Below are 72,089 nucleotides of genomic sequence, written 5' to 3'. Positions count from 1 at the left end.
TATATAACAGTGTAGTGGTTGTACCATCCCTCCCCTCTCTCTATATAACAGTATAGTGGTTGTACCATCCCTCCTCTCTCTATATAACAGTGTAGTGGTTGTACCATCCCTCCCCTCTCTCTATATAACAGTGTAGTGGTTGTACCATCCCTCCCCTCTCTCTATATAACAGTGTAGTGGTTGTACCATCCCTCCCCTCTCTCTATATAACAGTATAGTGGTTGTACCATCCCTCCCCTCTCTCTATATAACAGTGTAGTGGTTGTACCATCCCTCCCCTCTCTCTATATAACAGTATAGTGGTTGTACCATCCCCCCCTCTCTATATAACAGTATAGTGGTTGTACCATCCCTCCCCTCTCTCTATATAACAGTATAGTGGTTGTACCATCCCTCCCTTCTCTCTATATAACAGTATAGTGGTTGACCATCCCTCCCCTCTCTCTATATAACCGTATAGTGGTTGTACCATCCCTCCCCTCTCTCTATATAACAGTATAGTGGTTGTACCATCCCTCCCTTCTCTCTATATAACAGTATAGTGGTTGTACCATCCCTCCTCTCTCTATATAACAGTATAGTGGTTGTACCATCCCTCCCTTCTCTCTATATAACAGTATAGTGGTTGTACCATCCCTCCCCTCTCTCTATATAACAGTATAGTGGTTGTACCATCCCTCTCTATATAACAGTATAGTGGTTGTACCATCCCTCTCTATATAACAGTATAGTGGTTGTACCATCCCTCTCTTCTCTCTATATAACAGTATAGTGGTTGTACCATCCCTCTCTATATAACGGTGTAGTGGTTGTACCATCCCTCCCCTCTCTCTATATAACAGTATAGTGGTTGTACCATCCCTCCCCTCTCTCTATATAACAGTATAGTGGTTGTACCATCCCTCCCCTCTCTCTATATAACAGTATAGTGGTTGTACCATCCCTCCCCTCTCTCTATATAACAGTATAGTGGTTGTACCATCCCTCCCCTCTCTATATATAACAGTATAGTGGTTGTACCATCCCTCCCCTCTCTCTATATAACAGTATAGTGGTTGTACCATCCCTCCCCTCTCTCTATATAACAGTATAGTGGTTGTACCATCCCTCCCCTCTCTATATAACAGTATAGTGGTTGTACCATCCCTCCTCTCTCTCTATATAACAGTATAGTGGTTGTACCATCCCTCCCCTCTCTATATATAACAGTATAGTGGTTGTACCATCCCTCCCCTCTCTCTATATAACAGTGTAGTGGTTGTACCATCCCTCCTCTCTCTCTATATAACAGTATAGTGGTTGTACCATCCCTCCCCTCTCTATATAACAGTATAGTGGTTGTACCATCCCTCCTCTCTCTATATATAACAGTGTAGTGGTTGTACCATCCCTCCCCTCTCTCTATATAACAGTATAGTGGTTGTACCATCCCTCTCTATATAACAGTATAGTGGTTGTACCATCCCTCCCCTCTCTCTATATAACAGTATAGTGGTTGTACCATCCCTCCCCTCTCTCTATATAACAGTATAGTGGTTGTACCATCCCTCCCCTCTCTCTATATAACAGTGTAGTGGTTGTACCATCCCTCCCCTCTCTCTATATAACAGTATAGTGGTTGTACCATCCCTCTCTATATAACAGTATAGTGGTTGTACCATCCCTCTCTATATAACAGTATAGTGGTTGTACCATCCCTCTCTATATAACAGTATAGTGGTTGTACCATCCCTCCCCTCTCTCTATATAACAGTATAGTGGTTGTACCATCCCTCCTCTCTCTATATAACAGTGTAGTGGTTGTACCATCCCTCCCCTCTCTCTATATAACAGTATAGTGGTTGTACCATCCCTCCTCTCTCTATATAACAGTGTAGTGGTTGTACCATCCCTCCCCTCTCTCTATATAACAGTGTAGTGGTTGTACCATCCCTCCCCTCTCTCTATATAACAGTGTAGTGGTTGTACCATCCCTCCCCTCTCTCTATATAACAGTATAGTGGTTGTACCATCCCTCCCCTCTCTCTATATAACAGTGTAGTGGTTGTACCATCCCTCCCCTCTCTCTATATAAGAGTATAGTGGTTGTACCATCCCCCCCTCTCTATATAACAGTATAGTGGTTGTACCATCCCTCCCCTCTCTCTATATAACAGTATAGTGGTTGTACCATCCCTCCCTTCTCTCTATATAACAGTATAGTGGTTGACCATCCCTCCCCTCTCTCTATATAACCGTATAGTGGTTGTACCATCCCTCCCCTCTCTCTATATAACAGTATAGTGGTTGTACCATCCCTCCCTTCTCTCTATATAACAGTATAGTGGTTGTACCATCCCTCCTCTCTCTATATAACAGTATAGTGGTTGTACCATCCCTCCCTTCTCTCTATATAACAGTATAGTGGTTGTACCATCCCTCCCCTCTCTCTATATAACAGTATAGTGGTTGTACCATCCCTCTCTATATAACAGTATAGTGGTTGTACCATCCCTCCCCTCTCTCTATATAACAGTATAGTGGTTGTACCATCCCTCTCTTCTCTCTATATAACAGTATAGTGGTTGTACCATCCCTCTCTATATAACGGTGTAGTGGTTGTACCATCCCTCCCCTCTCTCTATATAACAGTATAGTGGTTGTACCATCCCTCCCCTCTCTCTATATAACAGTATAGTGGTTGTACCATCCCTCCCCTCTCTCTATATAACAGTATAGTGGTTGTACCATCCCTCCCCTCTCTCTATATAACAGTATAGTGGTTGTACCATCCCTCCCTTCTCTCTATATAACAGTATAGTGGTTGTACCATCCCTCCTCTCTCTATATAACAGTATAGTGGTTGTACCATCCCTCCCTTCTCTCTATATAACAGTATAGTGGTTGTACCATCCCTCCCCTCTCTCTATATAACAGTATAGTGGTTGTACCATCCCTCTCTATATAACAGTATAGTGGTTGTACCATCCCTCCCCTCTCTCTATATAACAGTATAGTGGTTGTACCATCCCTCTCTTCTCTCTATATAACAGTATAGTGGTTGTACCATCCCTCTCTATATAACGGTGTAGTGGTTGTACCATCCCTCCCCTCTCTCTATATAACAGTATAGTGGTTGTACCATCCCTCCCCTCTCTCTATATAACAGTATAGTGGTTGTACCATCCCTCCCCTCTCTCTATATAACAGTATAGTGGTTGTACCATCCCTCCCCTCTCTCTATATAACAGTATAGTGGTTGTACCATCCCTCCCCTCTCTCTATATAACAGTATAGTGGTTGTACCATCCCTCCCCTCTCTCTATATAACAGTATAGTGGTTGTACCATCCCTCCCCTCTCTCTATATAACAGTATAGTGGTTGTACCATCCCTCCCCTCTCTATATAACAGTATAGTGGTTGTACCATCCCTCCTCTCTCTCTATATAACAGTATAGTGGTTGTACCATCCCTCCCCTCTCTATATATAACAGTATAGTGGTTGTACCATCCCTCCCCTCTCTCTATATAACAGTGTAGTGGTTGTACCATCCCTCCTCTCTCTCTATATAACAGTATAGTGGTTGTACCATCCCTCCCCTCTCTATATAACAGTATAGTGGTTGTACCATCCCTCCTCTCTCTATATATAACAGTGTAGTGGTTGTACCATCCCTCCCCTCTCTCTATATAACAGTATAGTGGTTGTACCATCCCTCCCCTCTCTATATAACAGTATAGTGGTTGTACCATCCCTCCCCTCTCTATATAACAGTATAGTGGTTGTACCATCCCTCCCCTCTCTCTATATAACAGTGTAGTGGTTGTACCATCCCTCCTCTCTCTATATAACAGTATAGTGGTTGTACCATCCCTCCCCTCTCTATATAACAGTATAGTGGTTGTACCATCCCTCCCCTCTCTCTATATAACAGTGTAGTGGTTGTACCATCCCTCCTCTCTCTATATATAACAGTGTAGTGGTTGTACCATCCCTCCCCTCTCTCTATATAACAGTATAGTGGTTGTACCATCCCTCTCTATATAACGGTGTAGTGGTTGTACCATCCCTCCCCTCTCTATATAACAGTATAGTGGTTGTACCATCCCTCCTCTCTCTATATATAACAGTGTAGTGGTTGTACCATCCCTCCCCTCTCTCTATATAACAGTATAGTGGTTGTACCATCCCTCTCTATATAACAGTATAGTGGTTGTACCATCCCTCCCCTCTCTCTATATAACAGTATAGTGGTTGTACCATCCCTCCCCTCTCTCTATATAACAGTGTAGTGGTTGTACCATCCCTCCCCTCTCTCTATATAACAGTATAGTGATTGTACCATCCCTCCCCTCTCTCTATATAACAGTATAGTGGTTGTACCATCCCTCTCTATATAACAGTATAGTGGTTGTACCATCCCTCTCTATATAACAGTATAGTGGTTGTACCATCCCTCTCTATATATAACAGTATAGTGGTTGTACCATCCCTCTCTATATAACAGTATAGTGGTTGTACCATCCCTCTCTATATATAACAGTATAGTGGTTGTACCATCCCTCCCCTCTCTATATAACAGTCACAGCCTCACTAAGGCACTGCAATCACAAGCTGCAGTCACAGTGACACTTCCAACCAGTGTTATGTCATCACCTTATGCATACTGCTACTGAGTCTCCAGGGTGCTCTCTGGCACAATGCACCATCTACGGAACGATTATATATTACAATCGATGACGGGTAAAAAACTAGTGACAAACATGCAGCACATAATACTGCATCAGATTTATTTGGTTCTCATTTCATTAGCTAGGTTTCCATCCAACTAGTGAGATTCTTACGCAAAAATAATAAGAACCTGCATATAAACAACATGTGCATTCTCTCACCAAAGATGTTTCCATCAAATGTACTTGTGGATAAAAGGCTGTGCGTGGTGACCCAGTGAAAAATTTCCACGTACAGTTCAAGGAGAGGTTTACATACACCTTATCCAAATATATTTAAACTCCGTTTTTCACAATTACTGACAGGTAATTTTTACTAGGATTAAATGTCTTCGGTCAGTTAGGATCACTACTTTATTTTAAGAATGTGAAATGTCAGAATAATAGTAGAGAGAATGATATTTCATCTTTCATCACATTCCCAGTGGGTCAGAAGTTTACATACAATCAATTAGTATTTGGTAGCAATGCCTTTAAATTGTTTAACTTGGGTCAAACATTTGGGTAGCCTTCCACAAGGTTCCCACAATAAGTTGGGTGAATTTTGGCCCATTCCTCCTGACAGAGCTGGTGTAACTGAGTCAGGTTTGTAGGCCACCTTGCTCGCATTCGTTTTTCAGTTCTGCCCACAAATGTTCTATAGGATTGAGGTCAGGGCTTTGTGATGGCCACTCCAATACCTTGACTTTGTTGTCCTTAAGCCATTTTGCCACAACTTTGGAAGTATGCTTGGGGTCATTGTCCATTTGGAAGACCCATTTGCAGCCAAGCTTTAAATTCCTGACTGATGTCTTGAGATGTTGCTTCAATATATCCACAATTTTCCTCCTCATGATGCCATCTATTTTGTGAAGTGCACCAGTCCCTCCTGCAGCAAAGCACCCCCACTACATGATGCTGCCACCCCCGTGCGTCACGGTTGGGATGGTGTTCTTCGGCTTGCAAGCCACCCCCTTTTTCCTCCAAGCTTAACAATGGCCATTATGGCCAAACAGTTCTATTTTTGTGTCATCAGACCAGAGGACATTTCTCCAAAAAGTTCGATCTTTGTCCCCATGTGCAGTTGCAAACCGTAGTCTGGCTTTTTTAATGGCGGTTTTGGAGCAGTGGCTTCTTCCTTGCTGAGCGGCCTTTCAGGTTATGTTGATATCCCAAACCAACCATTCCAGTGTTTTTTAGTTTTTATTTTACTTGCTGTGTTGTACTCACTTCGCCTCCATGGCCTTTTTATATTTTATTTATTTATACATATATCTGTTTGCCTTCACCTCCCTTATCTCACCTCACTTGCTCACATTGTATATAGACTTATTTTTTTTCACTGTATTATTGACTATATGTTTGTTTTTACTCCATGTGTAACTATGTGTTGTTGTATGTGTCGAACTGCTTTGCTTTATCTTGGCCAGGTCGCAATTGTAAATGAGAACGTGTTCTCAATTTGCCTACCTGGTTAAATAAAGGTTAAATTAAAAAAATAAAATAAAAAAAATATAGGACTCGTTTTACTGTGGATATAGATACTTTTGTACCTGTTTCCTCCAGCATCTTCACAAGCTCCTTTGCTGTTGTTCTGGGATTGAGTCACACTTTTCTCACCAAAGTACGTTCATCACTAGGAGCAGAACGCCTCTCCTTCCCGAGTGGTATGACGGCTGCATGGTCCCATGGTGTTTATACTTGCGTACTATTGTTTATACAGAAGAACGTGGTACCTTCAGGCATTTGTAAATTGCTCCCAAGGATGAACCAGACTTATGGAGGTCTACAATATTTTTTCCTGTTGTCTTGGCTGATTTCTTTAGATTTTTCCATGATGTCAACCAAAGAGGCACTGAGTTTGAAGGTAGGCCTTGAAGTACATCCACAGGTACACCTCCAATTGACTCAAATGATGTCAATTAGCCCATCAGAAGCTTCTAAAGCCATGACATCCTTTTCTGGAATTTTCCAAGCTGTTCAAAGGCACAGTCAACTTAGTGTACGTAAACGTCTGACCCACTGGAATTGTGATACAGTGAAATATAAGTGAAATAATCTGTCTGAACAATTGTTGGAAAAATTACTTGTGTCATGCACAAAGTAGATGTCCTAAACGACTTACCAAACTATAGTTTGCTAACAAGAAATTTGTGGAGTGGTTGAGAAAGGAGTTAACTTCTTGAGAATACAGGGGGTGCTGTTTTCGCATTAGCATAATTTCCTCTACAGATTAAACTGCCTCTTATTCAATTATTGCTCTTACTATATGCATATAATTAATACCATTGGATAGAAAACAATCTATAGTTTCTAAAACCGTTTCAATTTTGGTTCTGAGTGAAACAGAAGTCATTTGACAGCACTTTCCCTGACCAAGAAGAAGAATGCAAGATGTGTATGCTCGCTTCAACGCTCTGCCTATATATGGTCACGCCACCTATGACCCGAAACACACTTCATTCGTCTTCCTCTGGGTGTCAAGAGGACGTCAGAGGAGAAATTTTTTGTTTATCTTGTACTGACGTGAAATAAGACCTATTTCTTTGGCGTGAGCGACAACTTCCGGTTCTCTGAATCGCGCGATTTTGAGGTGCGATTGTCTACTGTTATGCTGCCGTTACGGATGAAAACTATCTCCGTCTCGAAGTTTGTTTGATACATGTGACCATATCATCTTAATGTATGTTTTTTCAATATAGTTTAATCAGATTATTTGAATTTTTTCGGGAGTTTTGCCGTGTTCCGTTCTGTGAGTTTTTTTTTATACTTTGGACAGAACCGTGCCAGTCGACCAGTACCTATGCTAAATGAAGAGGGAAAGTTGCCATTATGAATGGATTGAACGACTCATCAGGACTAAGGACACCTTGATCAACATTCTGATGAAAGATCAGCAATAGTAAGACCAAATTTACGATGTTATTTCATATATCTGTCGTGCATGTGAACTGGTCGGGGACGCTCAGCTGGTTCTGGCTGGCGTGGCTATGCTAATTTAGCGCTACATTTTGTTTTCGCTATAAAACATTTAATAAATCTGAAATATTGTTTGGATTCACCAGATGTTGGGCTTTCAATATCTGTACGCTGTGTATTTTTTCTGAAATGTTTTAAGACAAGTAATTAGTTATATGACGTTGGTCTCTGTAATTGTTCTGGCTGCGTCGGCACTATTTCAGATTGCAGCTGCAATGTAGAACTGTGATTTATACCTGAAAAATGCAAATTTTTCCAAAAAAACTATGCTATACCATAAATATGTTATCAGACTGTCATCTTATGAAGTTGTTTCTTGGTTAGTGGCTATATATATTTTTATTTAGTCGAATTAGTGATAGCTACTGACGCAGGAAAAAACTGTTGGAGTAAAAAAATTGTGTCTTTTGCTAACGTGTTTAGCTAATAGATTTACATATTGTGTCTTCCCTGTAAAACATTATAAAAATCTGAAATGGTGGCTTTATTCACAGGATCTGTATCTTTCATTAGGTGTCTTGGACTTGTGATTTAATGATATTTAGATGCTACTATTTAATTGTGACGCTATGCTAGCGATGCTAATCAGTGTGGGGGGGTGGGGGGTGCTCCCGGACCCGGGGTAGGTGCTCGGTAGAGGTTAATGACTCCAACCTAAGTGTATGTAAACTTCCAACTTCAACTGTACCAAATAAATAAGAGTTAAATGGGATTCCATTGCATATTTCACTCTACTGACGGTTGTCACTAAAGATGAGTTACATACTGAGTGTGCCCACTCTGGTCTTGGCACATGAGCACTAGACAACAGCTCACACTCGTAGATACAGTGTGGGTATAGCCTAAATGATGATTATTATGACTAGAGAGATGATTTTTATTTGTCAAACGGCAGTGAACCATCGATCATGACCAGAATAAGACCCTGGATATTTGTTGGAAAGGAGGATCAAGCTCAACACCTTGTACTTCCACCAGCTTGTGAAGTTGTTTCATCTGTAGTAAACTGCATGGTTTCCTGAGTCGTAGTGGGAAGACTACACAACATGTCATCATGTGACTCCAATATGATGTTATAGCAATACAGGCACATAAAAGCATTTCCATTACGCACATAATTCATCTTTGACATAAAACCATCCCCACCGTGTCTAGCGTATTTTGTTTAGTTGACATTTGCTGTTTTCATCTGGCCTGTTGGGACATTCCCCCCCCCCGGCGTACTTTAATTTCAAAAGGGATGAATGGAAACCTGGTTAGTGTTTCTGAAATTAAACTGAAATCAAGAATGTAACAGCCAATCAATATCATGTACCTTACAGGACAACAAACATGTCAATGCTGCCAAAAACAAGCTTGCACTACAGTTCTGGAAAACCAACGCCACCTCAATAGACGGACAACAGCTAAACAAGAAGCATAACACTTACTTTTTAGGTCTCGGATGAAGGAGACAGGCTTGATGGCATTTCCCGTGTTGGCAAAGGCTTGGATGATGTGGTTCTGCATTATACAAATCATACAGAAACCCGACTGGTGACCTGAAATGCACAGGAATAGAATAATGAGGTGAAGTCAAGTCACCGTGATTACCCCACCAGACTGGCCAAGTCAAGTCACCATCATTACCCCACCAGACTGGCCAAGTCAAGTCACCATCATTACCCCACCAGACTGGCCAAGTCAAGTCACCATCATTACCCCACCAGACTGGCCAAGTCAAGTCACCGTGATTACCCCACCAGACTGGCCAAGTCACCATCATTACCCCACCAGACTGGCCAAGTCACCATCATTACCCCACCAGACTGGCCAAGTCACCATCATTACCCCACCAGACTGGCCAAGTCACCGTCATTACCCCACCAGACTGGCCAAGTCAAGTCACCGTCATTACCCCACCAGACTGGCCAAGTCACCGTCATTACCCCACCAGACTGGCCAAGTCACCGTCATTACCCCACCAGACTGGCCAAGTCAAGTCACCGTCATTACCCCACCAGACTGGCCAAGTCAAGTCACCGTCATTACCCCACCAGACTGGCCAAGTCACCGTCATATTACCCCACCAGACTGGCCAAGTCAAGTCACCATCATTACCCCACCAGACTGGCCAAGTCAAGTCACCGTCATTACCCCACCAGACTGGCCAAGTCAAGTCACCGTCATTACCCCACCAGACTGGCCAAGTCAAGTCACCGTCATTACCCCACCAGACTGGCCAAGTCAAGTCACCGTCATTACCCCACCAGACTGGCCAAGTCAAGTCACCGTCATTACCCCACCAGACTGGCCAAGTCACCATCATTACCCCACCAGACTGGCCAAGTCACCATCATTACCCCACCAGACTGGCCAAGTCACCGTCATTACCCCACCAGACTGGCCAAGTCACCGTCATTACCCCACCAGACTGGCCAAGTCACCGTCATTACCCCACCAGACTGGCCAAGTCAAGTCACCGTCATTACCCCACCAGACTGGCCAAGTCAAGTCACCGTCATTACCCCACCAGACTGGCCAAGTCAAGTCACCGTCATTACCCCACCAGACTGGCCAAGTCACCATCATTACCCCACCAGACTGGCCAAGTCACCGTCATTACCCCACCAGACTGGCCAAGTCCCCGTCATTACCCCACCAGACTGGCCAAGTCACCGTCATTACCCCACCAGACTGGCCAAGTCACCGTCATTACCCCACCAGACTGGCCAAGTCAAGTCACCGTCATTACCCCACCAGACTGGCCAAGTCAAGTCACCGTCATTACCCCACCAGACTGGCCAAGTCACCGTCATATTACCCCACCAGACTGGCCAAGTCAAGTCACCATCATTACCCCACCAGACTGGCCAAGTCAAGTCACCATCATTACCCCACCAGACTGGCCAAGTCAAGTCACCATCATTACCCCACCAGACTGGCCAAGTCAAGTCACCATCATTACCCCACCAGACTGGCCAAGTCAAGTCACCATCATTACCCCACCAGACTGGCCAAGTCAAGTCACCATCATTACCCCACCAGACTGGCCAAGTCAAGTCACCATCATTACCCCACCAGACTGGCCAAGTCAAGTCACCATCATTACCCCACCAGACTGGCCAAGTCAAGTCACCGTCATTACCCCACCAGACTGGCCAAGTCAAGTCACCGTCATTACCCCACCAGACTGGCCAAGTCAAGTCACCGTCATTACCCCACCAGACTGGCCAAGTCAAGTCACCGTCATTACCCCACCAGACTGGCCAAGTCAAGTCACCGTCATTACCCCACCAGACTGGCCAAGTCAAGTCACCATCATTACCCCACCAGACTGGCCAAGTCACCGTCATATTACCCCACCAGACTGGCCAAGTCAAGTCACCGTCATTACCCCACCAGACTGGCCAAGTCAAGTCACCGTCATTACCCCACCAGACTGGCCAAGTCAAGTCACCATCATTACCCCACCAGACTGGCCAAGTCAAGTCACCGTCATTACCCCACCAGACTGGCCAAGTCAAGTCACCGTCATTACCCCACCAGACTGGCCAAGTCAAGTCACCGTCATTACCCCACCAGACTGGCCAAGTCACCATCATTACCCCACCAGACTGGCCAAGTCACCATCATTACCCCACCAGACTGGCCAAGTCACCGTCATTACCCCACCAGACTGGCCAAGTCACCGTCATTACCCCACCAGACTGGCCAAGTCACCGTCATTACCCCACCAGACTGGCCAAGTCAAGTCACCGTCATTACCCCACCAGACTGGCCAAGTCAAGTCACCGTCATTACCCCACCAGACTGGCCAAGTCACCATCATTACCCCACCAGACTGGCCAAGTCACCATCATTACCCCACCAGACTGGCCAAGTCCCCGTCATTACCCCACCAGACTGGCCAAGTCACCGTCATTACCCCACCAGACTGGCCAAGTCAAGTCACCGTCATTACCCCACCAGACTGGCCAAGTCAAGTCACCGTCATTACCCCACCAGACTGGCCAAGTCAAGTCACCGTCATTACCCCACCAGACTGGCCAAGTCACCGTCATATTACCCCACCAGACTGGCCAAGTCAAGTCACCATCATTACCCCACCAGACTGGCCAAGTCAAGTCACCATCATTACCCCACCAGACTGGCCAAGTCAAGTCACCATCATTACCCCACCAGACTGGCCAAGTCAAGTCACCGTCATTACCCCACCAGACTGGCCAAGTCAAGTCACCGTCATTACCCCACCAGACTGGCCAAGTCAAGTCACCGTCATTACCCCACCAGACTGGCCAAGTCAAGTCACCGTCATTACCCCACCAGACTGGCCAAGTCAAGTCACCATCATTACCCCACCAGACTGGCCAAGTCACCGTCATATTACCCCACCAGACTGGCCAAGTCAAGTCACCGTCATTACCCCACCAGACTGGCCAAGTCAAGTCACCGTCATTACCCCACCAGACTGGCCAAGTCAAGTCACCGTCATTACCCCACCAGACTGGCCAAGTCAAGTCACCGTGATTACCCCACAAGACTGGCCAAGTCAAGTCACCGTCATTACCCCACCAGACTGGCCAAGTCAAGTCACCGTCATTACCCCACCAGACTGGCCATGTCACCATCAATACCCCACCAGACTGGTCAAGTCAAGTCACCGTCATTACCCCACCAGACTGGCCAAGTCAAGTCACCGTCATTACCCCACCAGACTGGCCATGTCACCATCAATACCCCACCAGACTGGCCAAGTCAAGTCACCATCATTACCCCACCAGACTGGCCAAGTCAAGTCACCGTCATTACCCCACCAGACTGGCCAAGTCAAGTCACCGTCATTACCCCACCAGACTGGCCAAGTCAAGTCACCGTGATTACCCCACAAGACTGGCCAAGTCAAGTCACCGTCATTACCCCACCAGACTGGCCATGTCACCATCAATACCCCACCAGACTGGTCAAGTCAAGTCACCATCATTACCCCACCAGACTGGCCATGTCACCATCAATACCCCACCAGACTGGCCATGTCACCATCAATACCCCACCAGACTGGCCAAGTCAAGTCACCATCATTACCCCACCAGACAGGCGAAGTCATTTGACTTCGAGCACAACAGTTTTCTTAAACATATGTTCGTTGCTTATTGTGTGTGTCAGATGTTGGCTGCTTGGTTTATGACATAATATGAATCAATTTCTTATCTTGCGAATGCACACAAACTCATTTTTTTTAAGCAAACAATATGCTTGAAGACACATTTCAGTTGAATGCATTCAGTTGTACAACTGACTAGGCATCCCCTTTTACTCATGGGAGTAGAGCTGTTGGACATGTGCCCCTTTCCCTCCAACCTTTGAGGTCATTTCTAGACAATATATTTGTCCATTTAAGGGACCTGTTTAGTCTCAAACTAGAAGCAAAAGATTTGTATTGCCCCATTTAATGGTTCTGCACTACAACGCCTATAGTGGGCCATTCAAAAAGGTATCTAACCAGAGGTGAACTAAACTACTCACAGGCACGACTGTGCTCCTTGGAGAGTAGATAGTTTGCCAGGGGCGGTGTGTAGGTGAGACACTGCACAGTGGAGTTAAGGAAGCAGGTGTTGCCCAGGTTGTGGAGGCCGGCTCCCACCCGGTAGACACGCTCCCAACGCATGGAGAGTCTGTTCCCAGGGAAGAGCATCTTCTGCGGGGCGGGGATCCCATCACTCTGGCCCCCACACTGGTTGTCTGAAACTGGTGGATGGAGGAGTGAGATTAATTAGAGAAATTGCATGGATAATTCAGAAAAGCCATAGAGAATAGTTCAGCAGACAAACTCAACAATTTAGCCTAACTGATCACTTCACCAAAACCCAGAGAGAAACACTCATGGCGAATAGAGCTATTCTTCAATTCCACCAAAAAGGTTAAGACAGTAGGGGTGATTAAGAATATCAAAGTGTGTTAATTCTGTGTGCAGTGAAAACTAGACTTAACAAACCTCTTGAATGGCTCATTTCCCAGTCAACGGTCTTACCTTGCCTCTTGATCTGAGTGGGCTCTGTGCTGGCCCTCTGACCCGACGCGGCCCCCTCACTGCCGCGGGGGTTGAGGATCACATATTTGGTCTTGAGACTGTCCAGCTGATAGGAGAAGCCTTTGCTGGCCGGCTCAAACTCAATCTTCTGCAGCAGGACCTTCTTGGCCGAGGAGGCCAGCAGCTTATTGAGGTCGCTATCATCGCCCGCCGAGGAGTCCTTCCGGCCGGGCTTCAGGGCCTCCTTGAGTTTGTCCACTATAGGCATCGTTTGAGCATCACTGTAGATCAGACAGAGGGTGGGATTCAGGAATCACCTTTGCTTACATGTACCAAGGAAATTGACTTGGTGAAATGGCACTGACATGTAGAACACAGAAATAATGATGAAGACATAATCCACACAGGCCTACAGTATAGATAAAACAAAATCAGAACAATCACACACAATAAGGCCAGTTTGAGACTAGTCAATTAAATCCAGGCTAAATTAAATATTTAGTCATAGGAACAAACACTAAATTCCACAGTGTGTATATAGATGTTTTTCAGCGTGCCTAGGAATAAAAGTCATGATACCATAACAATAATACAACTCGGAAATCTTACTGAGCAGCAATTGGTCTCAACCCTGTGTAGCACATCCACAACATCCAGTCCACAGTACAGCACTGCAGCGTCATCATTCCCTCAGAGAGGCCACTGTAGCAGTGAATTTCTATTTCCTGTCAGTGATTCCTAAACTGGCAACCCAGACTGTAAACCCGGGCTGTAAACTGGCAACCCGGGCTGTAAGCATGGAACTCGTGCTTTTCGGCGAGAGAGCGGCATATTATGTGAGCAGCAGCATATTATGGCAAGAGGACTGAGTATCTGAGGAGTCAGGCTGGGACTTGGCAGCCGTCTCTGTTGTTATGAAAGATAGTGGAGCATGATGTGTGTGTTCGTGCATGTGTGTGTGTGTGTGTAACGGGGAGAGGGACTCGACACAAGCACAACTGCTGTCTACCAGGTCAGATACTCATGTTCGGTCTATTCCTACATCAATCAAGTCATCGCCATACCAACCACCCGACAGTCCACTGTCACAAAGGAAAGACTGGTGTGGTACAGTCATGCTGTTTGTTACATGTCCCCAGAATGCCTTCAGCTATTTCTACGTGCAATCTTTGTTATATTTGTTTTATTCATTGTTGTAACCGTTGATTATTTTTTTCGCCTCAGGGCCCAATTTCATAAAGCGTTAGAGAAGGAGTGTTGATCTCAAATTAGTTTGCCTTTTAGATATTCTAGTGAATATGAATACATGGACAGCGGGAAAATCCTAGTCTGAGACGTTTCTGAATAGAGGCCAGGTTGGTCTAAGAAAAGCTACAGAATTGGTTTTAAAAGACACAGGCTATACTGCACATAACTTGTGTGCTTAATATGTGACTGAGTAGTGAAATAGGCTAGATACTGGTCCTCTGTAGCTGTTGGTAATGCATGGCTCTTGAAAAAACGCCAGGATAGTGGGTTCGACACCCAGGAGTAAAATCTACACACGGATAACTAAGTTGCTTTGGATAATAGAGTCTGCTATGGCATATCTCATATCTATACCTACTGTCATACATCTGTATCTACTGTCCAGCATCCTGAGCTGGTAAATCGATCAGCATTTTTTAAAGAATTAAAATGCCCCTGAACAAGGCAGTTAACCCACTGTTCCCCAGTAGGCGCATCCTGAGCTGGTAAATCGATCAGCATTTTTTAAAGAATTAAAATGCCCCTGAACAAGGCAGTTAACCCACTGTTCCCCAGTAGGCCGTCATTGTAAATAAGAATGTGTTCTTAACCGACTTGCCTAGTTAAATAAAGATTAATTAATATATATATATATATATATATATATATATATATATATATTTTTTTTTTAAGTCTACTACAAGTAGGCTAGCTGGAATAGTCAGGATGAGAATGATTGAATAGGCTACATTCCATTAGCTCAAAGATATGGTGAGCTGTTAAAAACCAGCCCGCTTAGAGTAAACAAAGGACTGCTACACAATCCCTGCGTCAACTTGATGTACGACCAGCAAACTATAGTGCATCACTATGTTAGTGATGCACTCGCATGCTGCCATTGAGGAAACGGACCGGGGAGAGGGAACAGCTCTAGGTCAACAGCACACAGACACAGGATGGACCTGTCACAGAGCAGGGTTCTGTTCAAACCCACACTTGACAGAGAAAAGGGAGGGGAGCCTGACTCATCATTAGATATGATAGTGACGTAGCTGAGGGAGGAGAGCAGGGGGGCTGCACATGCAGCATCACACGCACAAGGGCAGACTAACCTTCAGGTGCTGCTACTGATAGAATTAACAAATCACACAGCCCACAGTGAGATGGCACAGCTGACTGCTGAGATGTAATGGGTGGACCACATACAGGGATTTTCAGTTTATTCACCAAACCGTATAGGGGTGCTGTTCTACCCAACCAGTGAACCATGTAGGCTACCACACAGACTGTTATGCCACTGTCAGAGACACTGTGGACCCACGACACTACATACTGTTTTAATGACATCACAATCAAGAAAACGGGAGACTTTTTACTTAGATACTGATACCCGGATTAGTATCACAATAGTCAATGCCAACATGATACCATGGCAACAAAATGCCCATTAGCCAAAGTCACAGAATGGCACTTCCAGACAGAAACTCAGCTACTTGCCTGTTCAATCATTAGGCATCCTGAGTGCAATAAACACATTTGAACTTTTTCACGCCAACATTTTTCAGAGACAGCCATGCATGCAATAATTAAATCAATTATACAATCAATTTGACGTTGACTTAGTTTAACTTCATTTATTTGAATGGTAAATCTATTGATAAACTGGTTAAATCAAGATGTAGCCTATTCACAATACAGGGGAATGCATATTCAATAGCGTGAGAGCATGCATGGGGGTGAGCTTGTTTTGGCTGATTTCATGGGGCTACAGATGGCAAATAATCTGTTTCCCCTCCAATTGGGACTCATTTTATTGTACTGATAAACAACATCTGCATAGAAGTAGCTTATTTTATAAACGTGTGCGCTCACTCTTTAACCAGTAATGACATCATTCATGAGGCAAGGGGGGGGGGCAGCCGCAGGCCATATCAGAGAGGAAGAGGTGAAGTGAGAGGTCTCACTCTTTAACCAGTAATGACATCATTCATGAGGCAAGGGGGGGGGGGGGCAGCCGCAGGCCATATCAGAGAGGAAGAGGTGAACTGAGAGGTCTCACTCTCACCAAAATATGCCCACGGCATTTGTATGGAAATATTTTTGGACCCAAGCTTGTCACCTGCCTTTGTGTCAACGACTCCCGTTGGTAGGGTGGAGACATGAGCATCCCATGATCCATATTCACACAGAGTCAGTTTGCAGAGGCAATAGATCATCTTTCAGAGAGATGTAAGATCGATTAAGTTTATTAATAAAGTTGGTGGCGGCAATCGAATAAAAATTAAAAAAAACTACTAAACTGTTTTTGCATTATGGTTTGCAAACAAAAAAATGCCGACATGCAAACAGCAAGCTTCTGCCTTTATAAGTGTGCACATTATTATTTGCAAAATATAGGGTTGAAAATTTTGGGGAATAATCAGATGTGGAAACTTTGTGGGATTTAACAGAAATATATGCAATCTAATATTAATATAATTTAAATGTTTTTTTTTTTATAAATTGGATACTTCACCTTTGGATATATTTACCATATCATATGGAGACAGAAACATACACCCTATAAGTAGACAGACAAGTGTAAATTATTAAATCCTTCCAAAATAAAATGTTAAAAACAATTTAGTTATGAATTGAACTTAAATGAGTTGACTCTTCACATGGAATGATTTCACTGAAAAGCAAAAGGGAATATTGAATGATCCCCAATGATCCATCGCATCTCCCAAAAACATTTTCAACATACATCTGTAAAATGATAGTCTAGAAACTAAAGCTTTGGTTGTCTTCCTCTCAGGCTGCCATGTCTTCTCCCTGGACCTCCTCAATGTCCACCTCTTGAACATCAAACTCTGAGGCCTCATCTTCACGGTCACTTTCCAACCCTGTTGAGGATGGCTCGTTGTCAGGCTCAAAAAGTCTCACATTTGCCCGGATGGCCAATTTTTCAACCCCTGTATTGGTCAGCCTGTTGCGTGCGTGTTCCCAGACAAGGACCAGTTGCGCTCTGAGGCGGCTGATGTTGGTGGGATTTGGAGGATGATTGAGGCAACGGGAAAGAGCCTCAGATCCACAAAGTCCCTTCCACCTGGTGGCTGATGAGATATGCTGGCACAACTGCCAAATTGCATCTCCATCCCAAAGCCCTTTCTTGGAAGTGTACTTGGCCAGACTGCCAAGAGCCTTGCCCTCATCCAGGCCAAGGTGGCGAGACACGGTAGTGATGACACCATAGGCCTTGTTGAGCTCTGCACAAGAAAGGATGCTCTTGCCAGCATACTTGGGGTCCAACATGTACGCTGCGGCGTGTATGAGCTTCAGGCAGAAGTGTAGAGACCGGTGTGTCTGTTGTCCCTTGTGTCTGTGCTCTTGTAGAATATTGGTTGAGGGGTGGAGATGATGTAGTTAATTATTCCTTGCCCACGAACATTCGACCACCAACCAGAGATGATTGCAATACAGTCTGCTTTCTCTACGATTTGCTTGACCTTCACTTGAAATCTGTATCCAGCAAATGAGTAGATAAGTAGTCTGTTGGAGGGGTGTATCCTGGGCGAAAATCATTCAGAAATCTCTTCCAATACACATTGCCAGTGAGCATCAAAGGTGAACCAGTTGCATACACAGCCCGAGCAAGACATTCACCAGCATTTCTCTGACTAAGTTCCTCCATTGAGTCAAAAAAAACTTCTGACTCCAGGAGGACCATGAGCTGTTGCTATCGATAAGGTGTCTGATTCATAATTTTCACCTCGAATAGAAGTAGAGGGACTTTTATCAGAGGTTGCTTGTTGTGAGCGCCGAGGGAACTTAATGAACTTGGCCAGATGATTCTGCATCTTTGTTGCATTCTTCACATATGATTTGGCACAGTATTTGCAAATGTGCACAGCTTTTCCTTCTACATTAGCTGCAGTGAAATGTCTCCACCACACATCAGATAGGGCCCGTGGCATTTTCTTGTAAAGATTAGAAAAATTAGTAAAAAAAAAATACAAATACAATTCCATGTACAGATAACTATTTAAGCATTTAGATTAAACTCTTTCGTAAGATAAATGTTTTAAAATGAAACATGTATGGAAACGGGTGAATTAACACTCAGTTAGCAGACTCAAGCAAGCTAAAACTAACAAGCAGAAATAGTTCACAAGTTAGATATGATTTAAACATTTTGCTGTAGGCTACTACTTACGAGTTAACAAAAAATTATTTATGTCATAAAATATATTCACCCCACCCAGTATTGTAATCAAAACTTAACAGAAAGCATGTAGTCCTTGGCTCAGACAGTGTAGTAGTGTGGGCTCAATAGCATCTCAGTGTGCAAGATCATGAGAATCAGCTGTACATGTGATGGAAGAACGCAATGCAGAGGGTTGCAATTCCATTGAATTGGGCATAGTTTAACCAAAATATGTCACTAGACTAGAATTTCGTTACATGCATCCCACAAAAAAAAGGTTTGTTGTTATAAGCTAACTGTTTGATGAATTCCCCAAATTGCCCAGAAAGTTTCCAACTCTTTGCAACCGTAGCAAAAAACACCAGAAAAAGAGACTGAGGGGCAAAATACACACCCTCAAATGGTGGGGCAGACGTGGACAACATGGACTTACATTCTACAGAGGGATTTGGAGGTGAAAACGTAACATTTAAGCAGCTGCATTCTCCCCACAGCTCCACCAATCTGTCATACTTATGGGTAAATCCTGCCTATTTCTACAATTTCTCATCTTAAAATCTAAAGATAAATCCGAACACTACTAACCTTAAGACCAAAAAACACTTTATGTATTCAGAAATTTTTACAATATAGACAATTTTCAATTTGTGGCTGTGGTAGCTGTTGGTTTCATCTTTGCCGTCATTGTTTGGGTCTCACATGCTTTCCCAATCGCATCGTATCCCTCCTCATACTACAAGATACAACCAAAATGTGCCCGAATATAAAAATCGGGACATCCCACCGGGGGTCTGGAGAACGGAACAGCCAGAATCAGTGTGTCCTTGACCCGCTCAAACTACACAAGTCCCAATGACCTGATCCTAGCCCAAGTTCATAGGATTTAATCTCGAACATGAAAATGTGTCTGGGACGGCAAAAACGTGTAGTGTATGCACGGCAATAACCCACAACAACGAGACTGGTTATGCCGAATATACACCACACGATTTTGCCATCTTGTAGTATGAGAAGTGCTACGATGCGATTGACTATTGGTAGCAGTCCATGCCCAATTAGCACTCAGCATGTGAGACCAAAACAATGTCGGCGAAGATGAACGCAACGACAACCCGCACCATGTGGACCAAGGTGATGGGAAACTGATTGGTGGATGCCTTTTCAATGGACGGGTTCGTTTTACATGGTCAGGTGCCCCAGCTTAGCAAAGTTCGCCCATTTAAGAAGATTCCATGGGTCTTTAAGTAAAATCTCCACTCACCCGGGGCATCGTGCCATGCAAAACAAACTCCACCAATATTACATTGCGTCCTACCATGACAGAATCAAAAAATCAAATGTATTATTATCCATATTCTGTGCACCCATCTCTTTTGGGATGTTTCTTTACATAATAATGTGCACATTATCTCAACACTAATAAAGCAGCTCAAAGTTTGCATGTGGGTATTTTTCCCTACGACAATAGAAACGCAGGGGGATCCACTAAGGAATCGTGTAATGTGAGTACCACAGTTCTGGGGTTGAAGATGGATGGAATTAAAGATTTGGGACAAGGAGATAGGTATATGTGAGCACATCCAAGTTGTTGCGATTGTATTAGTCGTGAGGTGTATGCCCAGCATTAGCTACTTGCCACAAATAGCTAGTATTACAAACCTGCTTTTTATAAGGCCAAATAGTCCATATGTTTCGACTTGGAGGTTCAGCATGGAAGATGCTGAATCTCAAGTCTTAACATCGGCTATAAACTCAGCGAGTCCCATTGCTGGACATTGATATTTTCAAACACTGAACTTCTGTCGGGAAACAAGCCAACTTCCCTGACTGAGACTTGACCAGTGTTTACAAAAAAGTATGCACAGGATTAGGATTGTGAAGTGTAGCTAGCAGGTTAACCTAGCTATTCCAGTAATGTACTGTTTACTAGCTCGCGCTCTCCCCCTTCAGTACAACAATACCATAGTTCACTAGCTTACGGTTATATAGTGCAAAATTAACATGTTTTTGTAGATTGTTAGTTAGCTAAATAAGACACGGCGACTTAGTCGCTAGCAAATATTTTACAGACAGAGCAAGTTAGCTAGCCAGCCATGTTGGCTGCAGTAACTACTAACGTTACATAGTAAATTAGTAGCTAGCAAGCCAGGTTAGATACTAGACATTCTAGCTAGCTTAGCCATCAAACGTTAACTAATCTGCAAAGCGAGCCAAATACAATGCAATTTGTGACATTCTTTTTAACTCATTGTTATGGGGCCTCGTTCAATATGTACTTATCTGTGTATCTAGCTTGATATTTAACTAGCCAACTTGACCAAGGCAGGGTAATTAGCTAGCTCGTCTATCGTCGCTAGCTAGTCGAACCTGGTTTGGTCAAAATGTCTCCACGCGGAGTACTGTGGGTCACGAGAGGCAAATGTTAGCTAGCATCTGAGTTGGAAACACGTAACTTTAGTTACTACGCTAGCCGATAAACAAACATGCTTTAGATGAGGGATAACAGTTAGCGTTATTCGTTACATGTATCTATTTGTAACAACTGAAAACTGTCACTGAATGGATAGCTAGCTAACAAAAATAACCACGTAACATCAGTAAGCTAACTGTTTACTGCTAGCTTTCTGGTTAGCAACTTTGCTAACGACTAACGTGGCGTCTCGATGCTGCAATGTGGTTAGCTAGCTACCCCCCAACCTCCTCACAATATCCGTCAGATGTTTAGTCGTTATAAAAACAGATCGATAGACTGATCATTAGTAACACTCACCTTAAGTTCAATCATCCGAAAACGACGACTGTTTGGCGATAAAGACACTCTGCCTGGCTACAGTTCCTTAATTGTGTTACATTATTTCCCCCATGCTGCATTCTGAGAGGGTGTGGGCAAGCATGACTGACAGATTTGTGAAGCCAATGAAAATGCAGGTTAGCAAATCAAATCAAATTGTATGTCACATGCGCCGAATACATCATGTGTAGTAAACCTTACCGTCAAATGCTTACTTACAAGCCCCTAACAATGCAGTTCAATAAATAAATTTATGAAAATATTTACAAAAAAAACTAAAGTAAAATATTCAATAAAAAGTAACCCAATAAAAGAACAATAACGAGGCTATATGCAGGGGGTTCCGGTACCGAAAGTTAATTTGTACATGTAGGTAGGGGTAGTGACAATGCATAGATAATAAACAGCAAGTAGCCACAGTGTAAAAACTGTGTGTGTGTGTGTGTGTGTGTGTGTGTGTGTGTGTGTGTGTGTGTGTGTGTGTGTGTGTGTGTGTGTGTGTGTGTGTGTGTGTGTGTGTGTGTGTGTGTGTGTGTGTGTGTGTGTTGGGGGGGGGGGGGGTGTCAATAGTCTGGGTGGCCATTTGGTTTATTGTTCAGCAGTCTTATGGCTTGGGGGTAGAAGCTGTTAAGGAGCCTTTTGGACCTAGACTTGGTGCTCCGGTACCGCTTGCCGTGCGGTAGTAGAGAGAACAGTCTATGACTTGGGTGAATTTGTTGGGCCTTCCTCTGACACCGCCTAGTATATACAGTACAGTCAAAAGTTTGGACACACCTACTCATTCAAGGGTTTTTCTTTATTTTTAATATTTTCTACATTGTAGAATAATAATGAAGACATCAAAACTATGAAATAACAGATATGGAATCATGTAGTAACCAAAAAAGTGTTAAACAAATCAAAATATATTTTATATTTGAGATTCTTCAAAGTAACAACCTTTTGCCTTGATAACAGCTTTGCACACTCTTTGCATTCTCTCAACCAGCTTCATGAGGTAGTCACCTGGAATGCATTTCAATTAACAGGTGTGTCTTCCTAAAAGTTCATTTGTGGAATTGATTTCCTTCTTAAGCCAATCAGTTGTGTTGTGACAAGATAGGGGTTGTATACAGAAGATAGACATATTTGGTAAGTCCATATTATGGCAAGAAACAGCTCAAATAAGCAAAGAGAAACAACAGACATGAAGATCAGTCAATCCGGAAAATTTCAACAACTTTGAAAGTTACTTAAGTGCAGTCGCAAAAACCTTAAAGCGCTATGATGAAACTGAGGACCGCCACAGGAAAGGAAGACCCAGAGTTACCTCTGCTGCAGAGGATAAGTTCATTAGAGTTACCAGCCTCAGAAATTACAGCCCAAATAAATGCTTCTGTCACGTTCTGACCTTTATTTTCCTTTGTTTTGTCTTTAGTTAGTATGGTCAGGGCGTGAGTTGGTTTGGGCAGTCTATGTTATGTGTTTCTATGTTTAGGTTTGTCAATTGGCCTGATATGGTTCTCAATCAGAGACAGGTGTTTTGCATTGTCTCTGATTGGGAACCACATTTAGGTTGCCTGTTTTCACTGTTGGTTTGTGGGTGTTTGTTTCCTGTGTCTGTGTTCGTGCCACACGGGACTGTTTCAGTTAGGGTTCTTTGTTATTTTTGTCATGTTCAGTTAATTATATTAAAACATGGACACTTACCACTCTGCGTCTTGGTCCGATCCCTGCTACCCCTCTTTAGACGAAGAGGAGGAAATCAGCCGTTACAGCTTCAGAGTACAAGTAACAGACACATCTCAACATCAACTGTTCAGAGGAGACTGCGTGAATCAGGCCTTCATGGTTGAATTGCTGCAAAGAAACCACTACTAAAGGACACCAATAATAAGAGACTTACTTGGGCCAAGAAACACAAGCAATGGACATTAGACTGGTGGAAATTTGTCCTTTGGTCTGATGAGTCCAAATTTGAGATTTTTGTTTCCAACCGCTGTGTATTTGTGAGATGCAGCATAGGGGAAATGATGATGTCCGCATTTGTGGTTCCCACCGTGAAGCATGAAGGAGGAGGTGTGGTGGTGTGTGGGTGCTTTGCTGGTGACACCGTCAGTGATTTATTTAGAATTCAAGGCACGCTTAATCAGCATGGCTACCACAGCATTCTGCAGCGATACACCATCCCATCTGGTTTGCGCTTAGTGGGACTATCATTTCTTTTTCAACAGGACATTGACCCAACAAACCTCCAGGCTGTGTAAGTGCTATTTGACCAAGAAGGAGAGTGGAGTGCTGCATCAGATGACCTGGCCTCCACAATCACCCGACTTACACCCAATTGAGATGGTTTGGGAAGAGTTGGACTGCAAAGTGAAGGAAAAGCAGCCAACAAGTGCTCAGAGCCGGCCAAAATCCATCTCGCTCCGTCTTGTCCCACTGCCGGCCACTGGGCTTCCTCTCATCATATTTGGTGGTGAGTGGAAACGCCAAACGGATGCTTCAGATTCATACATCCGGTGAAACATATGGCTCATTGTTCTATCTGTGGTAACATGCTGGAAATCCCGAGGATTTCATTGATTGATATAATTGAAAACCCAGTGCTTGGCTGTTATGTAACAACATGAATGATGGCATATTATTATGGCATATTATTATGGCATGTCTGGCACACCACAAGACATAAGCCTTCCTTGTTTTCTCTATTTCTGGTTTATCATTTCGCAATAAATGTATCATACCCCCCAATTTAAACACAATGAATCTAAGAATATGAATCACTTATTGTGCATGTCCAATCTCAAATATGAGATGTCCTCAATTAAGAATGTGCACTTTTGAATCTAACATAGCCTTGAACTGTCACATAAACATTAATGGACCTCTACCATCTTCAATGACCCCTACACTAAATTTTATTCCATCCTGTGATTTTGACTGCTTTTCTTCATGTGGAATGTAGTAATAATTGTACATTTCCAGTGTATTCCAGAGGGCACTCTGTAATCAAATACAGTCAACACGGGCAGACACATAGATCTGTCAGCAGGAGGAGCCATTGTACCACCATAATAATTCAGCATGACTAACAACTCAAATATGGACATAATTATAATAATGGGTGAGATATTGTGTCATATAAATTGTGCTGCACAATTGCTGAACAAGTAAATAAACACATCAGATGTATATCTAAACTTTTATTTGTATCATTTGTCCATTGTCTGAAGATACCATACAGTTCGAATGATACAAGGAGTCATATGCATGCAAAAAATTGTGTTGCTTCTCTACACACCAGTCTCATGTGGATCTAGCACGAGTTGTCCATTTTCCTTCTACTTTTCTGCTAGTATTACATAAAGAGACACTTACTAATACAGAATTGATACCATGTACATTACAGGAGAATTTAATGTTTTACGTGGATATACAAGTTGAGTTATATGATACAGTATCCCTGTCCTGTAGGCAAATGATTGATCAGTTATTATAGCAGTACAACATTGTGTTCAGTTTTCACTGAAGTAATACAACAGTAATGGTAGATGAACCTCTTGTAGAGGACGGGTCATGATGAAGCAGAGAACAGGTAACCAACAAGCTACTCTGACAGGCTGGGTTCAAACCCAGGTGTCCAATGCACCACAAGACTATGTTAGCCCGCTAAGCTAAAACCTTGACAATAGCTTGGGGAGCTAATGCAAGTCTTCAGTGGAGATTATGGCATGCTACAATATGGATCTGTTTTGTGAAGTAACTACGTGTACTGTAAAGTGAACAGAAAACTGCACAAAACATATTCCCTTTACCCCAATCACAATTCGAGAATATTCACACACAAAAAAAGTTTGTGTTTTCTACAAAGAACACATGTAATTTGCAAAAAGGCATAACGAATCTCCCAATTTCTCGAATGAAATATGTTCTTACACAGAGGCATTACACCGAGGCATTACACCAAGAGACATACAAAACAACCAAAGCAAAATATTATAATTATACCAGAACTAAACAAATATAAAATACGTACATAACAAACAAATGGAAGATTCAATGACTTTGTTTTCAGACTGTACTGTGTGGCATGTGCAGTGTAGTTATATAAACATAGCACTGTGTGAACCAAAGCAGCCAGGTTTACAGTCTCCGTTGCAGAGAAATCAACAAAGGGTTTTGTCCATAGTAAGACCTCAGATAAGCCAGTTAATATTATAATACGAATGATGAAGCAGTTGTAGTTATACGACACAGTGCCTTCAGACAGTGTGGCACTTTTTTTTTAGACCACTTCTGTCTAGTACATTAAAATTAACAGAATATTTATCCCACCGAAGAATATACACCAAGAATAATATTATCAGACTTAAAGCAAGGAAGAAATAATCTGAGCAGTGGAGGCTGGTGGGAGGACGGGCTCAATGTAATGGCTGGAATTGAATAAATGGAACGGTATCAAACCAGACGTTTGACTCGTTCAATTTATTCAATACCAGCTATTATAATGAGCCCATCCTCCTATAGCTCCTCCCACTAGCCTCCACTGAATCTGAGTCATGTTTAATTTGGTCAATGACATTACAAAACTGAAGCCCTGGTCTCGACCCAAACCACTTCAGGGCTACGTTCCGTAGGCAAGTGTTGAATGTTGTAGGCAAAGTTTGAATGTTGCAGATAGAAATGCCATGAATAGAGCTTACATGATTCCTTCCTTTATGTCAGAGAAACATGTTTGTTCTTCATGTATATAACATACGATCTGAACGTTCTACAATATTGTGCCCAGCTGAACATGCCCCAGGCTTTAGGAATGGTACTTTTCAGGAATAATGTTCTATTTAGAAACACGACCACATTGGCCAACAACACTTTGATATCACCCTTCTGGGTTTCAATAACACCTTTGGTTCCAGTTTAAAAGCGAGCGACAAATGAACGGCACAAGATCAATTAATACTTGAAGCTCTATATTTGATTTGTAGTTTATTTTTATTGCACTTGTACAAGAAGTGACCAGTAAGCGCTTTTAGAGAGGTGGGGGGTCAGAAAGTGCCGTTTTCTCCAGATTGTTGCTCTCTTGCACACTGACTATTTCTTGCAACCTGTCACCTGACCTCTCTATGTGACATCACAACTGGACAAGTCAATATGGGTCTTGTAATTCATTTTTATTAACTACTTTACTGATTCACTTAATCATAATTATTTGGATTTGTAGCTTTGTGTACTTTTATTTTCTCCATGTATTAATTGCAGACATCTTTTGTCACTCTGAACAGTGAGTGGAAGGCCTGTAGAGTTTAGGGGTCTTCAATATCCAGAAACTCCTTCTTGGGTGGTGCTATCCCCCTGTACCAGGCACAGGACCCATCGCTCCTATTGATACAGGCAAAGTGTTGGGCCTGGGGACCGCTGTGGCTCTTTTCCATCACCCAGTCCGTCCACAGACACTCCTCTGGGGCGCTGATCGTACAGGGGATGGAAGTGCAGCGGATGATCTGTGGATCGGAGAAGAAAGAGAGAAAGATCAAGATCACCGACTGATCATTACCCCAATTCTCTAGCGCTTGCCAATGTGACCAGAGTACTCCTTTTAAGAAAATGTGCTGTGTAAATATTGAACAAAACTGGTGTACTGTAATATTTCTATAACTCTCATCAAACACACACACACACACACCTTGCACTTGCAGCCACTCTCATAGCGTTGAGTCAAACTCTTCTTTTGTGTGGCACTCATGGCATCCCAAGACTCAATAAAGTCACACAGTGTTACATGCATGGTTCCATCAGTCTCCAGCTTGCCTGCAGACAGAGAGGAGATAGTGAGTCTATGTCCCATAGAGAAAACATACTGATACAGACAGGAACACTGGAACTCTTCGAGTGGGTAACACTTTATAATAACTTGAATAAGCATTCATAAACTAGTGTACATAAATACTTAAAATCAATTCATATTTCAATATTTATAAACATTTATAAGAATTATAAAATGGTTAATTCATAAGCATGTATAACATTTGTCATGATTCATTTAGAAATCTGCAGTTCAAACAATAACAAAGCAGACTCCCCGCCCCTGGTTCGGTAAAAAGCTGAGGGATGGGGCTGAAGAAACGTAACCACTCTCAAATTCATAGACAGAGCTATGGATGCAAACACTGTATTTTGGGGTCTGATAGGGTACAACAGTTGAACTAAGGACATTACTAATTTACAAGCTATATTCTTCAAGAATCAATGGGTATACATCATTCATTTAAAAACAAACATTTATTTAAAAGTTATTATAAATTGAAAACCTGAAGTTGTACCAAAAATGCATTGTTCTAAAGCACTTGTTTTCTCATACAGCATACAGCATGCAGTCAGTGGGATGGTCATAATGCTGTAAGCATTTCTTGGCAGTTGAACCAGTGTTGGCAATAGATCTTGGTAACATAGTGAGAACCGCACCTGTGAAGAGATACTCCTTGTTGCCGTTGGTTTCCAGAGTAACGCCACAAACGGCTGAGGAGGGTGCAGTGAAGATGGCTTCGATATCCCGGTCAGGACCTTTGAACATCTATCCAATCACAAGGAGAGGAAGAGAAGGATCTATCAAACATGTCCATATGCAGGTCTGAACTTCACTGATTGCAGAAACCACTTAATAAAAAGGCTGATCATACCTTGATCTGTTTGATGTCGTACTTGATCCTCTTGATGGTGTTACCATAGACGTCATTACCAGCCTCAACCACTTTCTTTCCAACCACCTTTGCCCTGATCACTAGAAGAGCGAAAGAGAGGGAGACATGGTTTAACTCTACTGAAATAATCTATTTCCGTTTTACTGGTCAGTCAGACACTGACAGTTTATGGATGTTATGGGATGAAGAGAACAACAGTAAAATGCTTTATAGACCCACGTTTTGACCGTCTGTTCAGACTGTGCAGAAGTTTAGACTGTCTGGGTGTAACATTATGGCTAGGTTTGCTCCAAAACAGAGTCCATTTTCCCTCCTGTTCCTAGATTCCTCGCTCTGGTCGTTTGTTTCTCCTTTAATTCAACACGCCTGGTTTAACAATGCTGCCCTGTCTTTAATTCAACACGCCTGGTTTAACTATGCTGCCCTGTCTTTAATTCAACATGCCTGGTTTAACTATGCTGCCCTGTCTTTAATTCAACATGCCTGGTTTAACTATGCTGCCCTGTCTTTAATTCAACATGCCTGGTTTAACTATGGTGCCCTGTCTTTAATTCAACATGCCTGGTTTAACTATGGTGCCCTGTCTTTAATTCAACACGCCTGGTTTAACTATGCTGCCCTGTCTTTAATTCAACACGCCTGGTTTAACTATGCTGCCCTGCCTTTAATTCAACACGCCTGGTTTAACTATGCTGCCCTGCCTTTAATTCAACACGCCTGGTTTAACTATGCTGCCCTGCCTTTAATTCAACACGCCTGGTTTAACTATGCTGCCCTGTCTTTAATTCAACACGCCTGGTTTAACTATGCTGCCCTGTCTTTAATTCAACACGCCTGGTTTAACTATGCTGCCCTGCCTTTAATTCAACACGCCTGGTTTAACTATGCTGCCCTGTCTTTAATTCAACACGCCTGGTTTAACTATGCTGCCCTGTCTTTAATTCAACACGCCTGGTTTAACTATGCTGCCCTGTCTTTAATTCAACACGCCTGGTTTAACTATGCTGCCCTGTCTTTAATTCAACACGCCTGGTTTAACTATGCTGCCCTGTCTTTAATTCAACACGCCTGGTTTAACTATGCTGCCCTGTCTTTAATTCAACACGCCTGGTTTAACTATGCTGCCCTGCCTTTAATTCAACACGCCTGGTTTAACTATGCTGCCCTGTCTTTAATTCAACACGCCTGGTTTAACTATGCTGCCCTGTCTTTAATTCAACACGCCTGGTTTAACTATGCTGCCCTGTCTTTAATTCAACACGCCTGGTTTAACTATGCTGCCCTGTCTTTAATTCAACATGCCTGGTTTAACTATGCTGCCCTGTCTGGTCTACAGATGTTCAGGTGCCAACCAGGTGCTGGTAGGAAGACTGAGGCACATGAGCATTTCATCAGCTGTAATCTGAGAGAGGAATGTGCCTGCCTGGCCTGCTCTGAGGAAGCTAGTCAGCAATCTTTTGGAAAATTTAACCAGAATGCACACATGCGCACAGGAAATCAGTCACACACTAGACATTGTCACACACTGTCGGACCCATGCCCCTCCTCCCAGTAGAAGGTGCTGACAGCGACACAAACCAGCCTCTCTTTTCTTCTTTCTCCTCATTTCAGTCTGATTCAGGAGATTTTTAAAGGATTTGTTGTTGGACAAGGAAGGAAGAAATAGGCAGAAAGGTTGGAGTGGAAAAACATGGTCCTTGCCAAACAGTTGAACTTCCTCTGTAAGGATGTTAAGTTCCCTCTATTCCACAGCTGTCTATCATCATTAGGACCAGAACACCACATAGATGGACTTGTTGCTTCATCACTGGAATTAAGGTTTGTTTTTGTTTTGCAGACATCCTGATCTAATGGAACTACAGTAGACTGGGTTTTTACTAAGAGCTGTACCAGCTACTTAAAGGGGACATTACACTCCATTGTCAGAATTGATCAGAGGTTTACAGACCTCAAGATGGCTCCACATCCCCTGCCATCGGTTGTGCAGAGCCAACTATGCCTCAACCAAAAATGAATTGAAAAGATAAGCACCACAAATACGGAAATTATATGGTGCTCATCTTTTCCATTCATCAGGGATTGAGGCATGTAGCTGTATCTACACAATACATAGCCTGGGATGTGTATTTATGGATCTACACAATACATAGCCTGGGATGTGTATTTATGGATCTACACAATACATAGACTGGGATGTGTATTTATGGATCTACACAATACATAGCCTGGGATGTGTATTTATAGATCTACACAATACATAGCCTGTGATGTGTATTTATGGATCTACACAATACATAGCCTGGGAGGTGGACTTTCCTCAACACAAGATCCCTTTTGAGATAAAAATAAATACATTTGACAAACTTTGACTTTAGTGTGTAATATGAACATCTCTTCTATTGGTTTTTAAAACCATAATTGTACCACTGCCTAGCAACAAACAAAGGGCAGTGTGGAAAACGCTGCTATGAATGAAAGATGAGGTTCACCTCAGTGCAGTCCAGCCCTAGCTGCCTTCAGCTGTGAATCAGACTGGAGACTAATGTCAAACAGATGTTTACTTTGAGTTCAGTCGTCCAATTTCCCAAGGTGGCGACCGCAGGTACGGCTAAGACCAGTCTTTTAGGGAATTTATACTTTGTCTAAGAAGTATGAAGCATGTGCCTTAATTGGATTACAATACGGACCGAGAATAACATTTCCTTTTAAGGTTTTACAGAGTCAAACTGTTGACAGGGAGAACGGAGAGGGAGGGACAAAAGAGAACGAGAGAGAGAGAATACTAGGAGATAGGATGTGAGAGTGATGGAGGAATGTAGAATATCTCCAGGCAGGGAAAAAGAGTTAAGGAGTGGCTTCAATAGCTATCATGCTGCAGTTGTGGAATCATCCTCATCACCATTTCATGTGTTTAGAAAGAGACAGGACAGCAATACCAATACCATATGCTAGCAGTGATATTCAGAGAGAGAGAGGAGAGACAGGGCGAGAGAGAGACAGGGGAAGAGAGAGACAGGGGAAGAGAGAGACAGGGGAAGAGAGAGAGAGAGCACGAGAGAGACAGGGGAAGAGAGAGACAGGGGAAGAGAGAGACAGGGGAAGAGAGAGACAGGGGAAGAGAGAGACAGGGGAAGAGAGAGACAGGGGAAGAGAGAGACAGGGGAAGAGAGAGACAGGGGAAGAGAGAGACAGGGGAAGAGAGAGACAGGGGAAGAGAGAGACAGGGGAAGAGAGAGACAGGGGAAGAGAGAGACAGGGGAAGAGAGAGACAGGGGAAGAGAGAGACAGGGGAAGAGAGAGACAGGGGAAGAGATAGAGAGAGCGCGAGAGAGAGACGTCAACAGGATCGTCAGAGGGAGAAGAGTCAACTAAGATCAAGTTCATAGCCAGGAAAAAGCACTAAACTAAGGCTGCATGGTTTGCTGTGTGCATCAGAACAGCTCTGAGAGGGCAGCCCTTGCAGTCATACAGACTCTAACCACAGGGCACACACTGTTTAAATCAACGTGGTTTCCTCGTCCTTTCAATGAATTTACATTGAACCAACGGGAATAGAGATGGAATTGACGTCTGGGCCCAGTGGGTAAGGTCTACACACAGTCTCACTATAGTCGACACACAGTGGTGGAAAAAGTACCAAATTGTCATAATTGAATATAAGTAAAGATAACTTAAAAGAAAATGACTCAAGTAAAAGTGAAAGTCGCTAAGTAAAACACTACTTGAGTAAAAAGTACATTATTGTCTTTAGGAATGTAGTGAAATACAAGTAAAAGTAGTCAAAAATATAAATAGTAAAGTACAGACAACAAAGAAAACTATATAAGTATTACTTTAAAGTATTTTTACTTATGTACTTTACACAACTGTCTGCACACAGTCTCACTATAGTCTACAAACAGTCTCAGACGGAAGCACAGAGCACATTTTCTCTGAGGCCACACACACACACACACGACACCAACATGCTCAGGGGACCCCACAGTACTGCACTGAGTGATCCTTGCAGAATGATCGACTCACGCACACACACTCCCTCTTTCCCTCCGTGTTCCACACTCTGCCATTCTGAAACACACAGTTGCTAGTGTTACAGCCCCATGGACAACCAGTCCTGACCTGCTCCTCCAGGTCAGATTGGTGGTCATCCCCTTGACCGGAGTGTGCAGAAAGAATCCTCACTGGCTGAGCAGGAATCAGACACCGGACACTTTTCCCTCCTATGGTAAAGTAAGTCAGGTGGAATGTTCCAAAGGCACCAAGCAAGGATATATTGACTGACTGGACTGTGGAGTGACACAGTTGTGCTGCCTCACTTGGATTGGTGGACAATGCTGTCGGTCTGAAATGTACTGTGAAACTAGTCTGCTCTTGGAAATGAGAGCTGGGTTCTGTGTACATGGCTAATACAGTACTCTCCTCATGTAATATAATTTTGTCAATTTGGTATTTCCTTTTGAAAATACACTAACATGATTGGATTGTGACATGTAATCTCCCTCTCCATTGAACCTGAGCAGATCATGAGTCCTACCATTTCCAAATTCCAACTCCTAACACCATCCGATTTTCCAATCACCAAACCTACAAAGAATTAACTGAGAAAGTCCAGAAACAAAGTAATACATTTAATCTTCCTCAGGTTTAAATCCAAAAGGTTTAACCTCTAGCTGCCACATTTATGTCTAACAGCGGGGATAAAAATGCACCTCCTGTCTGAATGACCGGATGGTTACCAGTAGCCATCCATCAGATTCATTACAGTATAGAGCTGCTGGAACAGTGGGGCTGCTATTGGAAGTCTCACAGTGGTTTTATGTGTCCCTTGGGGCCATTTGAGGCTGTATTTGGTTGACACACTGCATCAGTGTAATTGGATGGGAGATGTGATGCATGTTACGCAGTCTGCTCTCATTGGCCCTGTGCCTTAACAACAGTGTGCACTGTGTAGTCAAACACCATGCTCTGCCTGGCCCCCAAGGTGAGCAGAAATGAGGTACCACTGTGCTGGAAAGGGGGGGGGGGGGGGGGGGGTACAGGCAGCACAGTATGGATGGACACTGAAAAGGGCACTCAAAAAATATGACTTAAACAAGGCACCGATAAAGCCTGTTGACAAGATGTTCAAAGAGGGTAGATTTACCAGGAAGTGGCTCATCATAAACCAACTCCTACTTGTTCACTCTGGCTGCCCCCCCTAAACTGAATTAAAGGGTAACACTTTACAATAAGGTTACGGGTTTATAAAGGATTTATAATCAAATTAATTGTTGACAGTCAATTTACAAGTCATTAAAAAGTTAGAACTCATTGATTAAAATTGTGAGACAATCATTCAAAAAAAGGAACACAAAGGGAGCATTCAATTACGGCTCTGGAAGAATCTGACATTTGTTTTAAGATTCCAGGTACCCATTCAGTCTTACATTGTAAAACAGCATTTCCCAAAAACTTTCAATTTCAAGTTCATTTCTAATCTATGGGAAGGCTAAATGACTCATCCTAGTAACTTTCTCAGACTACTACGCAACTCCACCGTGCAGAGGTGAAACCTGGGAGAGTCCACTGAATGATGATTATGACTAACATGGAGTGTGTGGTGTGTGTCCAATTCTTGCGCTCGGTCTCAAGATAAAATCATTGTAGGAAATGACAATGTTAACTGGAAACAGTTGACCATAGATAAAACCATAGATAAAATCATTATAGGAAATGACAATGTTACCTGAAAACAGTTGACCATAGATAAAATCATTATAGGAAATGACAATGTTTACTGGAAACAAGATGGCCAAAGGCTGTGAAAAAGACAAGAAGAATTATCTGGCAGGCTGGCACAAGATCAGGAGTGGTTGTGGAACAGACTGTACGTTCTAATTGTCCTCTTTCACAAACAACAGACTATTTGGGATAGTTGCTTGGTCATAAGCAAACATTTTATAACAATATGCAGATGGGAAAAATGTCCATGCTTGTCATTTAATTGTAGAGGAGGAGAAGGGTTCTGGTTCAGCCAGTGGCCGACAATTCCTGCCCTCTATTCCTGCCCTCTAAAGACTAACAAGACAGGCACTGGAGTGGGATCCACAGGGTTGGACATCGAGGAAGACATTGAGAAGAACCAATGAAGAAGGGATGAAGAGGGTAGGAACTAGGATTCACCTGGAATGAAGTTAAGAAAACTGCTCTGAACTGGGTTTGCTGGAGATCCACTAGGGGCTAAAATGTCAAATCAAAAGAAAGACAGTAAATTACCATTTAGCAGATGCTTTTATCCAATCTAATCCTAATTCCATATCGAGTATACCATTTAGCAGATGCTTTTATCCAATCTAATCCTCATTCCATATACAGTATACCATTTAGCAGACGCTTTTATCCAATCTAATCCTCATTCCATATACAGTATACCATTTAGCAGACGCTTTTATCCAATCTAATCCTCATTCCATATACAGTATACCATTTAGCAGATGCTTTTATCCAATCTAATCCTCATTCCATATACAGTATACCATTTCGCAGATGCTTTTATCCAATCTAATCCTCCTTCCATATACAGTACCTGTAACAGTCCTGACCTATTTATGTTAGTTTTTATGTGTTTTTGGTCAGGGCATGTGTTTTGGGTGGGCAGTCTATGTTATCTGTTTCTATGTTGGTTTCGGTTTGCCTGGTATGGCTCTTGATTAGAGGCAGGTGGTTTGCATTTTCCTCTAATCAAGAGTCATATTTAGGTAGGGCATTTCTCACTGTTTGTTTGTGGGTGATTGTCTCCTGTGATGTTTCGTGTTGTTCGATATATATTCACAAACGGGACTGTTTGGCTGTTCGTATGTTTCGATGTCCGTTCCTGTTCGTGAGTTTACGTTTGTCTATGTAAGTTTATGTTCAGGTTGCGTCGACGTCGTTTTCTTATTTTGTAGTTTGTTAAAGTGTTTGTTTTCGTGTCATCAGTTTTCGGTGTTATATAATAAAGATGGCATATTTCCCTAACTCCGCATTTTGGTCAGAAGATCCTTCTCTCCTCACATCATCCGAGGAGGAGGAAAGCGACAGCTATTACAGAATCACCCACCAAAATACAGAGACCAAGCGGTATGGGAATGCTCGACGGAGCAATAAGGATTTCTGGACTTGGGAGGAGATCTTGGACGGTAGAGGACCCTGGGCTCAAACTGGAGAATATCGCTGCTCTCGTGAGAAGAGTGAGGCAGCCACAGCCCAGGAGCGGTGGTTTAAGGAGGCAGCTAGGAGACGTGGATGGAAGCCGGAGAATCAAGCTCGGAACCGGAATTATGAGGGGACACGTCTTGCACGGAAGCCCGAAAAGCCCGTGAGTAACTCCCAAAAATTTCTTGGGGGGGGGGCTAAAGGGTAGTGGGCCTAGGGCAGGTAGGAGACCTGCGCCCACTTCCCAGGCTAACCGTGGAGAGCGGGAGTACGGGCAGACACCGTGTTACGCAGTAGAGCGCACGGTGTCTCCTGTACGTGTGCATAGCCCAGTGCGGGTTATTCCACCTCCCCGCACTGGTAGGGCTAGATTGGGCATTGAGCCAGGTGTCATGAGGCCGGCTCAACGCGTCTGGTCTCCAGTGCGTCTCCTCGGGCCGGCATACATGGCACCTGCCTTACGCAGGGTTTCCCCGGTTCGCCTACACAGCCCGGTGCGGGTTATTCCACCTCCCCGTACTGGGCGGGCGACCGGGAGCATTCAACCAGGTAAGGTTGGGCAGGCTCAATGCTCAAGAGAGCCAGTACGCCTGCACGGTCCGGTATTTCCGGCGCCACCTCCCCGCCCCAGCCTAGTACCTACAGTGCCTATATTACGCACTAGGCTACCAGTGCATTTCCAGAGCCCTGTTCCTCCTCCACGCACTCTCCCTATAGTGCGTGTATCCAGTTCGGTGCCTCCAGTTCCGGCCCCACGCACTAAGCCACCTGTGCGTCTCCCAAGTCCTGTACACACTGTCACTTCTCCCCGTACTAGTCCTGAGGTGCGTGCCCTCAGCCAGGTGCCACCAGTGCCGGTACCACGCACCAGGTATAGAGTACGCTTTGAGAGTTCAGTGTGCCCTGTCTCTGCTCCACGCACTAGTAGGAAGGTGCTTATCATTAGCCCGGTGCCTCCAGTTCCGGCACCACGCACCAGGTCTACAGTGCGCCGTATCCGGCCAGAGCCATCCGTCTCCCCAGCGCCATCTGAGCCATCCGTCTCCCCAGCGCCATCTGAGCCATCCGTCTCCCCAGCGCCATCTGAGCCATCCGTCTCCCCAGCGCCATCTGAGCCATCCGTCTCCCCAGCGCCATCTGAGTCATCCGTCTGCCAGGAGCCTGCAAAGCCGCCCGTCTGCCATGAGCCTGCAAAGCCGCCCGTCTGCCATGAGCCTACAGAGCCATCCGCCAGACAGGAGCCGCTAGAGCCGTCAGCCAGACAGGAGCCGCTAGAGCCGCCCGCCAGACAGGATCTGCCAGAGCCGCCAACCAGACAGGATCTGCCAGAGCCGCCAACCAGACAGGATCTGCCAGAGCCGCCAACCAGACAGGATCTGCCAGAGCCGCCAATCAGACAGGATCTGCCAGAGCCGCCAGCGAGCCATGAGCAGCCAGAGCCGTCAGAGAGCCATGAGCAGCCAGAGCCGTCAGAGAGCCATGAGCAGCCAGAGCCGTCAAAGAGCCATGAGCAGCCAGAGCCGTCAGTGAGCCATGAGCAGCCAGAGCCGTCAGAGAGCCATGAGCAGCCAGAGCCGTCAGCCTGCCATGAGCGTCGAGAGCCGTCAGCCTGCCATGAGCGTCGAGAGCCGTCAGCCTGCCATGAGCGTCGAGAGCCGTCAGCCTGCCATGAGCGTCGAGAGCCGTCAGCCTGCCATGAGCGTCGAGAGCCGTCAGCCTGCCATGAGCGTCGAGAGCCGTCAGCCTGCCATGAGCGTCGAGAGCCGTCAGCCAGCCATGAGCATCGAGAGTCGTCAGTCAGCCATGAGCTGCCCTTCAGCCTGAAAAGGCTGGATACCCAGAACTGCCCATCAGTCCAGAGCTGTCTCTCTGTCCGGAGCTGCCTTTCAGTCCGGAGTTGCCCCTCTATCCTAATCTCCCTCTCTATCTTCATCTATCTCTATAGTCTTATCTATCCCTCTATCTTGATTTATCTCTCTGTCCCGGTGTTATCCTTATTAAATATATTATTAAGAGAATTGTGTGGGGGAAAAAAGAGGGTGGACATTCTTTGTGGGAGGAAGTTAGGATGGATTATGGTGGGGTGGGAACCGCGCCCGGAGCCTGAGCCACCACCGTGGTCAACTGCCCACCCGGACCCTCCCCTGGACTTTGTGCTGGTGCGCCCGGCGTTCGCACCTTGGGGGGGGGGGGGTACTGTAACAGTCCTGACCTATTTATGTTAGTTTTTATGTGTTTTTGGTCAGGGCATGTGTTTTGGGTGGGCAGTCTATGTTATCTGTTTCTATGTTGGTTTCGGTTTGCCTGGTATGGCTCTTGATTAGAGGCAGGTGGTTTGCATTTTCCTCTAATCAAGAGTCATATTTAGGTAGGGCATTTCTCACTGTTTGTTTGTGGGTGATTGTCTCCTGTGATGTTTCGTGTTGTTCGATATATATTCACAAACGGGACTGTTTGGCTGTTCGTATGTTTCGATGTCCGTTCCTGTTCGTGAGTTTACGTTTGTCTATGTAAGTTTATGTTCAGGTTGCGTCGACGTCGTTTTCTTATTTTGTAGTTTGTTAAAGTGTTTGTTTTCGTGTCATCAGTTTTCGGTGTTATATAATAAAGATGGCATATTTCCCTAACTCCGCATTTTGGTCAGAAGATCCTTCTCTCCTCACATCATCCGAGGAGGAGGAAAGCGACAGCTATTACAGTACCATTTAGCAGATGCTTTTATCCAATCTAATCCTCATTCCATATACAGTATACCATTTAGCAGACGATTTAATCCAATCTAATCCTCATTTCATATACAGTACCATTTAGCAGATGGTTTTATCCAAAGCGACTCAGTCATGTCCCCATACGTAATATTATTTATTACGTATGGGTGGTTCTGATAATCGAACCCACTATCCTGATGCTGCAATCGCTATGCTCTACCAACTGAGCTTGCTCCCTCCGCAGCAATGCCAAATTCATCAATCCACTCAAACCAAACAATTAGCTCTCACGTCAAGTGTTCCCCATTGTGTCCCTCAATCATTTTGGAGAATCTACTAGGAAAGAAATCTAATGGTTGTCCATAAACTCAACAGGAACTGTCCTCAGGGAACGTTGTGTTGCATGTCATCCCACCTCTTCACTAACTGAAACAGCAATCTGGTTTATGGTACATTTCTCTGAAACGCCATGTTGTAGTGCTGCCAAAGACCCTCAACCGCCCTGTCTTACCATACTGCACAGGACAGACTGTACCAGTCCTCAACCGTCCTGTCTTACCATACTGCACAGGACAGACTGTACCAGTCCTCAACCGTCCTGTCTTACCATACTGCACAGGACAGACTGCATCAGTCCTCAACCGTTCTGTCTTACCATACTGCACAGGACAGACTGCATCAGTCCTCAACCGTCCTGTCTTACCATACTGCACAGGACAGACTGTACCAGTCCTCAACCGTCCTGTCTTACCATACTGCACAGGACAGACTGTACCAGTCCTCAACCGTCCTGTCTTACCATACTGCACAGGACAGACTGCATCAGTCCTCAACCGTCCTGTCTTACCATACTGCACAGGACAGACTGCATCAGTCCTCAACCGTCCTGTCTTACCATACTGCACAGGACAGACTGTACCAGTCCTCAACCGTCCTGTCTTACCATACTGCACAGGACAGACTGTACCAGTCCTCAACCGTCCTGTCTTACCATACTGCACAGGACAGACTGTACTAGTACTCAACCGTCCTGTCTTACCATACTGCACAGGACAGACTGCATCAGTCCTCAACCGTCCTGTCTTACCATACTGCACAGGACAGACTGCATCAGTCCTCAACCGTCCTGTCTTACCATACTGCACAGGACAGACTGCATCAGTCCTCAACCGTCCTGTCTTACCATACTGCACAGGACAGACTGCATCAGTCCTCAACCGTCCTGTCTTACCATACTGCACAGGACAGACTGCATCAGTCCTCAACCGTCCTGTCTTACCATACTGCACAGGACAGACTGTACCAGTCCTCAACCGTCCTGTCTTACCATACTGCACAGGACAGACTGCATCAGTCCTCAACCGTCCTGTCTTACCATACCACACAGGACAGACTGCATCAGTCCTCAACCGTCCTGTCTTACCATACTGCACAGGACAGACTGCATCAGTCCTCAACCGTCCTGTCTTACCATACTGCACAGGACAGACTGCATCAGTCCTCAACCGTCCTGTCTTACCATACCACACAGGACAGACTACATCAGTCCTCAACCGTCCTGTCTTACCATACTGCACAGGACAGACTGTACCAGTACTCAACCGTCCTGTCTTACCATACTGCACAGTACAGACTGTACCAGTCCTCAACCGTCCTGTCTTACCATACTGCACAGTACAAACTGTACCAGTCCTCAACCGTCCTGTCTTACCATACTGCACAGTACAGACTGTACCAGTCCTCAACCGTCCTGTCTTACCATACTACACAGTACAGATTGTACCAGTCCTCAACCGTCCTGTCTTACCATACTGCACAGTACAGACTGTACCAGTCCTCAACCGTCCTGTCTTACCATACTGCACAGTACAGACTGCATCAGTACTCAACTGTCCTGTCTTACCATACTGCACAGGACAGACTGTACCAGTACTCAACCGTCCTGTCTTACCATACTGCACAGGACAGACTGTACCAGTACTCAACCGTCCTGTCTTACCATACTGCACAGGACAGACTGTACCAGTACTCAACCGTCCTGTCTTACCATACTGCACAGGACAGACTGTACCAGTACTCAACCGTCCTGTCTTACCATACTGCACAGGACAGACTGTACCAGTACTCAACCGTCCTGTCTTACCATACTGCACAGGACAGACTGTACTAGTACTCAACCGTCCTGTCTTACCATACTGCACAGGACAGACTGTACCAGTACTCAACCGTCCTGTCTTACCATACTGCACAGGACAGACTGCATCAATCCTCAACCGTCCTGTCTTACCATACTGCACAGGACAGACTGTACCAGTCCTCAACCGTCCTGTCTTACCATACTGCACAGGACAGACTGTACCAGTCCTCAACCGTCCTGTCTTACCATACTGCACAGTACAGACTGTACCAGTCCTCAACCGTCCTGTCTTACCATACTGCACAGGACAGACTACATCAGTCCTCAACCGTCCTGTCTTACCATACTGCACAGTACAGACTGTACCAGTCCTCAACCGTCCTGTCTTACCATACTGCACAGGACAGACTGTACCAGTCCTCAACCGTCCTGTCTTACCATACTGCACAGTACAAACTGCATCAGTCCTCAACTGTCCTGTCTTACCATACTGCACAGGACAGACTACATCAGTCCTCAACCGTCCTGTCTTACCATACTGCACAGTACAGACTGCATCAGTCCTCAACCATCCTGTCTTACCATACTGCACAGTACAGACTATCAGTCCTCAACCATCCTGTCTTACCATACTACACAGTACAGACTGTACCAGTCCTCAACCGTCCTGTCTTACCATACTGCACAGGACAGACTGCATCAGTCCTCAACCATCCTGTCTTACCATACTGCACAGTACAGACTGTACCAGTCCTCAACCGTCCTGTCTTACCATACTGCACAGGACAGACTACATCAGTCCTCAACCGTCCTGTCTTACCATACTGCACAGTACAGACTGCATCAGTCCTAAACCATCCTGTCTTACCATACTGCACAGTACAGACTATCAGTCCTCAACCATCCTGTCTTACCATACTACACAGTACAGACTGTACCAGTCCTCAACTGTTCTGTCTTACCATACTGCACAGTACAGACTGCATCAGTCCTCAACCATCCTGTCTTACCATACTGCACAGTACAGACTACATCAGTCCTCAACCGTCCTGTCTTACCATACTGCACAGTACAGACTGCATTAGTCCTCAACCGTCCTGTCTTACCATACTGCACAGTACAGACTATCAATCCTCAACCGTCCTGTCTTACCATACTGCACAGTACAGACTGCATCAGTCCTCAACCATCCTGTTTTACCATACTACACAGTACAGACTGTACCAGTCCTCAACCGTCCTGTCTTACCATACTGCACAGGACAGACTGCATCAGTACTCAACTGTCCTGTCTTACCATACTACACAGGACAGACTACATCAGTACTCAACTGTCCTGTCGTACCATACTACACAGGACAGACTACATCAGTACTCAACCATCCTGTCTTACCATACTACACAGGACAGACTACATCAGTACTCAACCATCCTGTCTTACCATACTGCACAGGACAGACTGTATCAGTCCTCAACCGTCCTGTCTTACCATACTACACAGGACAGACTGCATCAGTACTCAACTGTCCTGTCTTACCATACTACACAGGACAGACTGCATCAGTACTCAACTGTCCTGTCTTACCATACTGCACAGGACAGACTGTATCAGTCCTCAACCGTCCTGTCTTACCATACTACACAGGACAGACTGCATCAGTACTCAACTGTCCTGTCTTACCATACTACACAGGACAGACTGCATCAGTACTCAACTGTCCTGTCTTACCATACTGCACAGGACAGACTGTATCAGTCCTCAACCGTCCTGTCTTACCATACTGCACAGGACAGACTGCATCCATCCTCAACCGTCCTGTCGTACCATACTGCACAGGACAGACTGTACCAGTGCTTGAAGTGAAATGAAAAAGGTGCCGGTCTGCTTTAATTTCACAATGCCGGTATTCATGTTTTACAGCGACTAACCTAGAGGTGTCGATACTCAAGCAGTTAAATTCTGGTAAAGTGCTGGTAAGCCTGATGAACACAGTTAAATTCTGGTAAAGTGCTGGTAAGCCTGATGAACACAGTTAAATTCTGGTAAAGTGCTGGTAAGCCTGATGAACACTGGCCCAATTCAAGCACTTGTCTGCGTTAGCTATCCACTCAAGACTTCAAAAGCATGGAAATATCATCTCACTTAGTAGAATGAACAACCGTTAGCCAACCTATCCGCGTGATAAACAAATAGCCCAGCCAAACCCCGAGTACATAAGGAGCTGCTGTGATCTCAAAGCTGGCGCAGGTTTTGCTTTGGACAGAAAAGGATGTGGTTTTAATGGTATCGTCTGTTGACACAGCTTGCAGCAGGGCCTGTCTTCAGAGCAGAAACCAGTCAGCCTACTTTTTCCAGATTCCATTTGCATTCCTTTTCCCCAAATCTCTCCATAGGTACACACCCCTCCAACTAGAAGCAATACGAGTCAGCGGACTGCTTGGTCAAATGCATGACTGGCATAACATCTGACCGTCGAGCGGCACTGAAGGGCTCCGTAACCGGTCAGCCCTGACGGGACGATTTCAATTGATGTGGATGGAAATGGATTTGCTTCTGTTCAATCCCATCTCATGATTGAATAAACTGTCTGGACATGCCAATTAGAAGAAGACTTCCAGTATATTCAGTACATGGCGTTGATATCGCAGTAGTCCACAAGGAGCGAAGAGGATACCAAGTTCATATGTTTCAGTACATGGCGTTGTTATCGCAGTAGTCCACAAGGAGCGAAGAGGATACCAAGTTCATATGTTTCAGTACATGTCAGACAGACAATGAAATACTCCACTCCTGGAATTGACTGTACACCTCTGCCTAAAGACAAAAAAAGGAACCAAGTGGCCTTGGTGGTCTAGCTTGATGTGCTAGCACCTACAGAACATACACCTACCAGTGTCAGCATGGGTTCAAATGTCACCTGCTGCCTGTGACATTAGTGATGGGCGGGGTCGATACAGTTACATATCGGGATACTATTTTTTTTATGATATATTGTATCGTTTTGACTATATCGCAATATTATTTTTGCGCTAGTTGGCTGTACTTGCACCAAAACACCAGTGTTTTCAGCACTTTAATTTCCATGACTGATTTCTCTTGTCCCTCTGCAGAAGACAAATGGTGAGCAATATTTTTGGAGCATCAAAACACAATAAAATCACAGTATCGAATTGCAATACATAAAGAATTATGAAAGAATTATCAAAACATATCGTATCGGCACCTAAGTCTGGTGATAATATTGTATCACGAGGTCCCTGGCAATTCCCAGCCCTGTGCGACACACTGCTTTCAGTCTTTTGTACTCTCTGTCCTCTGTCCAGTACAAAATACTGAAGCTCCTTTAAAGAAAGTGACCGAAGGCGCCGTTCCTCCTCTTGCCTGCCACCCCACCAACCTACAATGGACCACACGAAAACTAGGTTGACACTGTCATTCGTGCCAGTCACCTTTGCTGAGAGGGCAGGAGGTCCCAAATTGAACCTCTTGCGTTAAGAAATGCGATGTGTTCTGAAAATAGGGACCAGCACCAAACCAGTACACCAGGCCAAATGAGGTCACCTCTAAAGCAGGCCAAGGATTTATTTCATCAGAATGGTTTGTGTATAAAAATACGCCTTCAACATAGCTTAGCCCGTTAATGGCATTGGGAAAATTACAAAGAATATTGTCTGATTTTCAGTGGTGAAAATCGACCAAGGAATTGACAGAGAGTAAAAATCCTTCCAGAGGTTATGGGTTTACACAGCTGTATTTTAAAAGGCAGTGCGTGGCAGGGACTTTCCCAACAGGTTCAGATGCTTGGTCAGGCTCTTCATTGACCCTCTATTTCCTCATTTCCATCAGACGGGATGACAATGTCATTGCAACGTGACCACGTTGCCAACTTCAAGGCATCGTTGTGCAATAGAAAAACAAACAGTGTCCAGTGTTCACATACTAGAAACCGTTGACAGTAAGATAACCCATTCTGACCATGGTTTGTGCATTTCACAGCATAGTTGGGGTCAATTCCGTTTCAATCCAGTCAATTCAGGAAGTAAACTAAAAACACTAATCTTCCTCAAATTGGAATTTCAGTTTACTTTCTGAATTGACTGAATGGAAATTGGATTGACTCCAACCCTGATTCACAGCCTTTTAGAGTCAATGAAATTAAAGTGCAACGAAAAGACTGTTCCGCTTTTGACCTTAAACCTAAACCTTATTCTGCTGCACTAATCTCATAAACAATGTTGTGTTTCTACATCAAACGAGGAAAAGGACAACATAGGAATAAAGTGGAATCATATTACACAGGTTCTACGCCCCTCAAATGTTTTTTCTATTTTTAAAATGTAACCTTAATTTAACTAGGCAAGTCATTTAAGAACAAATTCTTATTTACAACGACGGCCTACACTGGCTAAACCTAGACAACGCTGGGCCAATTGTGTGCCGCCCTATGGGACTCCCGATCACGGCTGGATGTGATACAGCCTGGATTTGAACCAGAGACTGTAATGATGCCTCTTGCACTGAGATGCAGTGCCTCAGACCGCTAGACATCAGGAGCCCAGGGGCTACAGTCCATTACGGATTACAAAGGAAGACCCAGGAGTGATCTGCCCAACTATGCCTCTTTACCAGACTAACTCAACGCATTTAACGCACGCTTCGACAATAACCACACCATGCCATGCGTGAGGCCCCAGAGGACTGGGGGATCTCGCTCTCCCAGGTTGACTTGAGTAAGGCCTTTAATCAGCTCCACACTCGCAAGGCAGTGGGATGGTTTTCCAAGGCGCGTTATCAGAGCAGATCAGCAGGCAGGCATATTCACTGTCATTTTCAACCTCCCCATTCCTGTTCCATCATTCCTGTTCTATCATTCCTGTTCCATCATTCCTGTTCCATCATTCCTGTTCCATCATTCCTGTTCCATCATTCCTGTTCCATCATTCCTGTTCCATCATTCCTGTTCCATCATTCCTGTTCCATCATTCCTGTTCTATCATTCCTGTTCCCAAGAACTCTAAGGCTTCATGCTACAACAACTACCGCCCTGTAGCCCTCACATCTAATCATCAAGTGCTTTAACAGGCTGGTTATGGCACACATCAACTCCATCATCTAATCATCAAGTGCTTTAACAGGCTGGTTATGCAATCATCAAATCCATCATCCCAGACCAACTCCAATACGCATACCGCCCCCCAACAAAGTCATAAACGATACAATCTCATTTGCACTGCACACTGCCCTCACCCACCTAGACAAGAGGAATACCTACTGTACCAGTCAAAAGTTTGGACACATCTACTCATTCAAGGGTTTCTTTATTTTTACTATTTTCTACATTGTAGAATCGTCCCGTCAGGGCTGACCGGTTACGGAGCCCTTCAGTGCCGCTCGACGGTCAGATGTTATGCCAGTCATGCATTGTGGACTACTGGAAACAGGGGGGCGAGCACGCCCCCATCCACATCGACGGGGCTGCAGTGGAGGGGGTCAAGAACTTCAAGTTCCTCAATGTCCAAATCACTAAGAACTTAAAATGGTCCACACATGCGCACAGTCATGAAGAAGGAGTGACAGGGCCTCTTCCCCCTCAGGAGGTTGAAAAAGTTTGGTATGGGCCCTCAAATCCTCACAACATTATCCAGCGGCACCATTGAGAGCATCTTGACTGGCTGCATGGTATGGCACAGGACTCTACAAACTCACTCACACCAACACACACATAACATGCACACATATTTATACAGACTGCACACACACACACACACACACACACACACACACACACACACACACACACACACACACACACACACACACACACACACACACACACACACACACACACACACACACACACACACACACACACACACACACACACACACACACTTAATTTATGCTGTTGCTACTCTGTTTATGATACATCCTGATGCCTAGTCACCTGACCCCTATACATATCTACCTCTATCGCTCCAGTATCCCTGCACATTGGACATATGGTATTGGAACGGACTCTGTATATACTGTACTGCAGCTTCTTACTTTCTCATGTTCATCTTATTTCTTGTGTGTTTTTGTTCTACCTTATGTTATTTTTAGTCCTACATTGATACTAAATATTGCATTTTTGGGTTTAGAAAGGCATTTCACTGTCCTTGTGCACATGCTATTAAAACGTGAAACTCTACGAGCTCTGGTGCCATTGCAACCTATAGCAGAGAAACTGTGGAATAGGTAACCTGCTGTATATATACACACACCACAGGCTGAGCCAGCTAACAACCATGAAGAAAGTCCCTAAAGAAAACGGTATTTAAACATCAAGACAAGCCGGTCAGTGTTTAGAGATTCTCGTTAGCATAAGTTAGTTATGTAAAGACAAGTAACCCAAACAGGCAGTGGTCTGTACCTGGTCAAACCAGAAGAGAAAGAGGCCCAGATACAGATCCTCGTCAGGGGAAACCAAAGGTTTGGACTAATGCGACTAAATCAAATACAATTTTATTGGTCACATACACATGTTTAGCAGATGTTATTGTGGGTGTACTGAAAGGTTTGTGTTCCCAACAGTGTAGTAATATCTAACAATTTACAACAATACACACAAATCTAAAGGTAAAAGAAATATTAGGATGAGCAATGTCGGAGTAGAATTGATTAAAATACAGTAGAACTAGTGGGATTCCCTGGTTCTTTAAAGTACATATACAGTCACTAGCCTTCAGGCCAGACGTGGATGCTGTAGTACATTCTTAGAAAAAGAAAAGTGCTATCTAGAACCTAAAAGGGTTCTTCGGCTGTCCCCATAGGAGAACCCTTTGAAGAACCCCTTTTGGTTCCAGATAGAACCTTTTTGGGTTCCAAATAGAACCCTTTCCACAGAGAGTTTTACATGGAACCCAAAAGGGTTCAACCTGGAACAAAAAAGAGTTCTCCTATGGGGACAATCGAAGACACATTTTGGAATCCTTTTCTCTAAGAGGGTACTGGGTTGTGTTCACAAGTCATGAAACTGAAGAAAACTTTCTGAAACGGGGAGGTAGGTCTACTACCTAAACCTGTCAAATAAGAAACACTCGTTTTCTTTTTCCATTGCACAACGTTTCGCCAAGGTGGCCTAATGAACGTGAGCGACCCTGCCTGGATCTCACACCAAAGCCCATGTTTCCCAGATTCCATTTGCCACACAGGCTAGCAGTAGTAACTATACAGTAGTAATAGTAGCTGCAGTAGAAGGCATATATCATCTGTAGTTGTTGTTCTGGTGGTTTAGGCTTGACCAGGGTAGAACCCGTCCAGGGTTCTAGATTTCTTAATTCCACTCTTTTACCTTTAGATCTGTGTGTATTGTTGTGAATTGTCAGATATTACTGCACTGTTGGAGCTGGGAACACAAGCATCTCGCTACACCCACACTGACATCTGCTAAACATGTGTATGCGACCAATAACATGTGATTTGCTAGAGAAGAAGGTCCTAGAATAACAGTTCTCAGTCACAACACAGTGGATGTGCTACTCGACTCCCAGCATCTTGCCTGTTCATGGTACACTTTGATGACCAACACAAGGATCTGGCCAGAGAACCACCCGTAGTAGAGCTCACAACAAACAGTATTTACCCACAATGCAGTACACAAGCTTTTTTTATTTGTATCTGCCTGTATGGATGTTAACATAACAGCACAACAGCAATGACAGCACCTTTGAAGGGACAGAATCTTTTTAAATGGATACATTTCAATCATATTTTGACCTTGTCAAATCCACTCTGAGCCAGGTATAGGTCAGTCACATTCCACAGAATTAACAACGATCCTGTGTTTATTTCACAAGGACATGAAGGAAGAAGATGCTGGAATATTCTTAGTTGGTTGTGTTTGAGAATATCTCAATTCATGTGACCCCAAGGTGATTTAAATGATCTGGAGAAGAAAATGAGTCTGAGTGTCTGGTACAGTAGCTGCTGCTATAAGACTACTCTATAGAGGGTACAGTGTCTGGTACAGTAGCTGCTGCTATAAGACTACTCTATAGAGGGCACAGTGTCTGGTACAGTAGCTGCTGCTATAAGACTACTCTATAGAGGGTACAGTGTCTGGTACAGTAGCTGCTGCTATAAGACTACTCTATAGAGGGTACAGTGTCTGGTACAGTAGCTGCTGCTATAAGACTACTCTATAGAGGGCACAGTGTCTGGTACAGTAGCTGCTGCTATAAGACTACTCTATAGAGGGTACAGTGTCTGGTACAGTAGCTGCTGCTATAAGACTACTCTATAGAGGGTACAGTGTCTGGTACAGTAGCTGCTGCTATAAGACTACTCTATAGAGGGCACAGTGTCTGGTACAGTAGCTGCTGCTATAAGACTACTCTATAGAGGGTACAGTGTCTGGTACAGTAGCTGCTGCTATAAGACTACTCTATAGAGGGCACAGTGTCTGGTACAGTAGCTGCTGCTATAAGACTACTCTATAGAGGGTACAGTGTCTGGTACAGTAGCTGCTGCTATAAGACTACTCTATAGAGGGTACAGTGTCTGGTACAGTAGCTGCTGCTATAAGACTACTCTATAGAGGGCACAGTGTCTGGTACAGTAGCTGCTGCTATAAGACTACTCTATAGAGGGTACAGTGTCTGGTACAGTAGCTGCTGCTATAAGACTACTCTATAGAGGGTACAGTGTCTGGTACAGTAGCTGCTGCTATAAGACTACTCTATAGAGGGTACAGTGTCTGGTACAGTAGCTGCTGCTATAAGACTACTCTATAGAGGGTACAGTGTCTGGTACAGTAGCTGCTGCTATAAGACTACTCTATAGAGGGTACAGTGTCTGGTACAGTAGCTGCTGCTATAAGACTACGCTATAGAGGGTACAGTGTCTGGTACAGTAGCTGCTGCTATAAGACTACTCTATAGAGGGTACAGTGTCTGGTACAGTAGCTGCTGCTATAAGACTACTCTATAGAGGGTACAGTGTCTGGTACAGTAGCTGCTGCTATAAGACTACTCTATAGAGGGTACAGTGTCTGGTACAGTAGCTGCTGCTATAAGACTACTCTATAGAGGGTACAGTGTCTGGTACAGTAGCTGCTGCTATAAGACTACTCTATAGAGGGCGCAGTGTCTGGTACAGTAGCTGCTGCTATAAGACTACTCTATAGAGGGTACAGTGTCTGGTACAGTAGCTGCTGCTATAAGACTACTCTATAGAGGGTACAGTGTCTGGTACAGTAGCTGCTGCTGTAAGACTACTCTATAGAGGGCACAGTGTCTGGTACAGTAGCTGCTGCTATAAGACTACTCTATAGAGGGTACAGTGTCTGGTACAGTAGCTGCTGCTATAAGACTACTCTATAGAGGGTACAGTGTCTGGTACAGTAGCTGCTGCTATAAGACTACTCTATAGAGGGTACAGTAGCTGCTGCTATAAGACTACTCTATAGAGGGCACAGTAGCTGCTGCTATAAGACTACTCTAGACCATCAGTGTGACAGAGAGAGGGGGAGAGAGGGGGGGTTGATGGGTTCGCTCTGTAAAATGTAAAGTATGTGAAGTATTGGATAATTTCATGTTGAATTGAACATTTTGAAGCAAAGTGCTGTGTGTGTACGTGTGTGTGGTGTGAGAGACGGAAAAAGAGAGGTGTTCATTGGCAGCCTCTATTCCAACCATCACCATTCCCCCTTATATTCCCAGTATGTTGCAAATAAAGCAGGCCATCCATCTCAAATAGTGAAACAGATGAACTGTCAAAGATAAGTGATATAACCTATCACTATTATTTGATTTTCATAAGAGTCTACACCAACAAGTCTACACTACAACTGAGTGCCTTGGGCTACATGTAGGAAAATATAAATGTTACATTTTGGTGTATATCATTTAGCTTTTGGACAAATAACAATTCATCTGAAGGCATACTTTAGGCCTATAGCAAAACAGAACACTTGGTGTAGAAAACCCATCCAGCTATCCAGGAACAGGGTTTGACAACATTTTACTGTTGCCTACTTAATTATGTAAATAATTGTGAGAAAACGTAAATATAGGCCTAATGATCATGGCATGAAAATTATACAAAGTTACAACGACCACAGACAATTCTGCATGATGCGCAAAAAAATGTGTGGTAGCCAATCTTGATACAGTGTAGTAGCATATCTATCAACATGTGAAGAGAAACAAATGTTGTCAAAATGTCTTACCGACGTCTGCATTGCAAAAAGCCTGTTGAGGATGCGCAGGGGAACAACTACAAGCTTCTGCGATGTCTTCGACCCGCCAAAGGAAGAGAACGAACAGAGTAATGAAACAACTGCTTATGGACCAAGTCATTTTGGAAACGAATTATTGTACTGTCGACTCTATGGAAAAATCTATCAATCTATCGCGTGGAGGGAAAATGTTTACCCCACGACAGCTAAAGAACAGAAACGCAAATATATATTCAGTCCCAAGCTTTTCAGTTCGTGAAGTCGATTGTTTCGCTAAATATCACAAAAAGATCGCACTAATGAAAGTGTGACATGTAAACTACACTAGAACATTGCCCTTTCCCTTCTAGACTGTTCCAGACTGACAGACACCTAGAAATGTGTTTTCCTTGCCTTTTATGGAGGGCTGTGAGCTCCTCCCCCAGTCAGGACCAAACCAGTGGCAGGCAGGCTGAGCATTCTATAAAACAGCAGATTCATGTTGAATGAGCTCTAGTAACAACGAGGTTGCTTTTCATCAATAGGCTAGGCTTACATAATGTGTCTAAGAGTCTAGCCTACATTATGTATATCTTTATATGTAGGCTAGGAAGTCTCCGTTTCCATACCTTATGTATCCTCATGGCATTATCTAAATATGTGACTTGAGTAAAGGTTGGATGTAGGCCTAGGCTACTCCTAAATAACAAGTCACTAATTCCAAACATGTACTATCTGATGTCTACAACCTTTTAAAATAGCGCCTGCTCTTGTCGCGTGATTTCCTATAAGCATTTATCCACAACCGATGGCCTACTTTGCTGTACTTTTTCCCAAGTTCAAATATCTCTCAGTGTGCTTCCACAGCCCTGTGTTGTTACTGTGTAGTGAGTGCAATGTGGACCTTGTGTGTCTGGGAGCAATTTCAGTAGCTAACAGGAAACCCAAGACATCACAGCACACAAGGAAATACCAGTACACAGAGAGAAAGAGAGAGAGAGAGATTTATGTTTATTTATTTTCCCTTTTGTACTATTTGTACTATTTGCAGATCATTATAAAACTCTACATAGCCATAATATGACATTTGAAATGTGTCAATTCCTTTGAAAATTGTGAGTGTAATGTTTACTGTTCATTTTTTATTGATTATTTCACATTGTTTACTATCTATAGCACTTGCTTTGGCAATGTAAACATATGTTTCCCATGCCCATAAAGCCATTTGAATTTAATTTAATTAAGAAATAAAGATAGAGAGAGACAGAGACAGAGACAGAGAGAGAGAGTAGAGGCGTAGGGGGAGGAGGGATGACATCATCCCATTAAACGTAATAGATTCAATCTGGTGGCAATTCCCCTCACGTAAGCTAACCAAACCCCTGCTTCTTTCCCTGCTCCCTGGCTTCCTGCTAAATGAAACATAATGCTATAGGCAGATATATTCAGGCATTTAGCATCCCCCTACTCCCATGCACAAAAATGGCCAGTTCCTTTGTTGGAAAAACTTATTCACCACTGGCTGCTTGTAACAACAGCTCGGGAAGTTGAGGGTTTGTGGCCTCCAGACTGTGTTTTGTGTTGTTTCTCTCTCGCTCTCTCTCTCTCTCTCTCTCTCTCTCTCTCTCTCTCTCTCTCTCTCTCTCTCTCTTTCTCTCTCTCTCTGACATCATCTTTGGCGTCCGTCCGCTGTTCCTCTGGGTTCTATATTTCCACTCTTTTGCGCATTGAACATTTTTGCTTGGTTGCTTTTCCACAGCTCTGTGCTGCCTGCCGGCTACCCCATGCCCTTATAAAAAAGAGAAAGAGAGAAAGGACAGCTCCCAGCCTCCTAAATTAACTGTCTTCCAGTCAGTTGCCATTACACACTTGCTTCACAGCCTAGTCCCATATATGTTTGTACTGCCTTGCCATTGCCAACTCCTACAGTACACACAGATCTGGGATCAGGCTAAAGGCCTCACCCATGAGATCAAGAATATATGTGGTACTTCAGTAGTTCACTATGAAGCAACAGTTAACATAGAATTTCAGCTTTAGCCACAAATAAATCATTTCTGGTCATGGTCATTAGCACAGGAAAACTATATCAGTGGAAAGATTTCATCTCATATTTTGACCATTGTGATTCATAGTTCATACTGTCACGCGGGACTAGGTTGGCGAAAGAACCAGACGCAGAGAGAGAGAGCCGCTTGAAAAAATATTCCTTATATTTTTACTTAACAAAACTGAAATAAGCCCGAACATCCAGGGCGCAGAGAGAACACTTGCCAAACACCCAAAAATCACACACGTAACAAAAAACCAATCCCGCACAAAACAAGGGCGGGTTAAACTCCTAATTATAGGGAAGCTAATTACGAAACAAAAAACAGGTGCAACTAATAAGACAAAACAAACAGACAAACGAAAAAGGGATCGGTGGCGGCTAGTAGGACGGTGACGACGACCGCCGAGCACCGCCCGAACAGGCAGGGGAGTCAACTTCGGCGGAAGTCGTGACACATACACCCTGTTTTTGATTTGTTTAAATCTCAGGCATAGTGATGCACTTCATTTCAGATAGTGGTATAAACACTTTATTTTAAGGTAAATATATCATTAATTTGACATACACTGTGGAAGTTTAGTTGTTAATCGTTTATCTTTAAATTACAATGACTACTGTGTATTAGCACCAGGGTTGGGTAGTAACGGATTACATGTAACAGGGATTACGTAATCAGATATAAAAAATGAAGTAACTGTAATCAACCTGGATCACTTTTGAAAAATGTGTAATCAGATTACAATTACAGTCTTAAAAACAGATGATGACATATTAGATTATGTGGGCTATAAGTATTTGCCTTAAACACACTGAAATAGCAGATTTTTGGAACATCTTGGAAAGTTTGGAAGTCACCTTTCAGTGGGAATGGAAGCTTTTCCCTTCTGTTCTAATCTATTGGAAACTGACTGCTCTCCTTGGTTGCTTTTCACAGAAACGTTTGGTAACCAAAAACGTCAGTCCCCACCTACTAAGAACTGAATCATATCACATTTCATTAAGATCTTTGTTTCAAAAGGACATTTCTCATGAGACAACACAGCTCCACCCTGTTCACTTCCCATCAAGCACTGGGATGTCATAACCAGCTTTCTCTTATTGCGTTACATCTGCCTATTGACGTCTTTATCATCCTGTTATGGTAAGGGTGGGTTAGACGTTCAAATGACCATTTCCTCTTTTACTGGCCACAAGTTGCTTGGTGGCTTGTGGCCTTTGTGGCCTATAGGCCTTTACTTTCACAATCAAAGAATGAAGATTGTGACAGCTTTCCCTGGAGGTGGACAGTGAACCTGACCTTTAGGCAGTGACGACCTTGCATCAAGAAGATGCAGCTGAGTCAGAACGTGCCAAGGATGTTAGGGGGTTGGAGCCCATTTTGCCAGGTGGATTTTCTTAAGTCGGCGCAGCCTGCCCCGGGACGTCTCCCTGCTGGCTTGGGAAAAACCTTGGATCTCTCCACCGTTCCCTCTGAGTACCAGGACTTACGGGAGGTTTTCAACTCTGCATGCCTCGGGGGCGACTTTATTCCCTGTCGGGTCCGGCAACGAGAGTGATGGAAGGGTATTTTGAGGACTCTCTCACTGCAGGGATTATGCGTCCATCTTCCTCCCCCGCCGGCGCTGGGTTCTTCTTTGTGGAGAAGAAGTACAAGACCCTGCGTCCGTGTATTGACTACTGGGGTCTCAATGACATCACGTTTAAAAAACGTTACCTGCTACCACTCATCTCCTCAGCTTTAGAGCCTCTCATCTTCTCCAAGTTGGACCTTCGGAACACCTACAATCTGGTTCGGATACGGGAAGGAGATGAGTGGAAGACTGCTTTTAACACGGCTAGCGGGCACTACGTGTACCTGGTGATGCCGTTCGGTTTGACCAACGCTCCCGTTCCAGGCTCTGGTCAATGATGTGCTCCGAGACATGTTGAACCGATTTGTGTTTATCTAGCTCAACAACATCCTCATTTATTCCCGGCATCTCCTGGAGAACCAGCTTTTCGAGAAAGGTGGAGAAATGTGAGTTCCATCGCTCCACCTTTTCCTTCCTAGGATATGTCATCGCTGCAGGGAATATTCAGATGGACCCTGACAAGGTGAGAGCGGTGGTGGATTGGCCTCAACCCACATCCAGAGTCCAGCTGTAATGTTTCCTGGGGTTTGACAATTGAATCCGTTGTTTCGTCCGGGGTTATAGAACCCTTGCTTCCCCCTCTCTTCACTCACCTCTCCCAAGGTTCCGTTCATATGGTCTCCAGCAGCTGACCGGGTAATCTCAGACCTCAAGCAGCGATTCACTACAGCCCCTATCTATATCCATCTGGACCCGTCCCGTCAGTTCGTGGTGGAAGTAGACGCATCAGACGTCAGAGTGGGGGCTGTCCTGTCCCTGTGTTCTGCCCAGGACCAGAAGCTGCATCCCTGCGCCTTCCTTTCCCATCATCTTAACCCCGCTGAGAGGAACTACAATGTGATAAATCGCGAAATACTTGCTGTCAAGATGGCGTTGGAGGAGTGGAGGCACTGGTTAGAAGGGGCGGAACAGCTATTCTTGGTGTGGATGGACCATACAAACCTGGAATATCTCTGCAACGCCAAGAGTATCAACTCCAGGCAGGCGAGATGGGCCCTGTTATTCACTCGTTTTCATTTCACTGTCTCCTTCCGCCTGGAGACCAAGAATGTGAAGCCCGACGCACTCTCTCATCGGTACAGCCTCGCTACTACACCATCGGACCCTGAAACCATCCTCCCTACTTCCTGTCTAGCGGCTGCTATCACCTGGGGAATCAAGAGTTTGGTCCGCAAGGCACAGTGTTCCCAGCCGGACCCCGCGGAGCCCGGCGAACCGAATGTGTGTCCCGGCCTCTGCCGAGGTTCATCCCAGATGTTTGTCCAATGCTGTCGCAGTACCTGGAAGAGAGCCCGGGCCGCTCTTCTCAAGACCACCTCCAGGTATCGACGACAGGCGGAACACCACCGGACCCCTGCTCCCCGCTATCGTCTTGAACAGAGGGTATGGCTGTCCACTCGGAATCTCTCCTTCCGGGTGGAGTCCCATAAACTTTCCCCCCGTTTTATTGGACCTTTCCCCATCTCTAAGGTCCTTAGCCCCTCTGCTGTTCGTCTTCTGTTGCCCCGCACTCTCCGTATACATCCCACTTTCCATGTATCTGGAATTAAACCTCTGTCTCACAGCCCTTTGTCTCCTGTTTCCAGGCCCACCCCTCTCCCCCTCGTCTCATTGACGGACATCCGGCATACACAGTGAGGCTCTCCTGAGTGTTCGACCTCAGGGCAGGGGATTCCAGTACCTGGTTGACTGGGAGCGTTATGGCCCGGAGGAGAGGTGCTGGGTCCCCGCTAGGAACTTCCTGGACCCAGCCCTCATTGCTGAGTTCTGCCGCCGGCACCCCGTTCAACCAGGTATGTGTGCGGGTGGGACGCCAGGTGGAGCCCCTAGGGGGGGGGGGGGGGGTACTAACACACCCTGACCTGTTTCACATGTCTTGTGCTTGTCTCCACCCCCCTCCAGGTGTCTCCCATTTGTTCCCGTTATCTCCTGTGTATTTATACCTGCGCTTTATGTTTGTCTGTTGCCAGTTCGTCTTGTCCCGTCAAGTCCTACCAGCATGTTCCTGTGTTTCCTGTGGTCTAGTTTTTCTTAGACTTCCCAGTTCTGACCTTTCTGCCTGTCCTGACACTGATCCTGCCTGCTGTCCTGTACCTGCCTGACTCTGATTTGGATTACGCCCCTTCGCCTGCCTTGACTTAACTTTTGCCTGCCCTTTGAACTATAATAAACTCAGAGACTTGTTCTATCTGCCTCCTGTGACGGTATCTGGGTCTTAGCCTAAGCCCTGATATGGGCAGAGTTATATAGAACACGGTTTGGTCTACACCAGCTTAAAGTGACGAGGCAGATGCTGGCTACCCAAAGAAGAAATCCAAAAGTAATCATTATGTTACACATTTAGAGTAATCCAATGGATTACGTTACCAATGACTTTTATTGTGATATAATCTGTGATCAGTAACTGATTACATTTAAACAAGTAATCTGTCCAGCCCTGATTAGTACTTGCTGAAAGTGTACTGTGGTCTCTATATGTATTTGGACAGTGAAGCCAAAAATGTTTGTTTGTACATGAACAGCCTATGATTCTGTGAGGGAGAGTTTGCTGATGTAGATTTAGTTGTGTTAGTTATATGTGTTTGTACAGTGGGTGCGAATAGCCAGTTAAATTATTGACACACATTATTGTAAACTTCTCTCTCACTTCCTGGGAACATTAATGTGACAAGATATGATTCCCAATAAGTCAGTTATGGTCATATGTGTCCTGAAAGAGATCATTCTGATTTAGAAAAAAACGATGGAAGTTTATTTTCACATTTTTTACAACGCAATTCTACCCGAATTCCACTATAGCCCTTGGCCAGTATTCATTCAACATCTCAGAGTAGGAATGCTGATCTAGGATCAGATTCCCCAGTCACTGTAATCTATTTCGCTACCATCTAAAAAGACAAAACTGATACTAGATCAGCACTTCCTCTCTGAGATGCTTTATGAATATGGGCCTTGATCCTATAGTCTAGACACATACTGTGATACAGTACGTGTGTAGGAGTGGGGAGTTTGTTTTTGCAGAATATTCCAGCAATATTTCCACACCTCTTCTGGGAAAGAATTCCAGGAATTAGCTTAAAAATTGGTATCTGTGGTTTGAGGAGGTCAAATGTATGTCATCAACAAACAAACAAAACAAACCATCCAGCTCCCATTTATGCTAATTTCTAAATTAGCAATGAGTTTTCTGCAATTTACTAAGAGGACGGCATTGGTGAAGAAGCTTGACTGAGTTGAAAAGGGCCAAGTGCAATTTATAGAGACATAAGACCTCAAAAGTAGTCTAATTTAAAGACGAGTCCACATCCCATCGGTTGTATACAGATATGTGCCTACCCCAAATGAATGGAAAAGATGAACACAGCAAAACTGGGAATTAAATGGTGCTTATCTTTTCCATTCATTTCAGATAGTGGTATAAACACCTTATTTTAAGGTAAGTATATCATTAATATGACATAAACGATGAACAACTAAACTTCCATAGTGTATCTTTAAATGATAATGACTACTGTGGATTAGCACCAGGGTTGGGTAGTAACGGATTACATGTAACAGGGATTACGTAATCAGATATAAAAAATGAAGTAACTGTAATCAACCTAGATTACTTTTGAAAAATGTGTAATCAGATTACAATTACAGTCTTAAAAACAGATGATGACATATTAGATTATGTGGGCTATAAGTGTTTGCCTTAAACACACTGAAATAGCAGATTTTTGGAACATCTTGGAAAGTTTGGAAGTCACCTTTCAGTGGGAATGGAAGCTTTTCCCTTCTGTTCTAATCTATTGGAAACTGACAGCTCTTGTAACGGTCCTGACCTGTTTTATGTTGTTTTTGTATGTGTTTATGGTCAGGGCGTGTGTTTTGGGTGGGCAGTCTATGTTTTGTATTTCTAGGTTGGGTTTTGTGTTCGGCCTGGTATGATTCTCAATTAGAGACAGGTGTGTATCGTTTGTCTCTAATTGAGAGTCATACTAAGGCAGCCAGGGTTTCACTGGGGGTTTGTGGGTGTTTGTTCCTGTGTCCACACATGGACGGTTGAAGGTTAGTCACGTTTGTTGTTTTGTAGTTTTGTCTTGTTTTCATTAAAAGATGGCTTATTTCCCTCAATCCGCATCTTGGTCCTATCCATGCTCCTCCTCGTTTGAGGAGGAGAACAACATTGACTGCCTTTACAGCTCTCCTTGGTTGCTTTTCACAGAAACGTTTTGTAACCAAAAACGTCAGTCCCCACCTACTAAGAACTGAATCATATCACTTCATTAAGATCTTTGTTTCAAAAGGACATTTCTCATGAGACAACACAGCTCCACCCTGTTCACTTCCCATCAAGCACTGGGATGTCATAACCAGCTTTCTCTTATTGCGTTACATCTGCCTATTGACGTCTTTATCATCCTGTTATGGTAAGGGTGGGTTAGACGTTCAAATGACCATTTCTTCTTTTACTGGCCACAAGCTGCTTGGTGGCTTGTGGCCTTTGTGAAAGTAAAGGCCTATAGGCCACAATCAAAGAATGAAGATTGTGACAGCTTTCCCTGGAGGTGGACAGTGAACCTGACCTTTAGGCAGTGACGACCTTGCATCAAGAAGATGCAGCTGAGCCAGAACGTGTCCAAGGATGTTGGGGGGTTTGGTGGGAGAGGTAACTAAGGACTGGTCTACAGCAGCATACAAGGAAGAGGCAGATGCTAGCTAACCAAAGAAGAAATCCTGATTAGCACTTTTTGCAAATATAAAGGGCTCTCCATATGTATTTGGACAGTGATGCTAAACATTTTTTATTTTAATAACCTTTGATTCAGTGAGGGATAGTTTGCTTGTCACGGCCGTCGTAAGGAGGAGACCAAGGCGCAGCGTGATAAGCATACATTCTGCTTTATTAAAGAATGAACACTGAACAAAACAACAAACCGTGACGCTAGTATGGCAAGTGCAGACAGGCAACTAAACATAGAATAAGAACCCAACAAAACCAAAAGGGAAAATGGCAACCTAAATATGATCCCCAATCAGAGACAACGATAAACAGCTGCCTCTGATTGGGAACCAATTCAGGCCACCATAGACCTACATATGCCTAGACTTACCAACAGCCCTAGACATACAAAAACCCTAGACAATACAAAACAAGCATACCCACCCTCGTCACACCCTGACCTAACCAAAATAATAAAGAAAACATAGATAACCAAGGTCAGGGCGTGACATTGCTCTTGTAGATTTTATTCTTAGCTCTATGTGTTTGTACAGTGGGTGAGAATAGTCTGTTAAGGTTATTGACACACATTGTTGTAAACTTTTCTCTCATTTCCTGGGCACATTAATGTGACAACATTGATATGACAAGATATGATTCCCAGTAAGTCAGTTATGGTGTCCTGAAAGTGGTCATTGTGATTCAATGAAACACTCTGGAAGTTTAGTTTCTAATTGTTTACAACTCAAATCAATATGGACTTGAATTGAGTTGTAAACAAATTGTCATGTAAAAATGTAACTTGAATATTGGTTGCATGGTGTATACTTCTCTGGTACATTAGACCTATCACATCAGAAGACCACTTTTAAGGTCTTAAACATCTGACAAACTTAGATTTTGGAGTGTTATGTCCCTTTAATTAATTGAACACAACTGTATTGCTCTGCAGACAGTGCAGGTATCCCTTCTTCTTTGACCTCAATGAGACAAGCTGTTAAAAGAGAACTGCTGCAGCTTCCACTGACTTCAACAGGCGATTGTTCACCACTGTGGATCGGTCTGCATTATAAAACATACAGACATAAGGTTTTCATTTGCACAATGAAGTGGGATTTGTCAAAGTGCAACGTAAGCAAGCAGCCCCCTTCTGAACGTATGTAGCACACTGCAAATACCCACTGAGGCTGGGGGGAATGGTCCAACCTCGCTAGCCCAAATTATACACTTGCAGGGACAGAAATACTCCCTCTCAAAGGAATTGCCCAGTGAGACCAAAAAAGAGGGTCTCATTGTGGGAACTAGTGGGCGTCATGTCAGTGACCCACATCCTCTGCTCACCCCCCACCACATACACACACGCGTGCACATACACACCGAAACACACATACACACACGCGCGCACATACACACACAGACACATGCACATGACACACACACACCGACACACACAGACACACACACACACATGCACACAACAAATACACACTGACAGGTGTGCACACATTCACGCACAGACAAGTGTGCGCACACACACATGGCTCAATGGTGACCTGACCACTACCCTGCCCCTTCACCCCCCCCCCCCCCCAGGCCTCTTACTCCTCCAACTCTTTCCATTCCTGCTGTCTTTCATTTAATCCCAGTTCCTCCTCTTTCATTTGATCCCACTGGACCATTCCCATGGTCTTCCATTCATCAGCAGATCTATTAATATCTTAGTATTGAAGACACCCTGAAACACTGAATGATCTGTGTTGGATGTCTCCTCCTTTGGGGCGATGATGAGGCTTAACTGAACAGCTGTGGTAAGGTATGAATATCCCTTTAAACGTCTTGAGAATGTCCTCTTGTGGCCTGGACATAATGTCTGATTGCATATGATTCACGTCAGGGACTCTGGTCAAGTGGACCACAATGCACCACAGTGGACCACTCTGCCTACGGTGTGACTGCGTGTTCACACAATGAATCACAATGATTCACATGAATTTCAACAGTGCGTCTACAGTAAACAGAGACTGTGGAGACAGAAGAGAGTTGTTTTGGAATTGTCGTAGGTGTGTGAGGTAACATTCATAGCTACTTACTCATGGTGGAACTTTTTCTAAATTGAAGTTTACTGTGAGATTTTATAAGAGCACACTCATTTCCTCAGGCAGACCCCGGATATGACACAGACACGTCCGGGAAAGTGTTCCCGGGAGAAAAATGACTTTTCATACAGTAGAATACAGGGAGCAGAGTTAGTTCTTCACAGGTTATCTCCTAACTCTTCTTTTTGTATACCATCCACCCCCTGACAATTCCACCCCTCAAATGTCTGTATGGGTCATTTATGATTGTACGTGTGTGTAGGCATTGTAAGTGTACGAGATCATGACCAGTATTATGCAATACTGTGAGAGTAAGGTGGAATTATGTCATCAGTGATACTAACACAGAACTTCAAACCTGTCTGGCCTTTTCAACCAGACGCCACTGGGCTGTGACACAGCAATGCATTTCCCTCCTCCAGAGACAAAATACATGGCATTACTCCTATCAAAACAGTCTTACAACGCCTCTTCTTCAAAGAGTCGGCATGTTTCAACAGAGATGCACTGCACAGTATATGACAGATGTTTGTAAACATGAGCTGTAATAACAATTCTTACCAGCTCACGCACTCCACGGACTTCCCCAGACTAAACCATCATGTCTACTTTCTGGATTATGGATTAGGAGAATTTAGATGTGTCATATTCATTATTACACACAGGATCTCTTACAGGAATAGTTTAGTAAGATTACTTTTTTATATGATTTGATATGGGCATGACATTTAAAACATTGCCTTTTTCAGTAGGACACGTTTTGGAACTTTTAGTTAGAAATATGCTATGTAGAACAAACATGCCTCTCCGACATGTAGAACAAGAAATAGCTCTATTCATGGAATTTCTATGTGCAGCATTCAACAACGTTTGGCAAATGAACACGACCCGTTCCTCCACCTGTCACGCCCTGACCTTAGTTATCTATGTTTTTTGTATTATTTTGGTTAGGTCAGGGTGTGAGGAGGCTGGGTATGCTTGTTTTGTCTTGTCTAGGGTTTTTGTATGTCTAGGTAATTGTAGGTCTATGGTGGCCTGAATTGGTTCCCAATCAGAGGCAGCTGTTTATCGTCGTCTCTGATTGGGAATCCTATTTAGGTTGCCATTTTCCCTTTTGGTTTTGTGGGTTCTTGTCTATGTGTAGTTGCCTGTTAGCAATCTTTGTATAGTGGCACGGTTTGTTTTTGTTAGTTTTGTTCAGTATTCATTGTTAAAATAGAAAATGTATGCATGCTGCGCCTTGGTCTCCTCCCTACGATGGCCGTGACACCACCAGACAATCCCACCCCTCAGGTTTCTATGTGACTCACTCTCGATAACGCAATGTAATGTAAGATGTAATTACGTGTCAGTGATGTAAGAGGTGAACCCCCTTCCCAGGACTGTTGGGGCTTGCATGTTGCCAAGTAACGTCATTGAAAACTTCTGACTGATAGATATAGAGAGATACTAACTAGTGTACAGTAACGGATATAAATACAGAGAGATACTAACTAGTATACAGTGACATATAAATACAGAGATATTGTAACGGTAGTCCTCCTCCTCTTCAACCGAAGAGGAGGAGTAATTATTGAACCAAGGCGCAGCGGGTTGTGATGACATAATTTATTTACAGAAAGACGAAAAAACACGAACTTGACTATAAACTAACAAAACGGAGTAGACAAACCTGGACATGCGAACTTACATAAAACGCAGAACTCACGAACAGGAAAAAATGACTACACAAAATGACGATGTACAAAAACAAACCGAACAGTCCCGTATGGTGCGACACAACGAACACTGTGGAACAACCTACCTAAATATGACTCTCAATTAGAGGAACGCCAAACACCTGCCTCTAATTAAGAGCCATACCAGGCAACCCTTAAACCAACATAGAAACAGAAAAAATAGAATGCCCACCCAAAATCACGTCCTGACCAACTAACACATACAACAAACTAACAGAAATAGGTCAGGAACGTGACAGATATACCAAATAGAAGACAGTGACTGATAGAAATACAGAGATATACCAAATAGAAGACAGTGACTGATAGAAATACAGAGATATACTAACTATAGGACAGTGACTGATATACAGTTGAAGTTGGAAGTTTACATACACCTTAGCCAAATACATTTAAACTCAGTTTTTCACAATTCCTGACATTTAATCCTAGTAAAAATTCCCTGTCTTAGGTCAGTTAGGATCACCACTTTAATTTAAGAATGTGAAATGTCAGAATAATAGTAGAGAGAATGATTTATTTCAGCTTTTATTTCTTTCATCACATTCCCAGTGGGTCAGAAGTTTACATACACTCAAGTATTTGGTAGCATTGCCTTTAAATTGTTTAAATTGGGTCAAACGTTCCGGGTAACCTTCCACAAGCTTCCCACAGTAAGTTGGGGGACTTTTGGCCCATTCCTCATGACAGAGCTGGTGTAACTGAGTCAGGTTTGTAGGCCTCTTTGCTCGCACACGCTTTTTCAGTTCTGCCCACAAATTTTCTATAGGATTGAGGCAAGGGCTTTGTGATGGCCACTCCAATACCTTGACTCTGTTGTCCTTAGGCCATTTTCCCACAACTTTGGAAGTGTGCTTGGGGTCATTGTCCATTTGGAAGACCCATTTGCGACCAAGCTTTAACTTCCTGACTGATGTCTTAAGATTCAATATATGACTGATAGAAATAGAGAGAGATACTAACTAGAGGACAGTGACTGATAGAGATAGAGAGAGATACTAACTAGAGGACAGTGACTGATAGAAATAGAGAGAGATACTAACTAGAGGACAGTGACTGATAGAAATAGAGAGAGATACTAACTAGAGGACAGTGACTGATAGAGATACTAACTAGAGGACAGTGACTGATAGAAATAGAGAGAGATACTAACTAGAAGACAGTGACTGATAGAAATAGAGAGAGATACTAACTAGAGGACAGTGACTGATAGAAATAGAGAGAGATACTAACTAGAGGACAGTGACTGATAGAGATACTAACTAGAGGACAGTGACTGATAGAAATAGAGAGAGATACTAACTAGAAGACAGTGACTGATAGAAATAGAGAGAGATACTAACTAGAGGACAGTGACTGATAGAAATAGAGAGAGATACTAACTAGAGGACAGTGACTGATAGACATAGAGAGAGATACTAACTAGAGGACAGTGACTGATAGAGATACTAACTAGAGGACAGTGACTGATAGAAATAGAGAGATATACTAACTAGAGGACAGTGACTGATAGAGATACTAACTAGAGGACAGTGACTGATAGAAATAGAGAGATATACTAACTAGAGGACAGTGACTGATAGAGATACTAACTAGAGGACAGTGACTGATAGAAATAGAGAGAGATACTAACTAGAGGACAGTGACTGATAGAAATAGAGAGAGATACTAACTAGAGGACAGTGACTGATAGAAATAGAGAGAGATACTAACTAGAAGACAGTGACTGATAGAAATAGAGAGAGATACTAACTAGAGGACAGTGACTGATAGAAATAGAGAGAGATACTAACTAGAAGACAGTGACTGATAGAAATAGAGAGAGATACTAACTAGAGGACAGTGACTGATAGACATAGAGAGAGATACTAACTAGAAGACAGTGACTGATAGAAATAGAGAGAGATACTAACTAGAGGACAGTGACTGATAGAAATAGAGAGATACTAACTAGAGGACAGTGACTGATAGAGATACTAACTAGAGGACAGTGACTGATAGAGATACTAACTAGAGGACAGTGACTGATAGAGATACTAACTAGAGGACAGTGACTGATAGAAATAGAGAGAGATACTAACTAGAAGAGAGTGACTGATAGAAATAGAGAGAGATACTAACTAGAGGACAGTGACTGATAGAAATAGAGAGAGATACTAACTAGAGGACAGTGACTGATAGAGATACTAACTAGAGGACAGTGACTGATAGAAATAGAGAGATATCCTAACTAGAGGACAGTGACTGATAGAGATACTAACTAGAGGACAGTGACTGATAGAGATACTAACTAGAGGACAGTGACTGATAGAAATAGAGAGAGATACTAACTAGAGGACAGTGACTGATAGAAATAGAGAGATACTAACTAGAGGACAGTGACTGATAGAGATACTAACTAGAGGACAGTGACTGATAGAAATAGAGAGAGATACTAACTAGAAGACAGTGACTGATAGAAATAGAGAGAGATACTAACTAGAGGACAGTGACTGATAGAAATAGAGAGAGATACTAACTAGAGGACAGTGACTGATAGAGATACTAACTAGAGGACAGTGACTGACAGAAATAGAGAGATATACTAACTAGAAGACAGTGACTGATAGAAATAGAGAGAGATACTAACTAGAGGACAGTGACTGATAGACATAGAGAGAGATACTAACTAGAAGACAGTGACTGATAGAAATAGAGAGAGATACTAACTAGAGGACAGTGACTGATAGAAATAGAGAGATACTAACTAGAGGACAGTGACTGATAGAGATACTAACTAGAGGACAGTGACTGATAGAGATACTAACTAGAGGACAGTGACTGATAGAGATACTAACTAGAGGACAGTGACTGATAGAGATACTAACTAGAGGACAGTGACGGATAGAGATACTAACTAGAGGACAGTGACTGATAGAAATAGAGAGAGATACTAACTAGAGGACAGTGACTGATAGAAATAGAGAGAGATACTAACTAGAGGACAGTGACTGATAGAAATAGAGAGATACTAACTAGAGGACAGTGACTGATAGAGATACTGACTAGAGGACAGTGACTGATAGAGATACTAACTAGAGGACAGTGACTGATAGAGATACTAACTAGAGGACAGTGACTGATAGAGATACTAACTAGAGGACAGTGACTGATAGAGATACTAACTAGAGGACAGTGACTGATAGAAATAGAGAGAGATACTAACTAGAGGACAGTGACTGATAGAGATACTAACTAGAGGACAGTGACTGATAGAAATAGAGAGATATACTAACTAGAGGACAGTGACTGATAGAGATACTAACTAGAGGACAGTGACTGATAGAAATAGAGAGATATACTAACTAGAAGACAGTGACTGATAGAAATAGAGAGAGATACTAACTAGAGGACAGTGACTGATAGAAATAGAGAGAGATACTAACTAGAAGACAGTGACTGATAGAAATAGAGAGAGATACTTACTAGAGGACAGTGACTGATAGAAATAGAGAGATATACTAACTAGAGGACAGTGACTGATAGAAATAGAGAGAGATACTAACTAGAAGACAGTGACTGATAGAAATAGAGAGAGATACTAACTAGAAGACAGTGACTGATAGAAATAGAGAGAGATACTAACTAGAAGACAGTGACTGATAGAAATAGAGAGAGATACTAACTAGAGGACAGTGACTGATAGAGATACTAACTAGAGGACAGTGACTGATAGAAATAGAGAGATATACTAACTAGAGGACAGTGACTGATAGAGATACTAACTAGAGGACAGTGACTGATAGAAATAGAGAGAGATACTAACTAGAGGACAGTGACTGATAGAAATAGAGAGAGATACTAACTAGAGGACAGTGACTGATAGAAATAGAGAGATACTAACTAGAAGACAGTGACTGATAGAAATAGCGAGAGATACTAACTAGAAGACAGTGACTGATAGAAATAGAGAGATACTAACTAGAGGACAGTGACTGATAGAAATAGAGAGAGATACTAACTAGAGAACAGTGACTGATACAAATAGAGAGAGATACTAACTAGAAGACAGTGACTGATAGAAATAGAGATACTAGCTAGAAGACAGTGACTGATATATATATAGAGAGAAACTAACTAGAGGACAGTGACTGATAGAAATAGAGAGAGATACTAACTAGAAGACAGTGACTGATAGAAATAGAGAGAGATACTAACTAGAGGACAGTGACTGATAGAAATAGAGAGAGATACTAACTAGAGGACAGTGACTGATAGAAATAGAGAGAGATACTAACTAGAAGACAGTGACTGATAGAAATAGAGAGAGAAACTAACTAAAGGACAGTGACTGATAGAAATAGAGAGAGATACTAACTAGAAGACAGTGACTGATAGAAATATAGAGAGATACTAACTAGAGGACAGTGACTGATAGAAATAGAGAGAGATACTAACTAGAGGACAGTGACTGATAGAAATAGAGAGATACTAACTAGAGGACAGTGACTGATAGAGATACTAACTAGAGGACAGTGACTGATAGAGATACTAACTAGAGGACAGTGACTGATAGAAATAGAGAGAGATACTAACTAGAGGACAGTGACTGATAGAAATAGAGAGAGATACTAACTAGAGGACAGTGACTGATAGAAATAGAGAGATACTAACTAGAGGACAGTGACTGATAGAGATACTAACTAGAGGACAGTGACTGATAGAGATACTAACTAGAGGACAGTGACTGATAGAGATACTAACTAGAGGACAGTGACTGATAGAGATACTAACTAGAGGACAGTGACTGATAGAAATAGAGAGAGATACTAACTAGAGGAAAGTGACTGATAGAGATACTAACTAGAGGACAGTGACTGATAGATATAGAGAGATATACTAACTAGAAGACAGTGACTGATAGAAATAGAGAGAGATACTAACTAGAGGACAGTGACTGATAGAAATAGAGAGAGATACTAACTAGAAGACAGTGACTGATAGAAATAGAGAGAGATACTTACTAGAGGACAGTGACTGATAGAAATAGAGAGACATACTAACTAGAGGACAGTGACTGATAGAAATAGAGAGAGATACTAACTAGAAGACAGTGACTGATAGAAATAGAGAGAGATACTAACTAGAAGACAGTGACTGATAGAAATAGAGAGAGATACTAACTAGAGGACAGTGACTGATAGAAATAGAGAGATACTAACTAGAGGACAGTGACTGATAGAAATAGAGAGATACTAACTAGAGAACAGTGACTGATAGAGATACTAACTAGAGGACAGTGACTGATAGAAATAGAGAGAGATACTAACTAGAAGACAGTGACTGATAGAAATAGAGAGAGATACTAACTAGAGGACAGTGACTGATAGAAATAGAGAGAGATACTAACTAGAGGACAGTGACTGATAGAGATACTAACTAGAGGACAGTGACTGATAGAAATAGAGAGATATACTAACTAGAAGACAGTGACTGATAGAAATAGAGAGAGATACTAACTAGAGGACAGTGACTGATAGACATAGAGAGAGATACTAACTAGAAGACAGTGACTGATAGAAATAGAGAGAGATACTAACTAGAGGACAGTGACTGATAGAAATAGAGAGATACTAACTAGAGGACAGTGACTGATAGAGATACTAACTAGAGGACAGTGACTGATAGAGATACTAACTAGAGGACAGTGACTGATAGAGATACTAACTAGAGGACAGTGACTGATAGAGATACTAACTAGAGGACAGTGACTGATAGAGATACTAACTAGAGGACAGTGACTGATAGAAATAGAGAGATATACTAACTAGAAGACAGTGACTGATAGAAATAGAGAGAGATACTAACTAGAGGACAGTGACTGATAGAAATAGAGAGAGATACTAACTAGAAGACAGTGACTGATAGAAATAGAGAGAGATACTTACTATAGGACAGTGACTGATAGAAATAGAGAGATATACTAACTAGAGGACAGTGACTGATAGAAATAGAGAGAGATACTAACTAGAAGACAGTGACTGATAGAAATAGAGAGAGATACTAACTAGAAGACAGTGACTGATAGAAATAGAGAGAGATACTAACTAGAGGACAGTGACTGATAGAAATAGAGATACTAACTAGAAGACAGTGACTGATAGAAATAGAGAGAGATACTAACTAGAGGACAGTGACTGATAGAAATAGAGAGAGATACTAACTAGAAGACAGTGACTGATAGAAATAGAGAGAGATACTAACTAGAGGACAGTGACTGATAGAAATAGAGATACTAACTAGAAGACAGTGACTGATAGAAATAGAGAGAGATACTAACTAGAGGACAGTGACTGATAGAAATAGAGATACTAACTAGAAGACAGTGACTGATAGACATAGAGAGAGATACTAACTAGAAGACAGTGACTGATAGAAATAGAGAGATACTAACTAGAAGACAGTGACTGATAGAAATAGAGAGAGATACTAAAGGACAGTGACTGATAGACATAGAGAGAGATACTAACTAGAAGACAGTGACTGATAGAAATAGCGAGAGATACTAACTAGAAGACAGTGACTGATAGAAATAGAGAGAGATACTAACTAAAGGACAGTGACTGATAGAAATAGAGAGAGATACTAACTAGAAGACAGTGACTGATAGAAATATAGAGAGATACTAACTAGAGGACAGTGACTGATAGAAATAGAGAGAGATACTAACTAGAAGACAGTGACTGATAGAAATAGAGAGAGATACTAACTAGAAGACAGTGACTGATAGACATAGAGAGAGATACTAACTAGAGGACAGTGACTGATAGAAATAGAGAGATACTAACTAGAAGACAGTGACTGATAGAAATAGAGAGAGATACTAAAGGACAGTGACTGATAGACATAGAGAGAGATACTAACTAGAAGACAGTGACTGATAGAGAGAGATACTAACTAGAGGACAGTGACTGATAGACATAGAGAGAGATACTAACTGGAAGACAGTGACTGATAGAAATAGAGAGAGATACTAAAGGACAGTGACTGATAAAAATAGAGAGAGATACTAACTAGAAGACAGTGACTGATAGAAATAGCGAGAGATACTAACTAGAAGACAGTGACTGATAGAAATAGAGAGATACTAACTAGAGGACAGTGACTGATAGAAATAGAGAGAGATACTAACTAGAGAACAGTGACTGATACAAATAGAGAGAGATACTAACTATAGGACAGTGACTGATATACAGTTGAAGTTGGAAGTTTACATACACCTTAGCCAAATACATTTAAACTCAGTTTTTCACAATTCCTGACATTTAATCCTAGTAAAAATTCCCTGTCTTAGGTCAGTTAGGATCACCACTTTAATTTAAGAATGTGAAATGTCAGAATAATAGTAGAGAGAATGATTTATTTCAGCTTTTATTTCTTTCATCACATTCCCAGTGGGTCAGAAGTTTACATACACTCAAGTATTTGGTAGCATTGCCTTTAAATTGTTTAAATTGGGTCAAACGTTCCGGGTAACCTTCCACAAGCTTCCCACAGTAAGTTGGGGGACTTTTGGCCCATTCCTCATGACAGAGCTGGTGTAACTGAGTCAGGTTTGTAGGCCTCTTTGCTCGCACACGCTTTTTCAGTTCTGCCCACAAATTTTCTATAGGATTGAGGCAAGGGCTTTGTGATGGCCACTCCAATACCTTGACTCTGTTGTCCTTAGGCCATTTTCCCACAACTTTGGAAGTGTGCTTGGGGTCATTGTCCATTTGGAAGACCCATTTGCGACCAAGCTTTAACTTCCTGACTGATGTCTTAAGATTCAATATATGACTGATAGAAATAGAGAGAGATACTAACTAGAGGACAGTGACTGATAGAGATAGAGAGAGATACTAACTAGAGGACAGTGACTGATAGAAATAGAGAGAGATACTAACTAGAGGACAGTGACTGATAGAAATAGAGAGATACTAACTAGAGGACAGTGACTGATAGAGATACTAACTAGAGGACAGTGACTGATAGAAATAGAGAGAGATACTAACTAGAAGACAGTGACTGATAGAAATAGAGAGAGATACTAACTAGAGGACAGTGACTGATAGAAATAGAGAGAGATACTAACTAGAGGACAGTGACTGATAGAGATACTAACTAGAGGACAGTGACTGATAGAAATAGAGAGAGATACTAACTAGAAGACAGTGACTGATAGAAATAGAGAGAGATACTAACTAGAGGACAGTGACTGATAGAAATAGAGAGAGATACTAACTAGAGGACAGTGACTGATAGACATAGAGAGAGATACTAACTAGAGGACAGTGACTGATAGAGATACTAACTAGAGGACAGTGACTGATAGAAATAGAGAGATATACTAACTAGAGGACAGTGACTGATAGAGATACTAACTAGAGGACAGTGACTGATAGAAATAGAGAGATATACTAACTAGAGGACAGTGACTGATAGAGATACTAACTAGAGGACAGTGACTGATAGAAATAGAGAGAGATACTAACTAGAGGACAGTGACTGATAGAAATAGAGAGAGATACTAACTAGAGGACAGTGACTGATAGAAATAGAGAGAGATACTAACTAGAAGACAGTGACTGATAGAAATAGAGAGAGATACTAACTAGAGGACAGTGACTGATAGAAATAGAGAGAGATACTAACTAGAAGACAGTGACTGATAGAAATAGAGAGAGATACTAACTAGAGGACAGTGACTGATAGACATAGAGAGAGATACTAACTAGAAGACAGTGACTGATAGAAATAGAGAGAGATACTAACTAGAGGACAGTGACTGATAGAAATAGAGAGATACTAACTAGAGGACAGTGACTGATAGAGATACTAACTAGAGGACAGTGACTGATAGAGATACTAACTAGAGGACAGAGACTGATAGAGATACTAACTAGAGGACAGTGACTGATAGAAATAGAGAGAGATACTAACTAGAAGACAGTGACTGATAGAAATAGAGAGAGATACTAACTAGAGGACAGTGACTGATAGAAATAGAGAGAGATACTAACTAGAGGACAGTGACTGATAGAGATACTAACTAGAGGACAGTG

The 72,089-nt window shown here is 43.2% G+C and overlaps 2 protein-coding genes across 4 annotated transcripts in view; both read right to left on the bottom strand.

Annotated features, from left to right (window-relative positions):
* Positions 1-21,989, bottom strand: part of usp36 (ubiquitin specific peptidase 36) — a 48,436-nt gene extending 26,447 nt beyond the window's left edge. For all 3 annotated transcript variants that reach the window (XM_055898573.1, XM_055898574.1, XM_055898575.1), the window contains exons 1-4: positions 21,863-21,989; positions 13,680-13,960; positions 13,175-13,396; positions 9,100-9,210 (exon numbers count right to left, since the gene is read on the bottom strand). In XM_055898573.1, coding sequence (XP_055754548.1) covers positions 9,100-9,210; positions 13,175-13,396; positions 13,680-13,947 — 601 coding nt within the window. In that variant the 5' untranslated portion in view covers positions 13,948-13,960; positions 21,863-21,989. The remainder of the gene's footprint in view (positions 1-9,099; positions 9,211-13,174; positions 13,397-13,679; positions 13,961-21,862) is intronic.
* A 3,066-nt stretch (positions 21,990-25,055) lies between these two features.
* On the bottom strand, positions 25,056-51,206 carry LOC129833771 (metalloproteinase inhibitor 2-like). The gene is made up of 5 exons (XM_055898572.1): positions 50,792-51,206; positions 28,543-28,643; positions 28,328-28,436; positions 27,549-27,673; positions 25,056-27,366 (listed from the first exon to the last, which is right to left on the bottom strand). Exons 1-5 carry the CDS (start codon positions 50,919-50,921, stop codon positions 27,169-27,171), a joined length of 663 nt encoding a protein of 220 aa, XP_055754547.1. The 5' UTR covers positions 50,922-51,206; the 3' UTR covers positions 25,056-27,168.
* Positions 51,207-72,089: the final 20,883 nt, after the last annotated feature.

The sequence above is a fragment of the Salvelinus fontinalis genome, chromosome 34 (assembly GCF_029448725.1).
Source record: "Salvelinus fontinalis isolate EN_2023a chromosome 34, ASM2944872v1, whole genome shotgun sequence".
Classification (NCBI taxonomy): Eukaryota; Metazoa; Chordata; class Actinopteri; order Salmoniformes; family Salmonidae; genus Salvelinus; species Salvelinus fontinalis.
Note: the sequence above shows the minus strand (reverse complement) of the source record. Positions and strands in the feature narration are given on the sequence as shown.

What these genes read in the sequence shown, in the direction of transcription:
- LOC129833771 (XM_055898572.1), bottom strand. Translation starts at nt 50,921, where the DNA reads ATGACTTGGTCCATAAGCAGTTGTTTCATTACTCTGTTCGTTCTCTTC. An exon ending in ACGACATCAAACAGATCAAG is followed by an intron (nt 28,437 to 28,542) that starts GTATGATCAGCC and finishes GTGATTGGATAG; the next exon opens with ATGTTCAAAGGTCCTGACCG. An exon ending in CAAGGAGTATCTCTTCACAG is followed by an intron (nt 27,674 to 28,327) that starts GTGCGGTTCTCA and finishes CTCTGTCTGCAG; the next exon opens with GCAAGCTGGAGACTGATGGA.